The sequence below is a fragment of the Papaver somniferum genome, chromosome 7, assembly GCF_003573695.1.
Source record: "Papaver somniferum cultivar HN1 chromosome 7, ASM357369v1, whole genome shotgun sequence".
NCBI lineage: Eukaryota > Viridiplantae > Streptophyta > Magnoliopsida > Ranunculales > Papaveraceae > Papaver > Papaver somniferum.
The window spans coordinates 15,331,454-15,394,242 of record NC_039364.1 but is presented as its reverse complement, the minus strand read 5'-3'; the positions used below and the strand labels follow the sequence as shown (position 1 = coordinate 15,394,242).

Here is a 62,789-nt window from a genome sequence, read left to right as displayed (position 1 = left end):
TATCATCTGAGAAACAGAGAAAGTGAAGAAGAAGACTAAAAGAGAGAGAGAATGTTAGATAGAATAAGTAAAAAGATGTTCAAGTTTAAGTTTCTGTAAATTTTTCTCTCAGATCACTGACGTGTAATGTCAGAATCCACGTCTTCTTGCCACGTTTCTGTGCCAGGTCGGAACGCGTGAAAGTCGCGTGGAAAGAGCGCGTTTTCTAGCATTTCCCTTGTTCCCCACTGTGATATCTCTTTCTTGCACTTCATAATGATGTACTATAGGCTAGAGTTATTGCCGTTGAAAATTATGTCACAACAATCCATCCAGATACACGAAGCCACAATCGCTACCTTGCATAACACCTCCTCTTGCATGTGATGAGCTATCAGCTTGTCAAACCATTCGCAAAATGGAGCTATCATCTTGTCAAACCATTCGTAAAACGAAGTCACTAGATCAGTAATACCTTGGACAACAAACCAAATCATTTTAGACTTAGAGCAATCCGGAATGCAGTACGTTGAAGTTTTTGTAACTTAGAGCAATCCAGAATGCAGTTTGTCCCTTTGTTGGAAAAATATCCTTGATACACTTCCAAAGAAATTGATTAATTCTTGGTAGAGTAGGCACTTTCTAAAGATTTTTGAATATGGTTTGCATTCTCAGTCCACCTGTAGAATTCAAATTCTTCTCTTCAAACAACTTCCTGTATGTCGACTTCACTGTAAAATTTCGGTTTTTTTTCCAAAGTCCAAACTATTTTATCTTTTTTTTGAGGATGTATAGAAAGGTTAAGAATGAGTCTACCAGTAGAAGCTTCAAAAATGGAGTGGACAAGATTATAGTCCCAGCTTGCAGAATTTGGTGAGAAGAGTTGATAACATAAGTGTAGTCAGATAATTAACTCCAGATTTAGGAATATGAGGGATTGGGAGATTAACTAACCACCTGTGTTCCCATATAAAGGTTTTTTTTCCCATTTACCAGAGTCCAACAGTTATACTTTTTGATGGAATTTAGTTCACTCTGAATGTTTCTCCAAGACCAAGTTGCATTAGCATTATCACCTGTATTAAAAACTTGACTATCCTGATAATATTTAGCCTTTAGAGATTTTGCACAGATGGACTTATCATTTGTACAAAGTTTCCATGCAGACTTAGCTAAAAGCGCTCTATTGAACAAGTATAAGTCTCGAAAACCCAAACCACCTTCTCACTTAGGTTTGTCCACTTTCGAAAAAGAGATGAGATGCTTTCCTTCATTCGTCTTTTTGTTTCTCCAGAATTTTCGCTGAACTGAATTCAATTGATTAATTGTTGCATTGGATAATTTAAAACTTATCATAGGGTGTACTGGTAAGGCGTTTGTAACATTCTAACCATAACAGAACAAGCAGCTTTAGACATGTTGATGCAACTTCACCTTGAAAGCCATTTTGGTAATGACAGTAGAAAAAGATATTATCTTATTTCTTCCAACAAAAAAATAAAGGAAAACCTAAGTATTTTTCTTCTTTAATATTCAACTGTCTCACATGAAGTATTTCACTAATAATTTGACATCGAGAAGGCTCAACAATTTTTCCATGCAGACGGGAGGAACTCAAGTTTTTTTTTTTTTTTTGAGTAGATGGAGGAACTCAAGTTGCAGTCGCAAAATATTGGTTTCCATAAATTTTCTTTTAACAGATGGTGAACTTTTTTTACACCAAACAATGAGTTCTTTACAATCCAATACTTTAGAGATACTAAAGCATAACTCCTGTGTTGATTAATTAAGCATCACATTGGAAATTTTTAGGAGATTGTTTATAGTCCATGAATTGCACGTAATGGCTACTGTTTTTCAACTCATTAACAAGTGTGTGTACCCAATCCCGAACACTTGAATCTTTTAGTTTATCACGAACACATCCAATCCCAAAAGTAGTTTGATGTAACAGAACCTTATATTTTTTAGTTTAGTTCAAAAGAGGATAATAATAGACAGTAGTGATTGAAGAATTTAAACGACAACAGCGGAGAAGATGATATTGGAAGTTATACTCAAAAGAGAAATAAAACCGAGCCGATATTGTTAGGGGAAAGCTTATTAAGACATCCACCCAATAGACCGAAAGTCAAATATCACAGATGCAGTAAGCTTTCACTTTAGTAAAACTGGCTTTCCCCTTATTAATTATGTTGACAATTTTATAGACAATTATAATTCAATGTGATGATTTCATCCAAATATTTCATCACATCTAAAACAACCCCAAAATTATAACACTTTGAATTTTACTTGTCACTAATTTTCGCACGTTTGTACAAACTAGCAATTATATTTCATCTCTATAAATCAAATTACATTTTTCTTTTTTTTTTTAATTTTCTTAATATTAGAAAACAGAATCAAGACCAGGTCAACAAGTCATGACTTTATAAAAATTTGACTTTGACATATCTGTTTCTTCCGAAAACGGTGAAAATTACCAGACTACCCTTATAGGAATAAGTGCAATAAAAATTCCGAAGATTGTGAATATGACCAAACTACTCTTATCGGAAATAAGTAAAGTAAATATTACATATTGTTAAAATGACCGTATTACCCTTACTGGAAAAAAGTGCAAAAAAATATTATGCAGACTGTGAAAATGACCAGACTACCCTTATCAGAAATAAGTGAAGTAAATATTACAGACTATGAAAATGACCATATTATCTTTAATGGAAATTAGTGCAATAAATATTATGGAAACTGGGAAAATAACCAGATTACCCTTATCGGAAATAAGTAAAGTAAATATTACAGACTGTGAAAATAACCATACAACCCTTATAAGAAATAAGTAAAGAAAATACTACAAATTGTGAAAATGACCATTTTACCCTTACTAGAAATAAGTGCAATAAATATTAGGGAGACTGAAAATGACCAAACTAGCCTTATCGGAAATAAGTAAAGAAAATATTACACATTTTGAAAACAACCATATTACCTTTACTGTGAAAATAATCAAACTACCCTTACTAGAAATAAGTGCAATAAATATCATGGAGACTATGAAAATGACTATATTACTCTTACTAGAAATAAGTGCAATAAATATCATGGAGACTATGAAAATGACCAAAATATCCTTATCAGAAATAAGTTAAGTAAATATTACATACTGAAAATGACCATATTAGCCTTACTGGAAATAATTGCAATAAATAGCATGGAGACTACGAAAATGACCAAACTACCCTTATCAAAAAAAAGTAAAGTAAATATTACAGACTATGAAAATGACCACTTTACCCTTATTGGAAACATATGCATTAAATATTATGGAGACTGTGAAAATGACTAGACTACCCTTATTGGAAATAAGTAAAGTAAATAAATAAAGTAAAATGACCATATTAGCCTAACTGGAAATCAGTGCAATACTGTGAAAATGCCCAGACTACCCTTATTAAAAATAAGTAAAGTTAATATTACCCTTACTGGAAATTAGTGCAATACTGTGAAAATGGCCATATTACCCTTACTGGAAATTAGTGCAATACTGTGAAAATGCCCAGACTATCCTTATTAAAAATAAATAAAGTTAATATTTCAGACTGTGAAAATGACCATATTAGCCTTACTAGAAATTATTGCAACAAATATCATGGAAACTATAAAAATGATTGAACTTCCCTTATAAAATAAAAGTAAAGTAAATATTATAGTCTATGAAAATGACCATTTTACGTTAGTGGAAATAAGTGAAATAAATGTTATCGAGACTGTGAAAATGACCAGACTAGCCTTATCGGAAATAAGTAAAGTAAATATTACAAACTGTGAAAATGATCATATTACCTTTATGGAAATTAGTGCAATAAATATTATGGACACTGTGAAAATGACTAGACTATTCTTATCGTAAATAAGTAAAGTAAATATTACAGATTGTGAAAATGATCATATTACCCTTATTGAAAATAAATGCAGTAAATATTATAGAGACTGTGAAAATGACAATTTTACCCTTACGGCTGTAAGGGTAAAATTGTCATTTTCCGGTAAGGATAAAATGGTCATTTTCACAATCTATAATATTTACTTAACTTATTTTCGATAAGCACTACACCAAAACTGTCGATTTGGGACGGATATAGGCGTTGCTAATGAATTTAACCAACGCCTATATCCGTTGGTAATATGGCGTAGCAAATTTGTGTGCAACGTTAGAATCTGTTGCACAAATTAATTTGTGAAACGTATATCAACGTTGCTAAACCAGTTTACCAACATTTGTTTTTCAATTTGAGCAACGGATTCTAAAATTTGTGCTACATTAATTTACGCAACGTATTATACTTATTTTAGCAACTTTTATGTACGTTGCAAAACTATTTACAGGCACCAAAAAGAAATCCGACGATAATTTCGGCAGATTTCTGCACCTGAATATTCACCATCAAGAACATTTGATTTATCATTTTTACATCACCATCAAGAACATTAATTTCTTATCAGTTAGGTTTTCAAACTCTAGAAGTGTAGACACAAAACCCATAGAATTAATTGGGGTGATTCAAAAAAGAAACAAAAATCAACAGAATACCACTAAATTACAGATTACCTAACTTAGCTCAAGAACCCTAGTTTCTGAATTTGAAAGATCGAACATCAGTTAATAGCAGTCAGCTTCAGTTGTTAATGAGCTCTATACTGAACAATATTTTTGACACCGGCGCTACCAATGCCCTCATAATTCAACCCCTGGCAGTTGAGAGTTTGACATTATAATGACATTAAAATCTCACTTCGCTCGGCTTTCTCCACAATCACCTGAAATAAAAAAATGTGAATTTTTATATGCAAGCCAAATTGATATTCCATGGTTAACAAATGATAGTTTTTTAGGGGCATTAAATGAACCATGAACCAGAGATTTGAAAGCCCAAAAATTCACAGACAGCCAAAGACATTGGTCATGGAAATCAGACTACTTAGAAGCTAAAGCACTGTAATTTTTTTAAAGCAAGAGATGAGGCACACATTGAGTTCCAGTTCATATATCATATACGATCAGTCAACCAACAGAAATGCAAGCATTTAAGAGCAAGCTATCTTTTTTATGGAAACGAAAACTAAGATATCCTAACATGATAAATTATTTCCTATAAAAATGTTCAATACAAACTCGCACAGAATCATGGTACAAGCGCATGCTGATTATCGGCATCATAGCCAACTTCCATAAACAGGACTCACCAAATCCTTGTCTAATTTTACTCGCATTTATTACTTTCAATTCTAGTTAACAACGTAAGACCAAAAACTGGAAACTCAAGAAGCAGTAAAGAAAGTGTAATTAACTCATCAAAACTTACTAGGTTCACTAATAATTAAGACTCACACTGATAATTCATGAAAAAAGTTTAGGCTAGGAAGCACACCAAATAAAGAAACAACTAATTTAAGACTTCAATACTCAATAATGTCTACATAGGCCTCACAGAATATAAGATTTTAATATTACACGTCCAGGGGGGATTACATATGGCTCATTATATGGCAAGAAATTCCCCCACAATCCCGACAAATTATTAAGCAAGTGAAAAGTGCAAGTAACAGGTGCAAGCAAAGAACGCATAAAAGTTGTTGACTGTTGCATTCAACCAATCGAATAAAAAAATGGTGATGGCAAAGCAAAAACCAAATATCATATAAACGAGTCCTAACAGACGTTCTAGAGTCCACTGCTTCCATGAAACCCACCACTTAAAGAAAACTCCATGAAGCAAAGTTGTAATGAGCTTACACGTTTTCATTTCTAATCATGTAGTCATGAAACCAGCCACTCAAAGAAAAACACCATGAAATAAGACTTTAATGAGCTTAAACGGTTTCATTTCTAAACATGTATTTGCGAATCTCAAGTGTTGCTCACTTGGCCTAAACTTCTCTAATCATTCTGAATTACTACTTCGTCCATCCCTGCAGAGGACTCTACGGATGCAAGCAAATCATATATCATGTCTGCGTCCAGTAAACCCAATCTCAATGAAATCAGAGACCAGTAATATACAAGAAAAGAAAAATACAAAGACAATTAAGGATAAATTAGCAGTATGTCTTCAGTGTAGGAATAAACCTGGGTGATTTTTTCGGGATCAGCTTCATTATACTGGTCATGTTTGCCGCAGATTGAACCCGTCCATTGTATCACAGTTGAGAGCATAAGAGCTATACAAGTGAAAATAACTCAAGCGCCTTGTCCCCAGATGATATCCAAATATTCAACAATACTCTCCTTCAAAAACGGCCAGATCAGTTAAGTTAAGTTACTATAAAAAGAAATTTGTGAATCATCTACACATAAGAAGTCAGACACCATTATCTTTAATTCGAAAAGAGCTCTGAACAAAGATTTTACCTTCCATGTAGTTTTGTCCTTGTTTATTCCGTGAAAGAGTCTCACCGCAAGGTAAATTATTCGCATCACTTCTCTAACCTAAGAAAACATCAGGACAACATATCCAAATCAACGCCAGCAGCAACAATGATGCTAAAAAAATCTACAACAAGCAAGCAAAAATCACCAACCACAAATTTCAGTCAAATTCTCCACCAATTTCTACCTGCATCACCACCACCAGCATCCATTCTCGTAACAGATCCAATTATTTCTCATCACAAACACCTTAACAAATGATGCACCACCACCAACTAAACACAAAAATCTGTTTCACTAATCACACCACCAACACCAACAGCCCACACTATCAAATCTAACCAACAACACCATACACAATCAGTTAAAACACCATAAAGATGAAACCAAATAAAACCCATGCTTTAAGGCACCATAAAATACATCAAACAAAAACAAATAATGCAAAATCGAGCAAATAAGAGCAAATAAGAGCAAAAACAAAATCAAGCATGATAACAAAAAGCAAAAAAAAAGTAAAAAGATTACATGGTGAAGTCTTCTTCTTCTACTCTCATCTCTGTCAAATATGAGATGAGGGTTTGCTTTGATTTCAGGAGATAAATTAACGCGATATAGGGTAAAAAATTAGGGGATACCAAAGGATTACAGTTCTGATTCTGAGATAGGTGTTGATTCAAAGATGCGGTTGGATTAGTTTTTGAAATCATACTTGATTCGATGATGAGAGTTGCTTCCATATGAAGGATTCTTCATCTCCCTCTCATATTGAAAACGAGCGAGTTAAAATCAGACGAGAGTTTGCTCTAAATCTAAGGTTAGAAAAGAGGGGTTTTCTTTTAGATATACTAAATGGGTTTTGATTTTGAGATGAGGTTGGGATTAGTGTTTGATTGTGAGAGTTCAGGTTGGATCTGTGAGATTTTCAGAGTTGGGTGGGGAAGATAAGAGAAAACAAAAAAGAAAACGAGTTTGTGGTGATATTTATTTCCCAAATGATAAATAATAAAAATAAAAATGTTAATTCTAAAACCCTTGAAAATAATAAAATTTAGATCACCCGCAGGACTGTAACTTATATCAACGGCGCACAAATTATACACAATTCCTTAAAGTTAATTTATAAATGAAGCAACAGATATCTTACTCTGCAACGTATATTTCCGTTGCTCGCTATGCAACGATTATTTCCGTTGCACATCAAAATATTCTAGCGTTGCAAAAACCAGGATATGGTGTAGTGAAGGGTAGTTTGGTCATTTTCTTTGTCACCATGATATTTATTGCACTAATTTCTAGTAAGGGTAATTTGGTCATTTTCACTGTCAGTGATATTTACTTTACTTATTTCGGATAAGTATAATCTGGTCATTTTCACAGTCTCCATAACATTTATTGCACTTGTTTCCCCTAAGGGTAAAATGGTCATTTTCACAGACTGTAATATTTACTTTATTCATTTCCGAAAAGGGTGGTCTGGTCATTTTCACAGTCTCCATGATATTTGTTGCACTTATTTCTAGTAAGGGTAGTATGGTCATTTTCACTGTCTATAATATTTACTTTACTTGTTTCCGATAAGGATAGTCTGGTCATTTTGACAGTCTCCATAATATTTATTGCACTTATTTCCAGTAAGGGTAAAATAGTCATTTTCACAGTCTGTAATATTTACTTTACTTATTTTTGATAAGGGTAGTCTGGTCATTTTAACAGTCTCCATAATATTTACTCCCTCCGTTCCACTTTACTTGATATTTTAAGGTTTATTTTCTATTCCAAAATAGATGAGAGTTTTAGTATTTTCCCCAAATTCTGTCTGATTTACCCTTGCTTTAGAATCACACCCGAACATAAATTCTCATTGTAATCAACACATAAACAATTACTCCAATCTTTAAATATTACCCATGGAGGATATATACTCTAATATATAAGGATTTGGTACATCCCAAGTAAATTACAATGGGATTGGTGACTTTCCCTAGAATCTAGAAACTAAAAAGTAGGTCATTTTTTTAAAGGTATTAATATGGGTATAATTGGAAAAATTTAACTCTCTCTGATGTTCCTTAATCTGCGTGAAAAACTCTACAACATCAAGTAAAATGGAACGGAGGGAGTATTTCACTAATTTCCAGTAAGGGTAGTTTGGTCATTTTCACTGTCTCTGTGATATTTATTGACTTATTTCTAGTAAGGGTAATATGGTCATTTTTACAATCTGTAATATTTACTTTACTTATTTCCGATAAGGGTAGTATGGTCATTTTAACCATCTCCATGATATTTATTGCACTAATTCCTAGTAAGGGTAATATGGTCATTTTCATTATCTGTGTGATATTTGTTGCACTTATTTCTAATAAGGCTAATATGGTCATTTTCATAATCTGTAATATTTATTTCACTTATTTTCGATAAGGGTAGTATGGTCATTTACACTACCTCCATGAGATTTATTGCACTAATTTCTAGTAAGGGTAATATGGTCATTTCACTGTTTGTACTATTTACTTTACTTATTTCTGATAAGGGTAATATGGTCATTTTCTTAATCTGTAATATTTATATTACTTATTTCTGATAAGGGTAGTCTGGTCATGTTCACCCTAGTAATCTTTGAACCTGTGATGTTCAATTCTGATGTTACAGGTTACTAGAATTAGAAACTCAGGTCTAACTCTAGTAACTGATGTTAATCCGAATCAGAAAACTCAGTTCTAACTTTGCCAATCTTTGAACTCGGGATGTTCAAATCTGATAAATTTCATCTTCAGTTCACCCCAATGAGAAACTCATATCCAACTCTAGTAATCTTTGAACCTGTGATGTTCAAATCTGATATATTTCGTCTTCAGTTCATCTGGACGAGAAACTCAGGTATAACTCTAGCAATCTTTGAACCTGTGATGTTCGAATCTGATATATTTCTTCAGTTTATCTGAACGAGAAACTCAGGTCTTACTCCAGAAACTCAGGTCTAACTCTAGTAATTTATGAACTTAAAATGTTCAAATCTAATATATTTCATCTTCAGTTCATCCGAATGAGAGACTCAGGTCTAACTCTAGTCATATTTGAACCCGTGATGTTCAAATCTGATATATTTCGTCTCTAGTTCATCCAAACCATAAACTTAGGTCTAACTCAAGTCATCTTTGAACCTGTGATGCTCAAAACTGATATATTTCGTCTTTAGTTCATCCTAGCGGGAAACTTAGTCATCTTTGAACATGTGATGCTCAAAACTGATATATTTCGTCTCCAGTTAATCCTACCAGGAAACTCGAGTCGAACTCTAGTCATCTTTGAACCTGTGATGTTCAAATCTGATATGTTTCGTCTCCAGTTCATCCTAACAAGAAACTTAAGTCTTACTCTCTAGTCATCCTTGAATACGAAGTATAACGCTTATCTTTTGAATACGAAGTATAACGCTTATCTTTTGAACTTAAATAAGTATAACGCTTATATTTCATCTCTAGTTCATCGTAACCAGACACTTAGGTCTAACTCTAGTAATCTTTGAACCTGTGATGTTCAAATCCGATATATTTCGTCCCCAGTTCATCCAAACCAGAAACTTAGGTCTAACTCTATGCCAAACCTCGCATGCGAGCCGCTCATGCCAAACCGCGCATGCGAGCCGCTCATTCCATCCATGCATGCCCGTCGCACATGCTAGACGCGCACGCCATATATGATAATTAGGGTTTCAACGTTCCAAACCCTAATTTCCACACCAATGTGGCCGTGGCCACGCCAAGCGCCAACAAAAGGTAGCCATGATCGACGACTACCCTTTCTCCTGAGATGCAGATCTCGGCCGTCCAAGTTCACCACCAAACCGAAAGACCTCTTGCAACTTTTTGGCCACAACGCCAAATTCCTTGATTTGTGCCACCAAACTCTAATTTGGCCACGCCACCGTGCTAAAGGCATGCACGATCCATGCCATTCATTCCAGGTGCCAACAGAAGGTAGCCATGATCGACGGCTATCCTTTCTCCTGAGATGCAGATCTCGGACGTCCAAGTTCCCCACCAAACCGAAAGTCCTCTAGCAACTTTTGGCCACAACGCCTAATTTCTTGGTTTGTGCCGCCAAACCCAATTTTTTCCACGCCACTGTGCCAAAGGAATGCACGAGCCGTGCCAGCCACGCCAGGCGCCAACAAAAGGTAGCCAAGATCGACGGTTACCCTTCCTCCTAAGATGCAGATCTCGGCCGTCCAAGTTCGCCACCAAACCGACAGACCTCTGGCAAACTTTTGGCCACAACGCCAAATTCCTTTGTTTGTGCCGCCAAACCCTAACTTGGCTACGATTCCAACTCTTTGTTCACGACGCCCAAACCCTAATTTGGCAGCAACGCCAAATCCTTTGGCCGCGCCACCAAACTCACCAGGCACCAACACAAAGTAGTCACAATCAACGGTTACCCTTGTTTCATAAGATGCGATCTCGGCCATCGAAGTTCGCCACCAAACCGCGCGAGCTTGTGGAAAATTTTAGGCGACCAGCCAAGACAAGCCTAAAAGCATCACGTGCTATTTACGTACGTCAATCCACTCAATTTTAAGTTTCCACACGCTACACGTTTTCCATGAAAACACTCGAGACATCAAAACATGTCACAAACTGGGGGATGCTCATCAGGGTATTGGCATGGCGGTTTACAGCGTGCGGCGTGCAATACGCCCGTTACAAGAAAGTGTCATAAAAGTGAGGCGGTTAGTAATGACAAGAAATAATGGTGAAACGTATCCTTCATTATGAAAACATCAATTCTAGGCGTTACCCGTTACTACTTTCTTCCACCACTCAATCTCTTCCACTTCTTACGAGGACAGGGTACGTTTTGTTACGGCTTGTGTAAATAGATCTCACCTATTTTCCACCAAGAACAAGTTTTGGTCAGGAGAAAACACACAGCATTCAAAAATCACCTAGTAGCTTTCCATTTTTATAGCCATCTTCACCTTCTGATACAAGTCGTAAAACAACCACACCTTCATAATCAACTATTATGTCCTCAACACTCTCTTCGCTTCCTTCCCTAAAACCCTTCTCTTTCACTTTGTGACAGAAGCAAGTTTGGAACGACTATTTCTTGGTTTAGTCCGGATTTGTACAGATTGATCTCTCAAATAAAAGTACTCACGTGCAGTACATTGTTTACGGTTTAGACTCATTTCTCACCCACACACACGAATTTATCGAAATCAGCAGAAACCGTTTTCACCCTATAACAACATGTCACTGACTTGATAACATCCTGGTTTTCCACTCCTAGTACTCATAACTCTCAGACATGATATACTTGGGTCTCAACGATGATTACTTCTTGGTTTTTGTGGGAAAACCGGTGTCTCAAGGAGTTTGAAAATGAAACCAAAACATAAACTCCACAATATATTCTGTTAAAAAAATGGTAAACCAATGTTCATAGGAGCAAAGCAATACATCAGTTCAATGTGTTCATTGGTCCCCTCCAGAAATACAAGAACTAAAAATAAAATAAATGTTTCTTTTGATTATACTACTTCTAATTTTGGTATTAGATTAATAATATGTAATTCAACAGGTAACTGCGAGGGCATTAGAGGAAGATTATTCGTATAGGTTAGCTTGAAAGTATTAGGATTTGAGACTTACAAGTATTACATGAAGACTTATAGATGATGAAGAAGTATGGAGCTACAACGACAACAATCATCCTTCCTCTTGAGGTTATTAATATTTGACTTGAACTGTTTCATTCCCTAACATATCTTTCAAGTTCTACATATTGAAAACGAAACTGTAAAGCTGTGTATGAACTCTAGATGGAAATAGTATTAAGGAATACAATACGAGGTTTATTGCTTAACCATTAAACTTTGTATATAAGACATCGACATAATCGTTTAAATGCTATTGTGATTATGTATGGGTGTGAGTGAAGAATTCATCCTAGGAAATAATGTTTTTACATTAGTTTAAAGGAAGTAAGTTCACAAACTCGTTTGTGGATCGAAAGAGAAATCGCTAGGCTTATTGGTATTGTTATTTATTGGAAATCTATTTTGAACTACCAATATGCGTGATGTGTAGAACCGATCATAAACTTGTTTATATGCTTGGTAAAACTATTCACGGATGCCTGACTTAAGTTATTAGTCTAACTTTTATTAGTAAAAAAAATCTTAAGTAATCACTCAAGATGGTATGATCGATGCCTTGTAAATAACAACTTTTACTAGTGATATGGGGAACCGATCCTAGTGAGAGGTGCAAGTAAATTTACAAGAGGGGAATCGATCCCTGTGAGAGGTGATACAAGTTATTAGTGTGAGGGGAACCGATCCTATGAACATTTGCAACAAGTTCTTAGAAGTGAGGGGAACTGATCCTATGTACATGTGCTCCAAATTATAGGTAGTTACCATAAGCATGTGGGGAACCGATCCTATTACCTAGTCAACCGAGTTTTGGTAACTAGTGTGACTGTGCACAGTACTCACATGGAGGTATAACCGATACTTGTTTGGGTAGAACCGTGATACCCATGATTGGTGATTTGATAGGCTAAGTCGATTGCATTTCGTTTCCAAGATTGTAAGTATGAAAAAGGACTTGCAAAAGAAAGGATTTCGTCATTCTTTGAACACGTGTTGTAACTCTTATCATTAATTGATCAAAGATATTCCTTGATAGCTAAGGAGAATCCCAGGATCGAAATAAATTGAGAATCCTTTTAATTAAGGTTACTTGGGTTTTATATGGTATTTAATTTCCAGCAATTAAATACATATCTTTAGAAAATAATAGTTAGTAATGTGCATACTGATTATAAATTTTTCTATTGAATTTCGGTTAATTTTTGGACAAAGCATTTCCAGGAATTATGAAAACCGGTTTTGTGTTTAATGCATATTTTTGAGAATATTCGGTTTTGGAAATTACTTGGTGTCCAAACATCCTTGTCTATAAATACTAAAGTTTGCATCTCTAGCAAACTAATCCTCAAAGACAGCAAAACTACCTCAGTTGTGTTGTTACTGGTGGAGCCGCCTATCGGAGAGGAGAGTACCCTAATTAGGAGAAATCTCTTACGGTCGCTCGGTTTAAAGACTTCTTTTGGATTGAAAGGCTCTATTAATACCGTTGGTGGGAAACTATATACTTGCGATTTATTATTAGTTTTCGATTGATTTGATTGACTAACGGTGGTTGAACTTTGATTGCACCTACTTTGTTTATGCTTAAGAATCTTCTCTTTTGATATAAGATCCACTCAAACTAAATCGAAGTTTCGACGGGGATCTTTAGACTGATTGTAGAACTAAAGACGTCTTGTGATAATCTGACGTTAATAGACTACGTTCTGTGAGGATTGATCATAAGAGATTCAAGTTTATTGTGTGCAGGTGTTTATTGAAGATCAAAGAAGATTTGAAGACAAGAAGAATTTTTGGGTTCATAATCTTTGGTGTGGACAATAATTTTTTCGGCTGGAAAGGGATCCAAATATAATCAGATTTATCTATGTGATAATCGTGATTGATTAGTTGTGTAGATCTGCATCAATACATTTCTTTGTGATTAATAGTATTGATTTCGTAAGGCTTACTATCACTTTGGTGATTGGTAATAAATAGATCTAAGGACCCGACAAAGATGTTTATTAGTTAAACGAGAGAGCCTTTGTCAAACTCATATCACTTGGTTGAAAAGAGTTGTTACCGAACATATTTGTTGTTCCTTTATGGTTTGGAATACGAACCAAAGGAATTGTTCCAAGGGCGTGACTTATTGCAAGTTGAAGGCGCGGGGATACTGAGTAAACTAGGTTAACTATAGGTTTAGTTACTTTGTCTCAACTATACTAAGTTGGTTTAAATCTTGTATAGCGCATTAATTATGAGAGCATTCAATATGGACTAGGTCCCGGGGTTTTTCTGCGGTTTCCTCGTTATTTTTCTATTTCCGCAATTATAATTGTTTATTATAATTAGAAGTAAAATACACAAACGTTAATTCTCATTTACTGGATAGGTAATCCTATAGTGTTTGGTTAATTCCGCACCTATGTTGTTGTATTGTCTCGATCTCGTATCCATAGACGATCACATGAAGTGTGAAACCGATTTGTTGTATTGTCTCGACTCAGTCCAGAGACAATCACTTTCGGAAGAAGGGACTTATAGGTGGAAAAGTTTTAGATTGAGGTATGTTTGGGTACCTGATGTGTTTTCAAAGTTGTTGTAGTAATAAATAGAGTTCGTTCAAGACTTGTGAAGGTTATGCTTTTAGACAGATATGGGAAACGCCGTTCACTTAGTAAACATCAAAACCATCTATCTTTTTCTATATCCATCTTCTTGATCTATCCATATGATTAGTTTGACTCCGAATATGATGTCCATAGTGCAACTATCTGAGTAGAGCTCCGTCACTTATATATGAATTTTAGTATGCTTGAGTGCAAACTCGTGTACATCAATTGGAATTTCGCATCAGGGTACTTCCTCTTGTAGTCAATAAGTATGCCAACCAAGGAGATTCTTTAGTGCCTTCCAAGGTTCGTTGTAGATAGTTAGGGTCTGGAGTAAAGGTTTTGTGGGTACACCTCTGGTAAACCCTCCGGAGACAACACTCCGCCACTAGGGGCACCTAGGGGTTCAAATGATTTTCCTTTCTAGAATAAATTTGCTCGACGACTAGCAAATAATAAGTTTGGGGGTATTTATAGACGCATTTATGTGTCTATTTTGTTCTCAATGTTCTGTATTGTTAGACTCGATTCAGTACTTATTGTGTTATTTTATGTTTTTGTAGATGTTTTTAGAGAAATAAGCCTTTGCGATGAAATGAGCTCGAAAAGTAGTGTTTTACACCCCAGGATAATGTACCGGAGGCACCTCAGAAATGCACCGGAAGCGTCCCAGAAATGTACCGGAGGAACCCAGAAAAATTACTATTTCCAACCCAAAATTACTATTTCCACCCCAATTGCTAAAGGGACACCCGTACAGGATTAGGGGGAGGACACTTTTCTTCTCATAATTCAAATTTCATTTTTGGCGGGAACATATATTCTCTCCCTGGCAGATTTTCAAATTGATTTTCGATGGATTTGTGGAGAGACTAAATGGCTGGAATTAATTGGGTCATATCTATTGAGTATAACAAGATTATTCTGAGCGTTGGAATGAGTTAAATTTGGCTAGAATCCGCTAACTTTCAATCGAGAGTTAAACAGGAAAGATACGCTCGACGGGTCTGTTGGCTATAAATAGGTTGCTGGGGTTGAGCAGAGGGGGTGTCGAGAGTTTGGGGAAGTTTTGGAGGCTACAGAATGAAGAACTCACGAGTTGCAGAGCTGCCATTTTTCTGCTGCTGCTGCTGATGAAGAACACGAAGAACGGACCTGCACCACCAGTCGTTTATCGTGGGTCGTAGATGTGGGTCTTAGAGCTACAGTAACAATAGCACTTCTTCTGTGTCGTTCATTTTGGACGCTTTCTGTGGGTCGCACATTCACTGTTTTATTATTTCATCTCCATTTTCATCCTTGTAAACACCCTTTGAGCAATAAATAAATATTTTGAGCGTGTTTTTATCATGATGAGCTAAACCCAACACTGGGACGACGGAGGAGGTCGAATTTTATCCATGTGGTAATTTCATTAATTCTTTTATTTACTTTTTGCACAAATTTTAATTGAATTAAGATTTTAAATTAATTACTTGTGATTTCATTTGATGGAGTATGCTTAGTCCTAGGGATTTTTGATATGCCATGCTTAAGAAATACAAGTAATATTTTATAAAATCTATCTTGGCAATAAACTAGAGTTAATATTTGTTTTGTTTTTGAACTATAATTGCTAGAATTAATTTCTGAACCATTTGAAGAAAAACAAACGGCCGAATCTTTAGTCCCAATACTCTTTCCCATATTGTTAATATTTTTTGTATATATTTTTATTTTTAAATCTTTACAAGTCCGAGCAACGAACTTTTACTACCACTTTCAACACTATAACATTAATCGCAAACATGAAGTATCAAAAGCCCTAAACTAAGCATACTTCATCAAGAGAAAACACAACTAATTAATAAAAATCATTACTCAATTTTCATTCGGTGCAAATAATCATAAAAGAATTGCATAAATAAATTCAAATAAATTTTACCACATAACTTTTGGAAGAATGGCTTCCTCCATCGCCCCGGAAGATTGGGTTTAGCTCATCATGATGTTGGAAACACGCTCAAAAATTGATTTCATTGCTCAAAGTAGGTGTACAAATGATGAAATGGAGAAAATGATGAAAATTGGGTGTTTGCAACGTTTATAATTGTTACAAAACACTGTTACAAAGAACGATAGAAAAGAACTATTGTTGTTGTAACTCTGCGACTCTCACGTAGCTGTCGTTGTCACTGTTCATAAACGACTGCCTCTAATGGTATTTTGTTCTTCGTGTTCTTGGTGCAGCAACAGAAACAGTGTTCTGAAAACTCTTGATTCTGGCCTCCTGAGCTCTCCTCCCGACCCCAAACTCTCCGTCCCCCTTCTTTATGATCCCATCAATCTATTTATACTCCTTAGCCTCATTTAATCACGCCATAATTCTCAATATTCTTCATTGAACTCGGGCAGTAAAGAAAATATTCTGGGAATATTTTCTTCCCTGATTTAGCTTCTCACGCGTTTCTACATCTTCAAAATCTCCTTATTTAACTTTGTCAAGGTCCAAAGTGTTGCTCGAGTCATCAAACATGAGCAGAACACGTTTAAATTCTCCAAAACTCATGAAATCCCGTGAACCATGCACGTGCTACCCTGTTTTCTTCTCACGGATTTTTCATCCAAATTTGATCGAAACAAACACCCATACCAGCTCTGTTAGGACATATCACAACTACCCATTTGATTTCAGCCATTGAATCTCCCTAAAACGCCTTCAAATCACAAACCCCAATTTTGGTGGTTTGATAATAGCTTTTCCCGCCAAATTCCAAATTCAAATGGAGAAGATGACCTCCCCCTAATCATGTACGGGTGTCCCTTTAGCACTTGCCTTATGGGGTGTGAATAGTAAGGAAGGTGCCCCTTATTAATTGAGTGCCCCTTATCTAACAGTGCGAGTCCGAATAACATGTGTCCTCCGGGTGCTTTAGACAACTTTTCGAGATGATTTTTCCAATAATGTTTATTTTCCAAAAATGCCCACAAACACATAAAATACCATAATAAGTACAAAAATCGAGTACCAACGATACATGAAATTAAGGACAACGTAGACGCAAAAATGTTTCTATCAAATACCCCCAAACCTATTATTTGCTAGTCCTAGAGCAAATCTAATCTAGAAAAATAAAATGACTACAGTTAGCACGTGCAGCAAGTCGTTAAACCGCTAGGTGTCCCTAGCGGCGGAGTGTTGTCTCCGGAGGGTTTACCAGAAGTGTACCCACAAAACCTTTACTCCAGACCCTAGCTATCTACGCAGAACCTTGGAAGGCACTAAAGAATCTCCTTGGTTGGCATACAATCATTGACTATAGGGGGAAGTACCCTTATGCGAAATTCCAATTGATGTACACGAGTTTGCACTCAGCATACTAAAATTCATATATAAGTGACAGAGCTCTACTCAGATAGTTTTTTTACATCATAACCGGAGTCAACCAATCACATGGAAAGATTAAGAAGATGGATAAAGAGATGGTTAAAAGTGAATGATGTTTCCCATATCTGTCTAAAGGCCTCTGCCAAGGTGAACCTATCCTAATGGACTGAGATACCGGTCTGACTAATATCAACACATCTGGCATATACAAGGGGACCAATGGTCGATAAACCTAACTCTAGGTCAACACAACTGGCATATACAAGGGCACCAGTGGTCGACTTTATTGAATTTATTCCGGTTGGTCTAATGGTCTGGTCTTTTTTTTTTTTTGTTGGTATCTCAATCACTCTATTCCACCCCAGCAAAGGTAACAACTTGAATTATGTGCCCCACCAAATCACTTAAAAAATAAAAACTGAAGGATTAGGATTCAACGAGATATGGCAAAATTACCATGTTTTTTTTTAATTCTAACACCTGAGCTATGTGCTTTTATGAATAGACTCTTTAGATGTTTCCATCTAATCAGATTGGTTCCTCAACTCCTACAACCAAGATGTTCCCATCCACTTAGATTGGTTAGTGCCAACCTTAATAAGCATAAATTTCTAGGCTCTGGAGTTTATTTGTTGCAGCTAAGAGCTAACAAAAAGTTTCTTATCCACCCCCAAACTTAAATCTAACATTGTCCTCAATATTCTAAAGATGAAATTAAAAGCATGAACAATAAAAAACTGTTACCACTTGATGGATGAAAAAAGAAATAAGGAAGGATATTATCGTAAGCATGAGTACCTCCCAGGAAATGCTAAATTTAAAGTCTTTAGCTAGACATCAAATACATCAAAAAGGATTGTCACCTTCCAAAGTCATATATCAATAGTCGAAACAATTTTGGGTCCATAAGACCAAATAGAGCTGACACCAGTATGGGACAACTGCACTGATTCAGAAAAATGAAAAGAAGGAGAACGTCCTCATCTAAGGTTTCTGTCAAGACAACTGGGTTTATCTGCGGCGTGTAATTGAACTTCATATGTGTGTCTCGATAAATAGATTCATCCGAAAAACGGGTCTCTAATACCTGGGTTACCTCCTGGAAAGTATCAGGAGGATCGGGTTGCGGAGTCTGAAAAGATTCAAGTAATATCTCAGATGTACAAGGCTCGAGTCCCAAGTTAGGGACTCTAATTAGGGATACGATACAATCACAAGAACCATCACTACCCCCTAACTTAGGGTTCACAGACAAACCTCTAACTATTTCTTGAATTTCTGGATCTTCAGAGTCCTTAAAATACTCAAGATTTCTGATCTAAGAGAATGGTTTCCTCAAAATCATCTAAAGAATCTACCAGTAAAGTGTCAAGCCAATTATCCTGAACCAAATCCTGAACTAAAGTGCTAATCATATTCACTTATTTTAAATCATCATTCTCAGAAGGTTGTCTAGTAACATTAAAGACATTTAGTTCAATGGTCATATTACCAAAGGATATGTTCATAAGCCCAGTCCTACAGTTGATGACAGCGTTAGCTGTGGCTAAAAATGGGCGACCTAAAATCACAGGGATTTGACGACTTGGGTCCTGAACAGGCTGGGTGTCTAGAACAACGAAATCCACAGGATAAATCAACTTATAAACCTCAATCAGAACATCCTGTATGACACCACGAGGGACTTTGATAGACCTATCAGCTAATTTTAGTGTCATTTTAGTCGGTTTCAATTTACCAAGACCTAGCTGGGTGTATACATGATACGGGAGTAAGTTAACACTAGCTCCTAAGTCAAGTAAAACTTTAACGACCATGTGATTACCAATCGCACAACATATGGTGGGTCATCCAGGATCCTTATACTTAGGGTTTGTTTGGTTCAGAAGAATGGAACTTACCTGACCAGCTAAAAAAGCTTTCTTATGGACATTAAGCTTATGCTTTCGTGTACAAAGATCTTTAAGGAACTTGGCATAAGCAAGCATCTTCCTAATTGCTTCTAATAGCGGAATGTTGATGTTCACCTGCTTAAATGTTTCCATTATCTCGTTGAAAGTCGACTCCTTCTTTGTTGGGGATAACAAATGTGGATATGGGGCTCTAGGCACAAAGGTAGACCTATCAGGAATTTCTTGGGAATCCTTAGAGACTGTTTCAGTTTCCTCGTCTACGGGCTCCTCTTGGGAAGTAGAAGGTGGAACTATAGTATGTCCACTAGGAATGGCTACCTTATTGTCTACCGTTTTACCACTTCTAAGGGTTGTTATCGAGTTCACATGGTTTGATGATTTCTCACCAGCTAAAGATATTTGATGGACTCCCCTAGGGTTGGGTTGTGGTTGAGTAGGAAACTTTCCTTTTTCTCTCAATGTCTCATTTATCTGACTAACCTGGGTTTTCAACTCGGAAATAGCCTGAGAGTTAGCCTGACCTATTCTCTTATTTTCTTCTAAACCTTGAGCAACAGATTGCTGAAACTGCACAGTGTTACGAATTAACAAAGAAAGAGACTCTTCTAAACTCATAATCTTCTTATCCAAAGGGTTCTGAAACTGTGCCGGAGCTGAAGGATTCTTAGTATAGCCAAAACCTGGGGGAACCTGAGCATTACTGGACTGACCTTGATTCTGGCCCTTGGACCAAGAAAGGTTTGGATGGTTTATCCAGCCAGGGTTATAGGTTTCTGAATATGGGTCAAACTTTTGTTGGTTATCAAACCTAGTGTTGTTATAAAGAGCATTGGATTGCTCTTCAACAGCATGGCCTTCCCAAAAAGGTTCATTTCTTCCACTACTACCACTAGAATGACCTAATTCTAAGGCTTCTAACCTTTTGGCTACAGATGCTATTTTGGCATCTGACTCATAAGATCCTTCTACCCTATTAACATTTCCTCTACTTAGAAGAATTGTTTTCTGGGGTTCCCTACTATTTTCCCATTGTTGGGTCTTATCGGCGATTTCATTCAAAAATGTCATCGCTTCATCAACAGTTTTATTCTTAAACCCACCTATGCATAATGAATCAACCATGGTTGTTGTTGAACAATCTAAACCCTCGTAGAGGATCTGAACTAACCTAACCTTCTCCAAACCATGATGAGGACATTGAGATATCAAGTCATTGAACCTTTCTAAGTACCTATATAAAGATTCTCCCTCTTGTTGGGCAAAAGTACATATTTGTGTCCTAATAGACGATGTTTTATGCCTTGGGAAAAACTTATGTATAAAGGAAGAAGTAAATTGGTCATAGGTTCAATTGACTCGGAGTCCAAACTATACAACCAAGATTTGGCTTTATTTTTTAAGGAAAAGGGGAATAACCTAAGTTTCAACGCATCATCACTTAGGTTTTTAATTTTCAGAGTACTACAAATTTCCTCAAATTCCCTAACATGAAAATAGGGGTTCTCATTCTCCTTCCCTAAAAACATTGGGAGCATCTGTAAAGTCCCAGGTTTCAGTTCATAATTTTCCTCAGTTTCAGCTAAGTTGATACAAGACGGACGAGAGGTCCTAGTTGGGTTTAGCAAAGCTTTCAAAGTTGTCATTTATGGCACTACCAAAGGACTAGGAGTACTAGGGGTACTTTCCTCACAAAGAGACAGATTCTTAAAACTGAAGTTCCCAAAAACGGGGCTCTCAAAAGAAGAGTCTTCGAGCTCCCCGTCTTCACAAGAAGAACTACTAGGTTTTTCACTAATCAAACGACCTAGAGTGTTTCTTTTCCAAGCCCGTTTAAAAATTTCGGGCATACACTAGAAAAACAAAATCAAAAAGAAAAGTCCTAAAACGGAAGGGATGTTCTACGCAAACACAAACAAGGCTGACTCCACCACAGCAAACCTACTGATTTCTAGCAAACAAAAAGCATGATGGCTCCACTTAGATTGTTTCTAGACCAGCTTCTAATCCTTCGAATGGGAATTCGTTACAATTTAAGAAAACCCCTCTGGAATCAATCCGAGTTAAAGTAAGTTGAATAGAGGCGAGGGAAGATCGGTGGAGCTTTGATACCCAATGCCTCACCGGTATTACAAGGCGGCGCAGTCACGCATTCAACTTACGGAAACCGTCAAGAACTTCGAAGTATGCTTAAAAGAGTAACCAATATTTTTCGAATGACTTTCCTGTTAAGCTCGTTACCCTATCGGTCTCGTTCTAGTCAAAATTTTAGGCTTAGGTTCGCGTTTGGTGTCGTTTTCCTTAGGCGGGCAAGAAGAGAACGGTGATGAAATCCGAATCCTTATCTTGTGTGGACAGTCCTTGCTTTTTACTAGGAAATTAAAGCAGCCGTTTTCAATTCCTCAACATATATGCATACGAAGGAAGACAGTAACTCGCTGACAGGGGATTCGAGAGTGTTTCGACAAACTTACCTCCCGTACCAGACGGGGGATGAACTTTTGTAGTCTACTCGGGCCACGACTCCTATGCCATGTACGAACCCGAGGGGTCGAGGTGATATCGTAATCACTGTCCTTCTCTGCAAACAGTTTATATTTAAACTACCCTTCCGTGGGGTTTAAACATAATGTCCCAAAATTTAAAGTCCAAAGTCCAAAAATATAAAGTGCAAAAGAAAAAGAAAGTCTAAAAAAAATAAAAATCTACAAAAATAAAAATGTCTCTCTTTTTTTTATAAAAAAAAAAATCTTCTTCTTTCGCTCCTTTCACTTGGCCTTTTACTCCAGTCTTTAAGTATTCACCAAAAGCTTTGGAAAAATTTTCTTTCGCTCCAAATTCCAAAATCTGAAAGAAAAAGACAAAAACCCAAAAACTTAAAGAAGAACAAATAAAAATAAAAACCTTAAAAAAAAAATCTAAAAACTCTAGCCTAAAGACAAGTCCGCGTCGGCGGCGCCAAAAATTGATGTGTTTTCAAAGTTGTTGTAGTAATAAATAGAGTTCGTTCAATACTTGTGAAGGTTGTGCTTTTATATTTAAATATTAAAACTAAAGAAAATTAAGCAAATTAAAACTGATTATATTAGAGAGACCGGGGTTCAGGATTTCACCATTCACCAAAATTCATGTAATTCAATGTTAATTTTTTATCATGCAATTCTAGACAATATAACTCCAATCAAAAGAAATTGTGATTCTAATCATTGCCTAAATTAGATTTTCAAAACATCAATTGTTAATCGCAAGCATGAAGTATCAAAAGCCCTAAACTAAGCATACTTCATCAAGAGAAAACACAACTAATTAATAAAAATCATTACTCAACTTTCATTCGGTGCAAATAATCATAAAAGAATTGCATAAATAAATTCAAATAAATTTTACCACATAACTTTTGGAAGAATGGCTTCCTCCATCGCCCCGGAGGATTGGGTTTAGCTCATTATGATGTTGGAAACACGCTCAAAAATTGATTTCATTGCTCAAAGTAGGTGTACAAATGATGAAATGGAGAAAATGATGAAAATTGGGTGTTTGCAACGTTTATAATTGTTACAAAACACTGTTACAAAGAACGATAGAAAAGAACTGTTGTTGTTGTAACTCTGCGACTCTCACGTAGCTGTCGTTGTCACTGTTCATAAACGACTGCCTCTAATGGTATTTTGTTCTTCGTGTTCTTGGTGCAGCAGCAGAAACAGTGTTCTGAAAACTCTTGATTCTGGCCTCCTGAGCTCTCCTCTCGACCCCAAACTCTCCGTCCCCCTTCTCTATGATCCCAACAATCTATTTATACTCCTCAGCCTCATTTAATCACGCCATAATTCTCAATATTCTTCATTGAACTCGGGCAGTAAAGAAAATATTCTGGGAATATTTTCTTCCCTGATTTAGTTTCTCACGCGTTTCTACATCTGCAAAATCTCTTTATTTAACTTTGTCAAGGTCCAAAGTGTTGCTCGAGTCATCAAACATGAGAAGAACACGTTTAAATTCTCCAAAACTCATGCAATCCCGTGAACCATGCACGTGATGCCATGTTTTCTTCTCATGGATATTTCAGCCAAATTTGATAGAAACAAACACCCATACCAGCTCTGTTAGGACATATTACAACTACCCATTTGATTTCAGCCATTGAATCTTCCTAAAACGCCTTCAAATCACGAACCCTAATTTTGGTTTTGATAATAGCTTTTCCCGCCAAATTCCAAATTCAAATGGAGAAGATGACCTCCCCCTAATAATGTACGGGTGTCCCTTTAGCACTTGCCTTATGGGGTGTGAATAGTAAGGAAGGTGCCCCTTAGTAATTGAGTGCCCTTTATCTAACAGTGCGAGTCCGAATAACATGTGTCCTCCGGGTGCCTTAGACAACTTTTCGAGCCGATTTTTCCAATACTGTTTATTTCCCAAAAATGCCTACAAACACATAAAATACCATAATAAGTACAAAAATCGAGTACCAACAATACATGAAATTAAGGACAACGTAGACGCAAAAATGTGTCTATCAATACCCTCGTCTTTTCACAAAATAGGGTCACCCAAACATAAAATGAAGTCACCCCTTATCTCTCATTTTTATAATATCGATTCTACCCTTAACAGTTGGTGGTTTAATTTACAATCGATAGTTTAGATTATATAAAGGAAAAACTGTTTTAGTTTTGTAGTTTTAAGAGTTTATGGTCCGTTTGGGAACTAGTGATCCTCAAGAAGGATTGAGGATAGAATTGTAATTTAAGGAAGGAATACTGATTTTTAGGCAGTATTCCTAGATAAGGAATACTCCTAGACAAGGTAATATTCCTAGATAAGGAAATATACCTAGAAAGGGAATATTTCCTATACAAGGTTATATTTCTAGATAAGAAAATATATACTTAGAAAAGGAATTATTCCTAGATTAGGAATATTCCTAGACAAGTTAATATTCCTAGATATATAAATATACCTAGAAAAGGTATTAATCTTAGATAAGGAAATAGATTCCTATAAGGTTTGGGAAACCGCTAAATCTATAAATAGAGATGTTTAGCTCATAGCTAAGACAATCTAGAGTGTGTGGTTTTACCCCTAGAAAAGGAGGTTTAACACGCACACCTAAAGATAAGTTTGTGAGGCAATTTATTATTGTAAAAGCAAGCTTAGCAAACAGTTTAGGGTTAACTACTGTTTAGAGAGATTGTGAGCGTAACCAAGAGAGAATTGTAAATCGTTTTTTTGTTCATAATCTAGAGAAGATATTTTTATTCACATTACTTTCTTGTGTCTCTGTTTTCTAAGTCTTTTCGTCTATTATTATTCTGAATTCCGCCTCTATAATAATAGCTTTCCAAGGTAAAGAGATCAAAACGCATCAAGTTGGTATCAGAGCAAGGTTCGTTCTTTTAGAAAAGATTCTTGTGGTTTATGGTTTTTACTAGGTCTCTCTACATAAAACTTGGTGAGGTGCTCGATAAGATAGAAGACGTTAGGAGAACAAGGGAATCAAAGATGGGAAAGTTAGTTTATGATCCTAAGCATAGCGAACCACAAACTATGCAAGAAAAGGTGGATGAGCTACAAATAGACACGCAGTCGATTCAAGTTACCCATAAGGAATCGAATAATGGTATTCATTCTCATACACCTAAGCGGAAGGCGAAGAAAAAGACTATGTCTCCGTCTGGTGTTTTTGAAGAAGGAGAAGAAGAACCTCTCAAAGAAGATTGCATCATGGAACGAAGAGTGACTAAGACAAGACGAAGAGATATGAAAGCTTTTCAAATTAGACGTCAAGGTCCAGTTTCCAGCAAAGAGAGATGGTTCAACAGGTTGAAAGGAACCCTCGAGTTCCTTAACCTCCAATCTAACTTTCACGGGAGTTCAAGTTCTTGAGTGGGGGCGCATGATATATGTGTATCTTCCTCTCTCCGGGAACTAGTGATCCTCAAGAAGGATTGAGGATAGAATTGTAATTTAAGGAAGGAATACTGACTTTTAGGCAGTATTCCTAGATAAGGAATACTCCTAGACAAAGTAATATTCCTAGATAAGTAAATATACCTAGAAAGGGAATATTTCCTAGACAAGGTAATATGTCTAGATAAGGAAATATATACTTAGAAAAGGAATTATTCCTAGATTAGGAATATTCCTAGACAAGGTAATATTCCTAGATATATAAATATACCTAGAAAAGGTATTAATCTTAGATAAGGAAATAGATTCCTATAAGGTTTGGGAAACCGCTAAATCTATAAATAGAGATGTTTAGCTCATAGCTAAGACAATCTAGAGTGTGTGGTTTTACCCTTAGAAAAGGAGGTTTAACACGCACACCTAAAGATAAGTTTGTGAGGCAATTTATTATTGTAAAAGCAAGCTTAGCAAACAGTTTAGGGTTAACTACTGTTTAGAGAGATTGTGAGCGTAACCAAGAGAGAATTGTAAATCGTTTTCTTGTTCATAATCTAGAGAAGATATTTTTATTCACATTACTTTCTTGTGTCTCTGTTTTCTAAGTCTTTTCGTCTATTATTATTCTGAATTCCGCCTCTATAATAATAGCTTTCCAAGGTAAATAGATCAAAACGTATGAAGTTGGTATCAGAGCAAGGTTCGTTCTTTTAGAAAAGATTCTTGTGGTTTATGGTTTTCACTAGGTCTCTCTACGTAAAACTTGGTGAGGTGCTCGAGAAGCTAGAAGACGTTAGAAGAACAAGGGAATCAAAGATGGGAAAGTTAGTTGATGATCCTAAGCAGCGAACCACAAACTATGCAAGAAAAGGTGGATGAGCTACAAACAGACACGCAATCGATTCAAGTTACCCATAAGGAATCGAATAGTGGTATTCATTCTCATACACCTAAGCGGAAGGCGAAGAAAAAGACTATGTCTCCGTCTGGTGTTTTTGAAGAAGGAGAAGAAGAACCTCTCAAAGAAGATTGCATCATGGGACGAAGAGTGACTAAGACAAGACGAAGAGATATGAAAGCTTTTCAAATTAGACGTCAAGGTCCAGTTTCCAGCAAAGAGAGATGGTTCAGCAGGTTGAAAGGAACTCTCGAGTTCCTTAACCTCCAATCTAACTTTCACGGGAGTTCAAGTTCTTGAGTGGGGGCGCATGATATATGTGTATCTTCCTCTCTCCGGGAACTAGTGATCCTCAAGAAGGATTGAGGATAGAATTGTAATTTAAGGAAGGAATACTGACTTTTAGGCAATATTCCTAGATAAGGAATACTCCTAGAAAAAGTAATATTCCTAGATAAGTAAATATACCTAGAAAGGGAATATTTCCTAGACAAGGTAATATGTTTAGATAAGGAAATATATACTTAGAAAAGAAATTATTCCTAGATTAGGAATATTCCTAGACAAGGTAATATTCCTAGACAAGGTAATATTCCTAGATATATAAATATACCTAGAAAAGGTATTAATCTTAGATAAGGAAATAGATTCCTATAAGGTTTGGGAAAACGCTAAATCTATAAATAGAGATGTTTAGCTCATAGCTAAGACAATCTAGAGTGTGTGGTTTTACCCCTAGAAAAGGAGGCTTAACACGCACACCTAAAGATAAGTTTGTGAGGCAATTTATTATTGTAAAAGCAAGCTTAGCAAACAGTTTAGGGTTAACTACTGTTTAGAGAGATTGTGAGCGTAACCAAGAGAGAATTGTAAATCGTTTTCTTGTTCATAATCTAGAGAAGATATTTTTATTCACATTACTTTCTTGTGTCTCTGTTTTCTAAGTCTTTTCGTCTATTATTATTCTGAATTCCGCCTCTATAATAATAGCTTTCCAAGGTAAAGAGATCAAAACGTATCAAGTTTGTATCAGAGCAAGGTTCGTTCTTTTAGAAAAGATTTTTGTGGTTTATGGTTTTCACTAGGTCTCTCTACGTAAAACTTGGTGAGGTGCTCGAGAATCTAGAAGACGTTAGGAGAACAAGGGAATCAAAGATGGGAAAGTTAGTTGATGATCCTAAGCATAGCGAACCACAAACTATGCAAGAAAAGGTGGATGAGCTACAAACAGACACGCGGTCGATTCAAGTTACCCATAAGGAATCGAATAAAGGTATTCATTCTCATACACCTAAGCGGAAGGCGAAGAAAAAGACTATGTCTCCGTCTGGTGTTTTTGAAGAAGGAGAAGAAGAACCTCTCAAAGAAGATTGCATCATGGAACGAAGAGTGACTAAGACAAGACGAAGAGATATGAAAGATTTTCAAATTAGACGTCAAGGTCCAGTTTCCAGCAAAGAGAGATGGTTCAGCAGGTTGAAAGGAACCCTCGAGTTCATTAACCTCCAATCTAACTTTCACGGGAGTTCAAGTTCTTAAGTGGGGGCGCATGATATATGTATATCTTCCTCTCTCCGGGAACTAGTGATCCTCAAGAAGGATTGAGGATAGAATTGTAATTTAAGGAAGGCAGTATTCCTAGATAAGGAATACTCCTAGACAAAGTAATATTCCTAGATAAGGAAATATACCTAGAAAGGGAATATTTCCTAGACAAGGTTATATTTATAGAAAAGAAAATATATACTTAGAAAAGGAATTATTCCTAGATTAGGAATATTTCTAGAAAAGGTAATATTCCTAGATATATAAATATACCTAGAAAAGGTATTAATCTTAGATAAGGAAATAGATTCCTATAAGGTTTGGGAAACCGCTAAATCTATAAATAGAGATGTTTAGCTCATAGCTAAGACAATCTAGAGTGTGTGGTTTTACCCCTAGAAAAGGAGGTTTAACACGCACACCTAAAGATAAGTTTGTGAGGCAATTTATTATTGTAAAAGCAAGCTTAGCAAACAGTTTAGGGTTAACTACTGTTTAGAGAGATTGTGAGCGTAACCAAGAGAGAATTGTAAATCGTTTTCTTGTTCATAATCTAGAGAAGATATTTTTATTCACATTACTTTCTTGTGTCTCTGTTTTCTAAGTCTTTTCGTCTATTATTATTCTGAATTCCGCCTCTATAATAATAGCTTTCCAAGGTAAAGAGATCAAAACGTATCAAGTTTGTATCAGAGCAAGGTTCGTTCTTTTAGAAAAGATTTTTGTGGTTTATGGTTTTCACTAGGTCTCTCTACGTAAAACTTGGTGAGGTGCTCGAGAATCTAGAAGACGTTAGGAGAACAAGGGAATCAAAGATGGGAAAGTTAGTTGATGATCCTAAGCATAGCGAACCACAAACTATGCAAGAAAAGGTGGATGAGCTACAAACAGACACGCGGTCGATTCAAGTTACCCATAAGGAATCGAATAAAGGTATTCATTCTCATACACCTAAGCGGAAGGCGAAGAAAAAGACTATGTCTCCGTCTGGTGTTTTTGAAGAAGGAGAAGAAGAACCTCTCAAAGAAGATTGCATCATGGAACGAAGAGTGACTAAGACAAGACGAAGAGATATGAAAGATTTTCAAATTAGACGTCAAGGTCCAGTTTCCAGCAAAGAGAGATGGTTCAGCAGGTTGAAAGGAACCCTCGAGTTCATTAACCTCCAATCTAACTTTCACGGGAGTTCAAGTTCTTAAGTGGGGGCGCATGATATATGTATATCTTCCTCTCTCCGGGAACTAGTGATCCTCAAGAAGGATTGAGGATAGAATTGTAATTTAAGGAAGGCAGTATTCCTAGATAAGGAATACTCCTAGACAAAGTAATATTCCTAGATAAGGAAATATACCTAGAAAGGGAATATTTCCTAGACAAGGTTATATTTATAGAAAAGAAAATATATACTTAGAAAAGGAATTATTCCTAGATTAGGAATATTTCTAGAAAAGGTAATATTCCTAGATATATAAATATACCTAGAAAAGGTATTAATCTTAGATAAGGAAATAGATTCCTATAAGGTTTGGGAAACCGCTAAATCTATAAATAGAGATGTTTAGCTCATAGCTAAGACAATCTAGAGTGTGTGGTTTTACCCCTAGAAAAGGAGGTTTAACACGCACACCTAAAGATAAGTTTGTGAGGCAATTTATTATTGTAAAAGCAAGCTTAGCAAACAGTTTAGGGTTAACTACTGTTTAGAGAGATTGTGAGCGTAACCAAGAGAGAATTGTAAATCGTTTTCTTGTTCATAATCTAGAGAAGATATTTTTATTCACATTACTTTCTTGTGTCTCTGTTTTCTAAGTCTTTTCGTCTATTATTATTCTGAATTCCGCCTCTATAATAATAGCTTTCCAAGGTAAAGAGATCAAAACGCATCAAGTTGGTATCAGAGCAAGGTTCGTTCTTTTAGAAAAGATTCTTGTGGTTTATGGTTTTCACTAGGTCTCTCTACATAAAACTTGGTGAGGTGCTCGATAAGCTAGAAGACGTTAGGAGAACAAGGGAATCAAAGATGGGAAAGTTAGTTTATGATCCTAAGCATAGCGAACCACAAACTATGCAAGAAAAGGTGGATGAGCTATAAATAGACACGCAGTCGATTCAAGTTACCCATAAGGAATCGAATAATGGTATTCATTCTCATACACCTAAGCGGAAGGCGAAGAAAAAGACTATGTCTCCGTCTGGTGTTTTTGAAGAAGGAGAAGAAGAACCTCTCAAAGAAGATTGCATCATGGAACGAAGAGTGACTAAGACAAGACGAAGAGATATGAAAGCTTTTCAAATTAGACGTCAAGGTCCAGTTTCCAGCAAAGAGAGATGGTTCAACAGGTTGAAAGGAACCCTCGAGTTCCTTAACCTCCAATCTAACTTTCACGGGAGTTCAAGTTCTTGAGTGGGGGCGCATGATATATGTGTATCTTCCTCTCTCCGGGAACTAGTGATCCTCAAGAAGGATTGAGGATAGAATTGTAATTTAAGGAAGGAATACTGACTTTTAGGCAGTATTCCTAGATAAGGAATACTCCTAGACAAAGTAATATTCCTAGATAAGTAAATATACCTAGAAAGGGAATATTTCCTAGACAAGGTAATATGTCTAGATAAGGAAATATATACTTAGAAAAGGAATTATTCCTAGATTAGGAATATTCCTAGACAAGGTAATATTCCTAGATATATAAATATACCTAGAAAAGGTATTAATCTTAGATAAGGAAATAGATTCCTATAAGGTTTGGGAAACCGCTAAATCTATAAATAGAGATGTTTAGCTCATAGCTAAGACAATCTAGAGTGTGTGGTTTTACCCTTAGAAAAGGAGGTTTAACACGCACACCTAAAGATAAGTTTGTGAGGCAATTTATTATTGTAAAAGCAAGCTTAGCAAACAGTTTAGGGTTAACTACTGTTTAGAGAGATTGTGAGCGTAACCAAGAGAGAATTGTAAATCGTTTTCTTGTTCATAATCTAGAGAAGATATTTTTATTCACATTACTTTCTTGTGTCTCTGTTTTCTAAGTCTTTTCGTCTATTATTATTCTGAATTCCGCCTCTATAATAATAGCTTTCCAAGGTAAAGAGATCAAAACGTATCAAGTTTGTATCAGAGCAAGGTTCGTTCTTTTAGAAAAGATTTTTGTGGTTTATGGTTTTCACTAGGTCTCTCTACGTAAAACTTGGTGAGGTGCTCGAGAATCTAGAAGACGTTAGGAGAACAAGGGAATCAAAGATGGGAAAGTTAGTTGATGATCCTAAGCATAGCGAACCACAAACTATGCAAGAAAAGGTGGATGAGCTACAAACAGACACGCGGTCGATTCAAGTTACCCATAAGGAATCGAATAAAGGTATTCATTCTCATACACCTAAGCGGAAGGCGAAGAAAAAGACTATGTCTCCGTCTGGTGTTTTTGAAGAAGGAGAAGAAGAACCTCTCAAAGAAGATTGCATCATGGAACGAAGAGTGACTAAGACAAGACGAAGAGATATGAAAGATTTTCAAATTAGACGTCAAGGTCCAGTTTCCAGCAAAGAGAGATGGTTCAGCAGGTTGAAAGGAACCCTCGAGTTCATTAACCTCCAATCTAACTTTCACGGGAGTTCAAGTTCTTAAGTGGGGGCGCATGATATATGTATATCTTCCTCTCTCCGGGAACTAGTGATCCTCAAGAAGGATTGAGGATAGAATTGTAATTTAAGGAAGGCAGTATTCCTAGATAAGGAATACTCCTAGACAAAGTAATATTCCTAGATAAGGAAATATACCTAGAAAGGGAATATTTCCTAGACAAGGTTATATTTATAGAAAAGAAAATATATACTTAGAAAAGGAATTATTCCTAGATTAGGAATATTTCTAGAAAAGGTAATATTCCTAGATATATAAATATACCTAGAAAAGGTATTAATCTTAGATAAGGAAATAGATTCCTATAAGGTTTGGGAAACCGCTAAATCTATAAATAGAGATGTTTAGCTCATAGCTAAGACAATCTAGAGTGTGTGGTTTTACACCTAGAAAAGGAGGCTTAACACGCACACCTAAAGATAAGTTTGTGAGGCAATTTATTATTGTAAAAGCAAGCTTAGCAAACAGTTTAGGGTTAACTAATGTTTAGAGAGATTGTGAGCGTAACAAAGAGAGAATTGTAAATCGTTTTCTTGTTCATAATATAGAGAAGATAATAGCTTTCCAAGGTAAAGAGATCAAAACGTATCAAGTTTGTATCAGAGAAAGGTTCGTTCTTTTAGAAAAGATTCTTGTGGTTTATGGTTTTCACTAGGTCTCTCTATGTAAAACTGGGTGAGGTGCTCGAGAAGCTAGAAGACATTAGGAGAACAAGGGAATCAAAGATGGGAAAGTTAGTTGATGATCCTAAGCATAGCGAACCACAAACTATGCAAGAAAAGGTGGATGAGCTACAAACAGACACGCAGTCGATTCAAGTTACCCATAAGGAATCGAATAAAGGTATTCATTCTCATACACCTAAGCGGAAGGCGAAGAAAAAGACTATGTCTCCGTCTGGTGTTTTTGAAGAAGGAGAAGAAGAACCTCTCAAAGAAGATTGCATCATGGAACGAAGAGTGACTAAGACAAGACGAAGAGATACGAAAGCTTTTCAAATTAGACGTCAAGGTCCAGTTTCCAGTAAATAGAGATGGTTCAGCAGGTTGAAAGGAACCCTCGAGTTCCTTAACCTCCAATCTAACTTTCACGGGAGTTCAAGTTCTTGAGTGGGGGCGCATGATATATGTGTATCTTCCTCTCTCCGGGAATTAGTGATCCTCAAGAAGGATTGAGGATATAATTGTAATTTAAGGAAGGAATACTGATTTTTAGGCAGTATTCCTAGATAAGGAATACTCCTAGACAAGGTAATATTCCTAGATAAGGAAATATACCTAGAAAGGGAATATTTCCTAGACAAGGTTATATTTATAGATAAGAAAATATATACTTAGAAAAGGAATTATTCCTAGATTAGGAATATTCCTAGACAAGGTAATATTCCTAGATATATAAATATACCTAGAAAAGGTATTAATCTTAGATAAGGAAATAGATTCCTATAAGGTTTGGGAAACCGCTAAATCTATAAATAGAGATGTTTAGCTCATAGCTAAGACAATCTAGAGTGTGTGGTTTTACCCCTAGAAAAGGAGGTTTAACACGCACACCTAAAGATAAGTTTGTGAGGCAATTTATTATTGTAAAAGCAAGCTTAGCAAACAGTTTAGGGTTAACTACTGTTTAGAGAGATTGTGAGCGTAACCAAGAGAGAATTGTAAATCGTTTTCTTGTTCATAATCTTGAGAAGATATTTTTATTCACATTACTTTCTTGTGTCTCTGTTTTCTAAGTCTTTTCGTCTATTATTATTCTGAATTCCGCCTCTATAATAATAGCTTTCCAAGGTAAAAAGATCAAAACGCATCAAGTTGGTATCAGAGCAAGGTTCGTTCTTTTAGAAAAGATTCTTGTGGTTTATGGTTTTCACTAGGTCTCTCTACGTAAAACTTGGTGAGGTGCTCGAGAAGCTAGAAGACGTTAGGAGAACAAGGGAATCAAAGATGGGAAAGTTAGTTGATGATCCTAAGCATAGCGAACCACAAACTATGCAAGAAAAGGTGGATGAGCTACAAACAGACACGCAGTCGATTCAAGTTACCCATAAGGAATCGAATAATGGTATTCATTCTCATACACCTAAGCGGAAGGCAAAGAAAAAGACTATGTCTCCGTCTGGTGTTTTTGAAGAAGGAGAAGAAGATCCTCTCAAAGAAGATTGCATCATGGAACGAAGAGTGACTAAGACAAGACGAAGAGATACGAAAGCTTTTCAAATTAGACGTCAAGGTCCAGTTTCCAGCAAAGAGAGATGGTTCAGCAGGTTGAAAGGAACCCTCGAGTTCCTTAACCTCCAATCTAACTTTCACGGGAGTTCAAGTTCTTGAGTGGGGGCGCATGATATATGTGTATCTTACTTTCTCCGGGAACTAGTGATCCTCAAGAAGGATTGAGGATATAATTGTAATTTAAGGAAGGAATACTGATTTTTAGGCAGTATTCCTAGATAAGGAATACTCCTAGACAAGGTAATATTCCTAGATAAGGAAATATACCTAGAAAGGGAATATTTCCTAGACAAGGTTATATTTCTAGATAAGAAAATATATACTTAGAAAAGGAATTATTCCTAGATTAGGAATATTCCTAGACAAGGTAATATTCCTAGATATATAAATATACCTAGAAAAGGTATTAATCTTAGATAAGGAAATAGATTCCTATAAGGTTTGGGAAACCGCTAAATCTATAAATAGAGATGTTTAGCTCATAGCTAAGACAATCTAGAGTGTGTGGTTTTACCCCTAGAAAAGGAGGTTTAACACGCACACCTAAAGATAAGTTTGTGAGGCAATTTATTATTGTAAAAGCAAGCTTAGCAAACAGTTTAGGGTTAACTACTGTTTAGAGAGATTGTGAGCGTAACCAAGAGAGAATTGTAAATCGTTTTCTTGTTCATAATCTAGAGAAGATATTTTTATTCACATTACTTTCTTGTGTCTCTGTTTTCTAAGTCTTTTCGTCTATTATTATTCTGAATTCCGCCTCTATAATAATAGCTTTCCAAGGTAAAGAGATCAAAACGCATCAAGTTGGTATCAGAGCAAGGTTCGTTCTTTTAGAAAAGATTCTTGTGGTTTATGGTTTTCACTAGGTCTCTCTACATAAAACTTGGTGAGGTGCTCGATAAGCTAGAAGACGTTAGGAGAACAAGGGAATCAAAGATGGGAAAGTTAGTTGATGATCCTAAGCATAGCGAACCACAAACTATGCAAGAAAAGGTGGATGAGCTACAAACAGACACGCGGTCGATTCAAGTTACCCATAAGGAATCGAATAAAGGTATTCATTCTCATACACCTAAGCGGAAGGCGAAGAAAAAGACTATGTCTCCGTCTGGTGTTTTTGAAGAAGGAGAAGAAGAACCTCTCAAAGAAGATTGCATCATGGAACGAAGAGTGACTAAGACAAGACGAAGAGATATGAAAGATTTTCAAATTAGACGTCAAGGTCCAGTTTCCAGCAAAGAGAGATGGTTCAGCAGGTTGAAAGGAACCCTCGAGTTCATTAACCTCCAATCTAACTTTCACGGGAGTTCAAGTTCTTAAGTGGGGGCGCATGATATATGTATATCTTCCTCTCTCCGGGAACTAGTGATCCTCAAGAAGGATTGAGGATAGAATTGTAATTTAAGGAAGGCAGTATTCCTAGATAAGGAATACTCCTAGACAAAGTAATATTCCTAGATAAGGAAATATACCTAGAAAGGGAATATTTCCTAGACAAGGTTATATTTATAGAAAAGAAAATATATACTTAGAAAAGGAATTATTCCTAGATTAGGAATATTTCTAGAAAAGGTAATATTCCTAGATATATAAATATACCTAGAAAAGGTATTAATCTTAGATAAGGAAATAGATTCCTATAAGGTTTGGGAAACCGCTAAATCTATAAATAGAGATGTTTAGCTCATAGCTAAGACAATCTAGAGTGTGTGGTTTTACCCCTAGAAAAGGAGGTTTAACACGCACACCTAAAGATAAGTTTGTGAGGCAATTTATTATTGTAAAAGCAAGCTTAGCAAACAGTTTAGGGTTAACTACTGTTTAGAGAGATTGTGAGCGTAACCAAGAGAGAATTGTAAATCGTTTTCTTGTTCATAATCTAGAGAAGATATTTTTATTCACATTACTTTCTTGTGTCTCTGTTTTCTAAGTCTTTTCGTCTATTATTATTCTGAATTCCGCCTCTATAATAATAGCTTTCCAAGGTAAAGAGATCAAAACGTATCAAGTTTGTATCAGAGCAAGGTTCGTTCTTTTAGAAAAGATTTTTGTGGTTTATGGTTTTCACTAGGTCTCTCTACGTAAAACTTGGTGAGGTGCTCGAGAATCTAGAAGACGTTAGGAGAACAAGGGAATCAAAGATGGGAAAGTTAGTTGATGATCCTAAGCATAGCGAACCACAAACTATGCAAGAAAAGGTGGATGAGCTACAAACAGACACGCGGTCGATTCAAGTTACCCATAAGGAATCGAATAAAGGTATTCATTCTCATACACCTAAGCGGAAGGCGAAGAAAAAGACTATGTCTCCGTCTGGTGTTTTTGAAGAAGGAGAAGAAGAACCTCTCAAAGAAGATTGCATCATGGAACGAAGAGTGACTAAGACAAGACGAAGAGATATGAAAGATTTTCAAATTAGACGTCAAGGTCCAGTTTCCAGCAAAGAGAGATGGTTCAGCAGGTTGAAAGGAACCCTCGAGTTCATTAACCTCCAATCTAACTTTCACGGGAGTTCAAGTTCTTAAGTGGGGGCGCATGATATATGTATATCTTCCTCTCTCCGGGAACTAGTGATCCTCAAGAAGGATTGAGGATAGAATTGTAATTTAAGGAAGGCAGTATTCCTAGATAAGGAATACTCCTAGACAAAGTAATATTCCTAGATAAGGAAATATACCTAGAAAGGGAATATTTCCTAGACAAGGTTATATTTATAGAAAAGAAAATATATACTTAGAAAAGGAATTATTCCTAGATTAGGAATATTTCTAGAAAAGGTAATATTCCTAGATATATAAATATACCTAGAAAAGGTATTAATCTTAGATAAGGAAATAGATTCCTATAAGGTTTGGGAAACCGCTAAATCTATAAATAGAGATGTTTAGCTCATAGCTAAGACAATCTAGAGTGTGTGGTTTTACCCCTAGAAAAGGAGGTTTAACACGCACACCTAAAGATAAGTTTGTGAGGCAATTTATTATTGTAAAAGCAAGCTTAGCAAACAGTTTAGGGTTAACTACTGTTTAGAGAGATTGTGAGCGTAACCAAGAGAGAATTGTAAATCGTTTTCTTGTTCATAATCTAGAGAAGATATTTTTATTCACATTACTTTCTTGTGTCTCTGTTTTCTAAGTCTTTTCGTCTATTATTATTCTGAATTCCGCCTCTATAATAATAGCTTTCCAAGGTAAAGAGATCAAAACGCATCAAGTTGGTATCAGAGCAAGGTTCGTTCTTTTAGAAAAGATTCTTGTGGTTTATGGTTTTCACTAGGTCTCTCTACATAAAACTTGGTGAGGTGCTCGATAAGCTAGAAGACGTTAGGAGAACAAGGGAATCAAAGATGGGAAAGTTAGTTTATGATCCTAAGCATAGCGAACCACAAACTATGCAAGAAAAGGTGGATGAGCTATAAATAGACACGCAGTCGATTCAAGTTACCCATAAGGAATCGAATAATGGTATTCATTCTCATACACCTAAGCGGAAGGCGAAGAAAAAGACTATGTCTCCGTCTGGTGTTTTTGAAGAAGGAGAAGAAGAACCTCTCAAAGAAGATTGCATCATGGAACGAAGAGTGACTAAGACAAGACGAAGAGATATGAAAGCTTTTCAAATTAGACGTCAAGGTCCAGTTTCCAGCAAAGAGAGATGGTTCAACAGGTTGAAAGGAACCCTCGAGTTCCTTAACCTCCAATCTAACTTTCACGGGAGTTCAAGTTCTTGAGTGGGGGCGCATGATATATGTGTATCTTCCTCTCTCCGGGAACTAGTGATCCTCAAGAAGGATTGAGGATAGAATTGTAATTTAAGGAAGGAATACTGACTTTTAGGCAGTATTCCTAGATAAGGAATACTCCTAGACAAAGTAATATTCCTAGATAAGTAAATATACCTAGAAAGGGAATATTTCCTAGACAAGGTAATATGTCTAGATAAGGAAATATATACTTAGAAAAGGAATTATTCCTAGATTAGGAATATTCCTAGACAAGGTAATATTCCTAGATATATAAATATACCTAGAAAATGTATTAATCTTATATAAGGAAATAGATTCCTATAAGGTTTGGGAAACCGCTAAATCTATAAATAGAGATGTTTAGCTCATAGCTAAGAAAATCTAGAGTGTGTGGTTTTACCCCTAGAAAAGGAGGCTTAACACGCACACCTAAAGATAAGTTTTTGAGGCAATTTATTATTGTAAAAGCAAGCTTAGCAAACAGTTTAGGGTTAACTACTATTTAGAGAGATTGTGAGCGTAACAAAGAGAGAATTGTAAATCGTTTTCTTGTTCATAATCTAGAGAAGATATTTTTAATCACATTACTTTCTTGTGTCTCTGTTTTCTAAGTCTTTTCGTCTATTATTATTCTGAATTCTGCCTCTATAATAATAGCTTTCCAAGGTAAAGAGATCAAAACGTATGAAGTTGGTATCAAAGCAAGGTTCGTTCTTTTAGAAAAGATTCTTGTGGTTTATGGTTTTCACTAGGTCTCTCTACGTAAAACTTGGTGAGGTTCTCGAGAAGCTAGAAGATGTTAGGAGAACAAGGGAATCAAAGATGGGAAAGTTAGTTGATGATCCTAAGCATAGCGAACCATAAACAATGAAAGAAAAGGTGGATGATCTACAAACAGACACGTAGTCGATTCAAGTTACCCATAAGGAATCGAATAAAGGTACTCATTCTCATACACCTAAGCGGAAGGAGAAAAAAAAGACTATGTCTCCGTCTGGTGTTTTTGAAGAAGGAGAAGAAGAAGCTCTCAAAGAAGATGGCATCATGGAACGAAGAGTGACTAAGACAAGACGAAGAGATATGGAATCTTTTCAAATTAGACGTCAAGGTCCAGTTTCCAGCAAAGAGAGATGGTTCAGCAGTTTGAAAGGAACCCTCGAGTTCCTTAACCTCCAATCTAACTTTCACGGGAGTTCAAGTTCTTGAGTGGGGGCGCATGATATATGTGTATCTTCCTCTCTCCGGGAACTAGTGATCCTCAAGAAGGATTGAGGATATAATTGTAATTTAAGGAAGGAATACTAATTTTTAGGCAGTATTCCTAGATAATGAATACTCCTAGACAAGGTAATATTCCTAGATAAGGAAATATAATAGAAAGGGAATATTTCCTAGACAAGGTTATATTTATAGATAAGAAAATATATACTTAGAAAAGGAATTATTCCTAGATTAGGAATATTCCTAGACAAGGTAATATTCCTAGATATATAAATATACCTAGAAAAGGTATTAATCTTAGATAAGGAAATAGATTCCTATAAGGTTTGGGAAACCGCTAAATTTATAAATAGAGATGTTTAGCTCATAGCTAAGACAATCTAGAGTGTGTGGTTTTACCCCTAGAAAAGAAGGTTTAACACGCACACCTAAAGATAAGTTTGTGAGGCAATTTATTATTGTAAAAGCAAGCTTAGCAAACAGTTTAGGGTTAACTACTGTTTAGAGAGATTGTGAGCGTAACCAAGAGAGAATTGTAAATCGTTTTCTTGTTCATAATCTAGAGAAGATATTTTTATTCAAGGAAGGATTGAGGATAGAATTGTAATTTAAGGAAGGAATACTGATTTTTAGGCAGTATTCCTAGATAAGGAATACTCCTAGACAAGGTAATATTCCTAGATAAGGAAATATACCTAGAAAGGGAATATTTCCTATACAAGGTTATATTTCTAGATAAGAAAATATATACTTAGAAAAGGAATTATTCCTAGATTAGGAATATTCCTAGACAAGGTAATATTCCTACATATATAAATATACCTAGAAAATGTATTATTCTTAGATAAGGAAATAGATTCCTATAAGATTTGGGAAACCGTTAAATCTATAAATAGAGATGTTTAGCTCATAGCTAAGACATCTAGAGTGTGGTTTTTGATACAAACACACTTATATCAGAGAGGGAGGTTTGTAAGACAAATCACCTTGAGAGAAGTTTGTGAGGAAATTAATTATTATAAAAGCAAACTTAGCAAACAGTTTTAAGGTTATTTACTTTAAAGATATTGTGAGCGTAACAAAGAGATAATTGTAATAGTTTTCTTGTTCATAATCTAGAGAAGATATTTACTTCAAATCTGGTTTCTAGTGTGTTTTGTTTTCTAAGTTTTCGTCTGTTATTATTCTGAATTCCGCCTCTATAATAATAGTCACCAAGGTACATAGATAAATATGTATCACCGTTTCGCACCCAGTGACTTCGAATTCTGGGTAGTTCTAACTACCTAGAAATCCAACTACCTAGAAACCAGACTACCTCCAGTGCAATGCTTGATGTTTGGCATGAAAATTAAATGGGTGGAAAATTTAGTCAAAATTCATCTGCACCTGTACTATATTTCCCCAAAATTTAGTCATATATTATCCAAGTAATGAATCTCCTCAGAACTAGTAGATCATTCATGTTTCTATAGAAAAAAAAGAAAACATCAAACTGATGACGAAAATTAATTTAACTCTAGAAGGTACAAATATTTTTATTAACCCTAACCTTTTGGTCGAGAAAAATCAAATCAAGCATGAGAATTTCTTTACCCATCTATGTAGAAACCTAAACATATATACAATCCTAACTTTTTTTGGTTCAGAAAAAATCTAGGATTTTGGTAAAGCAATCAAAAAGATAATGAAAACAACCACCATAGAGGAAGAACATAGGAATCTTCATGAGAATTAAGGATGCAAACATGGAAAGATTAGTGAGAACTACCCAGATTTATGCTTAGTGATTTTCTGTCAACGGTGGAAATTTGGGGAAGATGAGAAAAAATGGAGAAGAAAGAGAAAGTGACGGAAAATGATATTTATATGGGTGGAAAATAAGGAGGTAGTTCCAACTCTGCCAACTTAATTTCCACTGGATTAGGGAAAGTAAGTTCCCGAGAATACGAACCAAAGGAATTGTTCCAAGTGCGTAACTTATTGCAAGTTGGAGGCGCATGGATAATGAGGAAACTAGGTAAACTATAGGCTTAATTGCTTGGTCTCAACTATACGAAGTTGGTTTAGATTTTGTATAGTGTCTTAATTCTGTGAGTATTTAATCTGGAGTAGGTCCTGGGGTTTTTCTGCATTTGCGGTTTCCTCGTTACTCACTAGTGGAAAATGAATTTATTAAGTCTGCTTAAGATTTATAAAAACGGCCTCCTTAATCATCTAGTCTTTCTAAAGTAGACGTTTTTATGGAAAAAATTACGGAAAACTGAATAGAGTTTCCGTGGAAGTCGTAATATATCAAGGGTAATTTTGTAAATAAGAAAGCTTCTAGAAGGAATACGATTAAAACTGCGTGGGGACCAGTTTTATGGATTTCTCTCTCTTTCTCACGTTTCTATCGACTTATCTCTCTTTCCCTTCGTCTCCCACTTCCTTTCTCTCTTACATAGAAAAACTTTGCAAAAAAAAAAATTGATCCTCCACATCCTCTGCTTTTCACTCTATCCTTCCAATACTAGTTAACAATAATCTCCATGACTCATTCCTATGTTTCCTTCTCTAAATTACTCACCATCATGCTTTCACCTTTAGGGTTTTATGCAATCTCTTATTATCATTTACCAAACCCTAGGTCTATTTTTTAGTTCAATCTTTGATCAAAACCATAACTTGTTCCTATCAGTTTTCGATTTGAACAAATACCATTAAAACCCCTTAACCTAATTGAAGAAACCCCTCACAGAATACTGAGATTTTTTCATCTATAATGAACATTCAACTGATTTTTTTTTCTTTTTGCATTTTTTTGTTAGGGTTTTTGTTGATAGGGGTGCAAATCTAACTGATTTTAGCTCTATGGGTTATTTAGGATTTATAATTTCTTATTGTTGAATGAAATTTTGTTTTTTTTTTTTACTCAGTTGGGGTTTTGTTATATCTCGAACTGTTAACTAAGATCTCTAATGATTACTCTCTGACTGAAATTTCGGTTTGTTTTAAAATCTTATCCATGTTGTTTCAATTTCTCTCAATTTGTCAACATAAATGAAGCCTGTAACGTGTTTTAATTTTTATATTTGTGTGATTTATGTTCATAGAGACTTAATGGGAGATTTTTTTTCTGGATCCCCACTACTTCAGTATATGTTGATGATATTTGACTTTGGACTGATTATGTTCAGCTTCCTTTTGTTATGCTCTTGTTTGTGTATGCTAAATAGTAGTTTTGATTTTCTCATCTCTCTTGAAGTTAGGATTACCTAATACACTAAGCTTGAATCTGAGGAATTTATGATCATATTACCAGTATCATTCATCGGTAGAAGAGGACGGAAGAAGACTGTTGAAATGAAGCTTACCTTATACAGGTAATTGCTATTTGTTATACATTTACACCCTTTTGTACATATAGGTTACTGACTTTTCTTTTTAATCCAGATTGAGATTATGAGCAATTTTACAGATCTCGATTCTTTATGTTACCTACCCTAAAAGCTTGGTAATTATTTCTCTAGTTTATTGTTAAAATGTTGTCTTAGTTTTTCTACTGTAGATGAAGTCATAAGGAAGGTACCTGCGAAAAGTCTCCTTTAGCTTGTTCTGTTTTTCTGTTATGAATAGGTACTTATCTGTACATATATAGGTGATGCTGAATTTGGATATGTCGATGAAATTGATGAACAATAAGAGGATGGTAAGTGAGGTCAACTGCTTATTTTGGTATATTGTCTGTTGTATGATTCTAGTTTTGGAATTTGGGAGCCATAAAACATCCAAATTATTGTTGGCTTTACCATATTCTCTTAAGATTCTGATTTCATTATGTCGCGAGATGCTTCTGTTAGCTAGCCTAGATTGACCTAAGATTTATACCCTACGAAGGTTGTCTATTGAGAATATTTTCATGTGTTTAGATTTTAATAGATTGCTTGATTGATTACTTTATAGTTGACAAGATATTTTTTCAGTGGTTTCTCTTAAGATTGCTACTTTGTCTCTCTGTTTACAAAGTATATGTACTGTCTATGTATTGCATATGTATTTTGAGAAGTTGAAACGATGCTAGTACGCATCCCTTTTATCATCAACTGAAGGTTTTATCTGTTTTATTTGCAGATATATGGAGAAGAGTCTTACGGGAGAGAACAAAGAATGAACTATGCCTAAAGGAAGTCCCATGTTGAGGCACTAAACTGATTTCTCAATTTTTTTGTTTTGTTGTTTATATTCATCAACATTACAGTGCTTAATTGTCAAAATTGCAGGTGGTTGATAGAAGTTTGTTGAGTCATGAGGTAAAGGGACATTCGAGTTACAGTGGGAGGAGGAAATCATAATTACACATTGAAGTAAACTTGCCATTACAATTATCCATCTCATTTATTACAGTTAATTTAGTCATTTATCTACTGTATTTTATAGGCTGAAATGCAGTGTGAGAGGTACATTATTGCTCTAGTGTGCTAGTCTTGAAAATGGGCATGCTTGTGACGATAGAATCATTTAAAGTCAGGTAACTAATATTGTTTTCGGGTTATAAAATGCTTCTGACTTTCTCAGCTTGAGCATGTTAATTTTCAAAATCTGAATGCTAAGTGTAGATTATTGGTAAGGTTTGCAATCCTGTCTGTTTAATTTCTAACTGGAAACTTGGTTCTCTCTACTACATACGCCATGTCTCTGGATTGTAGGTTAGGGACAATGTTAGTGAGTCCAATTTGGAATAACTCTCGTATGCATTGTTGTTTTAGGTACACACCCTCCTAGTTCATATTGAAAAACGTGTTTTAGAATCTCCCAAAAGATCATGCCTAAATGTAAATGCTTATGAAGATCTATATGTGTTATTGCATCCGCAACTTCATCTCCGGTAATTTCAACATTTGTTTCTGACAACGAGTATTAAGATGGAGATCATGTAATAATTATTGAATGAATACTTGAATTTTGCTTCTTTGTATTTTCTCTATGTACATGGAGATATCAACACATGGTCATCTCTTCATGTTATCAGGAAACAAGCTAAATCTAAAGATTGAAGAATGTTGTCAGGTATAAATCTTCTTTACATTTACAAGTTAATGAACACCAACATTAAAACTCCGTTCTTCTCTGACTGTTTCTTGCAATAGCTACTTGGATTTTTTATTACACTACCATTGTTGTACTATCATCACTGGCTTCTCCTTCATCAAAATTTTTTGTTCAGTTTCCAAGGCTTGTAATTAGGATTTATGATGTCCTTTCATCGCTTACCCTGATATTTATTTTTTTATTTGGGGTTGTTGCAGATCAGTTTGGAAGATTATTAACCTTGATAAGGAAGATGACGTGTTTTGGTAAATAATGCAAGGAGAGTCAAAGCCGTAGACTCACAATTGTTGATCCAGTAACTATTTGTACATTTCTCGAGGTCTGTAATCCTCTCTGTTGTAGGTATACTATTCTGGTCAGTTGGGCAGCCCAGTTCATCGTTTTGATGGTTTTTTATTTCATCGTCTGTAGGTTGGTTTCCACCAAAAGTAAGAAAATACATCTTTAAGAAACTAAGAAACTAAAATGATGTGAATTCAGTAGTTGTGTAGAGTTTTATGTGGTTTTGAACTAAGTGTCAGTTCAATTCACATGTGAATTCACTTTATATTGTACAATAAATTTCAAATTTTGAATGAAATGGTGAATGTTATGATATGTTTATGTAATGAACTTCTAGTTTCAGTTGAAGGAATTCGTAATCTTAGGTTGTAGTCAGATTGGGGTTCAGATTAATCAGCTTTTCTGAAATTATTCAGCCCATATTAAACACTATCCAAATCTGTAAATCGGCTTTCACAGGTTTTTGTATAAAATTAAAGAAACAACTGTGTCGGCCAACATTTATAATAATACTGGTTAAGGGAGTCTTAATTAAAAAAATTAAAAGAATCTCAAAAGAAGTCCTTTCGAAAAATAAAACTACAGGATTGGGGCTCCCAGAAACAGTCCTATTTGGAGGTTTTAATCCTTTTTCTGGAAGACTTTTTTTTTGCATTTTCCACTAGTGACTTTTCTATTTCCACAATTATAATTGTTTATTATAATTAGAAGTAAAATACACAAATATTAATTCTCATTTACTTGATAGATAATCTAAAGTTTTTGGTTAATTCCGAACCTATGTTGTTGAATTGTCTCAATCTAGTATCCATAGACGATCACATGAAGTGTGAAACCGATTTGTTGTATTGTCTCGACTTAGTCAAGAGACAATCACTTTCGGAAGAAGGGACTTATAGGTGGAAAAGTATTAGATTGAGATATATTTGGGTACTCTCGTCTTTTCACAAAATAGGGTCACCCAAACCTAAAATGAAGTCACCCCTTATCTCTCATTTTTATAATGTTGATTCTACCCTTAACAATCGGTGGTTTAGTTTACAATCGATAGTTTAGATTATATAAAGGAAAAACTGTTTTAGTTTTGTAGTTTTAAGAGTTTAGGGTCCGTTTGGCACCAAGGGAATTCAAATTCTGGGTAGTTCTAACTACCTAGAAATCCAACTACCTAGAAACCATACTACCTCCAGTGCAATACTTGATGTTTGGCATGAAAATTAAATGGGTGGAAAATTTAGTCAAAATTCATCTGCACCTATACTATATTTCCTCAAAATTTAGTCATACAGTATCCAAGTAATCAATCTCCTCAGAACTAATAGATCATTCTTGTTTCTATAGAAGAAAAAAAACATCAAACTGATGATGAAAACTAATTTAACCCTAGAAGGTACAAATATTTCTATTAACCCTAACCTTTTGGTCGAGAAACATCAAATCAAGCATGAGGATTTCTTTACCCATCTATGTAGAAACCTAAAAATACATACAAGCCTAACTTTTTTTGGTTCAGAAAAAATCTAGGGTTTGGTAAAGCAATCAAAAAGATAATGAAAACAACCACCATGGAGGAAGAACAGAGGAATCTTCACAAGAATTAAGGATACAACATAGAGAGATTAGTGAGAACTACCCAGATTTATGCTTAGTGATTTTCTATCAATGGCGGAATTTTGGGGAAGATGAGAAGAAATGGAGAAGAAAGAGAAAGTGACGGAAAATGCTATTTATATGGGTGGAAAATAAGGAGGTAGTTCCAACTCTGCCAACTTAATTTCCACTGGACTAGGGAAAATAAGTTCCCGGGAATACGAACCAAAGGAATTGTTCCCAAGTGGGTGACTTAATACAAGTTGGAGGTGCATGGATACTGAGGAAACTAGGTGAACTATAAGCTTAGTTGCTTGGTCTCAACTATACGAAGTTGGTTTAGATTTTGTATAACGGCTTAATTCTGAGAGTATTTAATCTGAACTAGGTCCCAAGGTTTTTCTGCATTTGCGGTTTCCTCGTTATTTTTCTATTTTCGCAATTATAATTGTTACTTTATTATTAAAATTATTTTATTTGGTAATACAATTTGGTTTACTTTTACAAGAGTAAAGCGTCGTTACACAGCGGTAGTAGGAAGCCGGGCTACAAGCTGGACGCCAACAACTTTTTGAATAACGATCCGTCTATGAAAAAGAGAACCACCTATTTTCTGATTGACATATTGACTGGTCAGACTGTTTCTTAATCTCTTCAGAATGTAATTGTATCCTCGCCTAGTTCCCCTAAAGAAGTGAAAGCTAGAACCCAAAACTCATAACCATATGTGGTACAAATGTCAAGATATTTTTGACATTTTCGCTTGATTTCCATAGTGATGGCGTGACCCGGCGTAAAGTTGCGTGTGCATGCACTTGTGAAGGGAGAAACCCCAGTGACGTCCAAACATATATCTCTCCCATTGATCCAATTGAGGACAAGGATATCCACTGGCTTTAGTTCTTTGACAGTGGTTGAAAGTCCAAGAGACGCTTCTTTCCTGGCGGACACTCCCGCTTTGTAACACATATCGAACAAGATATCCCGAACAAGATCGTGTCGGAATTTAAGACCGATACCCTTAGCACAATGCAAAGTGTGGTCGCCAAAGATGTCCACAGGGTGGCCGCAACTAGAGCATACACTGTCACTATCGAAGAGTGGTATACCAAAACGGTACATGAGAACAACACAAAATTGTCTTGGCCTTATGGACTGATTAAGCCCATTGATAGGGATTTCCTTGAGAAAGTCCATAGAGTGTGGAATTCTGTTACAGTGCCATAAGAACAATTCACGTTCTGATAATGAGAAGCAGGTAGGGAGAGTGGATTTAATAACATCAAATTATTTTACCGCCAATGACTTCATGTATTGAGGGGCGGCTTCGTTGATGATGAAATTAGCCAACGGGATCCCACATGCTTCCGTATAAATCTGCACTGCCTGTTGATAGGTTGGGCAAGATTGCAACGTTACAGGGTGTGATAGAATGGAACTTTGTAGCTCCTGGGTCTGTGCATAAGAAGCGATCTAGCAGTATTTTCCTGTTTCCTGCAACAAGAACACAGGAAAATCTCTCTTTTCCTTGCTTCTTAGCATGTGTATTAATAATTATTATAAATTGATGAAATGCAACAAATGCATTTCAATGGTCGATTCCTGGTTTTTGTAGGAAGAGCATGAAGCAATTTTTAGAAGAAAGGAAAATGTGGATGCTTCACTTACATGGAAAGATTTTAAATCGATGGCTTTTACATCTCAGGTACACAATCTAAGTGCAAGAGTGCCGCATATTAAAAATGAGCACCCACAGAATTAAAACCAGTCCGGTTAAGAAAAGTTACATAAATCCATTGAGTTTATTTTTTGCAGGTACTCAATGAAACATTTAGGATGGCCAACATTGCCCCAGGGATTCCTAGGAGGGTGATCAAAGATATCCATATAAACGGTACTTGAGTAGTATTTTATTAAGAAAGAAAATGTGTTTTTAAGAAAGAAAATGTGAATTTAGCTCTAAAACTGTATTGCATATTAACCTTTGCAGGATATGTAATCCCAAAAGGATGGACACTTATGGTTGTTGCTACGGCTATTCACATGAACCCTAAAAAGTTTGATGATCCTCATATCTTTAATCCATGGAGATGGAATGTAAGTTGCATTTTTAAAGTTTGTTTAAGTTCTTTTGTTGGTTGATACTGAATGTAGAAAATCTGATATCAAATACTTAATGAACACAATTCGTAACTCAAACAAATCTCTTTGTATTGATGTAAATAAACTCATGGATTAACAACCTATTTATAGTTTAACAAACTTGACTCTCAAGCAAAGACTCTTTCCTAATAAATCAAATTCTAAAACAAGACTCTTCTAGAATATTCTAAAATCTATACGTAAAATACTATACGTAACCAAACTTTAAAACCGGCAAACTTGTTTCTCAAGTTTACTACACATTCACAATAACGCGTAATATCTCCTACTGATTGTTTCCATACACCAACTTCCACTGGTTGCTTTCACTCAGACAGTAGAAACTCCACCTAGTTACTTCCACAGTATCATGTCAACTTCTCTAAGTTGCTTCCTCTTAACAACATCAACTTCTACTTGTTGCTTTCACAAACTATATCTTGGTTTAATCTTCAACATCCTCCCTTAAACCAAGATATTCCTTACTAATCATTCCAAGTTTTCCACGCAAATAGATGAAGGTATTAGACTTCAAATACTTGGTAAATATATCAGCCACTTGATCTTTACTTTCACAAAATTCAACAACAATCTCCTTATTTCTGACAAGCTCTCTAATGTAATGATATTTGATATCAATGTGTTTACTCCTTCCATGAAAAACCAGATTCTTTGTTAATGAAATTGAGGACTTGTTATCACATATTATTGTTGTAGGTGTAATCTCCTCACTGAAAAGAGACTTCAACATCATCCTTAGCCATACAACTTGTGTAGCACAATTTCCAGCAGCTATGTATTCAGCTTCTATTGTAGACAAGGAAACAACTTGTTGTTTCTTTGATGACCAGGAAAAGAATCATGTTCCTAAATGAAATGCATAACCAGATGTACTCTTACTTCCTTCTGTGTCTCCAGCCTAATCACTATCTATATAACCAACCAATTTTGGATCTTCAGAAATTGTAAAAAGCATTCCCAAACTAATTGTTCCTTTGACATACTTCAAAATCCTCTTTGCATCTTGTAGATGTGACTGTCTTGGTAACTCCATAAACCTACTAACTAATCCGACTGCATACATAATGTCCGGTCTTGTAGCAGTTAAATATCTCAGACATGCAACAAGACTCTTAAAATCTGTTGAGTTCACAAGTTCTCCTGATTCATCTAACAATTTGTTAGCTTCAACCTTTCTTTAGTTGGTGTTAAAATTGGATTACAATTATCCATATTGAAACGCTTAAGTATTCCTTCTGCATATCTTTATTGATTAATAAAGATACCTCTTTCTATTTGTTGTATTTCAATGCCAAGAAAGTATGACATTAATCCAAGATCTGTCATCTCAAATTCTTTCACCATATCCTCCCTGAATTCCTTGATCATCTTTGAGTTATTGCCATTAAAAATAAGATCATCCACGTACAAACAAACTATAATATGATTGCCGAATTAGCTTTCAAATACAGTGTATGCTCATGTGGACATCTTGTAAAACATTTCTCAATGAAGTATGAATATATTCTTGTATACCAAACACGTGGTGCTTGTTTTAAACCGTACAAAGCCTTTTTTAGCTTGTACACTTGATTATCCTTCCCCTCCATAACATAACCTGCTGGTTGCTCAACATATACTTCTTCTTCTAGTACACCATTCAAGAATGCACTCTTTACATCCATCTGAAATATCTTCCATTGCTTCTGAGAAGCTAGAGCAATGATCATTCGAACTGTATCAAGTCTTGAAACTGGTGCAAAGACTTCAGAATAGTCTATTCCTTGTTTTTGTCTATATCCCTTAGCAACTAACCTTGCTTTCAATTTATCAACTTCACCATATGATTTGTACTTTGTATTGTAAACCCATTTGACTCTTATTGAGTTATTTCCTTCTGGAAGTTCTGTAAGTTCCCATGTGTTGTGTTCTTTATTGAGTTTATCTCAGCTTCCATTGCTTGTACCCATCCATTATCTTTAGAGGCTTCTTTATAAACAACAGGATCACAATCTCCATATAAAGAAAAATTAATCTCCTCTTCATCAGTATCATCATCTCTTGTTATCACATAATCTTTCATTCTTGCTGGTATAACATATTTTCTTCTTGGTCTTGCAGTCTCTTGTTGTGGTATCACATCAGTTCTTACCACTTCAGTTGTTGCTTCTTCAGTTCTTCTTTCTTCTTGTTGTTTAATAACTTCATCTTGAGTATTTATTTGTTCTTCAACTGCTATTGGAACTGTTCTGACATTTTCTCTTGTTGAGCTGGTTGCATTCCAATTCCACTGAGAGTCTTCATCAAAGATTACATCTATACTAATAATTATTTTCCCCGTTACAGGATTGAAAAGTTTATATCCTTTGGTTACTGAACTATAACCAACAAGAATACACTTTTCACTCTTGTCATCTAGCTTCTTTCTAAGTTCTTTAGGTACATGTGCATAAGCGATGCACCCAAAAACTCTCAGATGTCTTACACTTGGTCTTGCACCTCTCCAAGCTTCTTCTGGTGTTTTATTATTCAAACTATTTGTTGGACATCTATTAAGTAAATACACTGTTGTATCAACTGCATAACTCCAAAAGTTCTTTGGTAAATCTTTTGTTCTTCTTATAGTTCTTGCCATCTCCATTATTGTTCTATTCTTTCTTTTTTCAACACCATTTTGTTGAGGTGTATATTTAGCTGTTAATTTATGTAGAATGCCATGTTCTTCCATAAAACTATCAACAACGGTATATTCTGTTCCTCTATCAGTTCTTAGTATCTTGATATTCTTTCCAATCTGCTTCTCAGCATATGCTTTAAAGCTTCTAAAAGCATGAAAAGCATCACTTTTCTGTCTAAGTTGATACACCCAAGCTTTTATACTAAAATCATCAATTAAAGTTATGAAATAATTATTACCTCCATGTGATGTTACTTCAATAGAACCACACAGATCACTGTGTACAATCTCCAACTGTTGTTCTGCTCTTCTAGCTTTGTTCATTGGGAATGGATCTCTGTGTTGTTTGCCAAAGATACAATTTTCACACCTTGACTCTGGAAGTATTGTGGACTATTTGGCAAGGTGTTCCACAATACTTTCTTCAGATAACACTGCACCTTTCATAAATTGTATCTTTGTACATGAAGTTGTTAAACCAAGATATAGTTTGTGAAAGGAACTAGTAGAAGTTGATGCTGTTAAGAGGAAGCAACTTAGAGAAGTTGACATTATATTGTGGAAGCAACTAGGTGGAGTTGCTACTGTCTGAGTGAAAGCAACCAGTGGAAGTTGGTGTCATCTATGGAAACAATCAGTAGGAGATATTACGCGTTATTGTGAACGTGTAGTAAACTTGAGAAACAAGTTTGCCAGTTTTAAAGTTTGGTTACGTATAGATTTCAGAATATTCTAGAAGAGTCTTGTTTTAGAATTTGTTTTGTTAGGAAAGAGTCTTTGCTTGAGAGTCAAGTTTGTTAAACTATAAATAGGTTGTTAAGCCATGAGTTTATTTACATCAATACAAGAGATTTGTTTGAGTTACGAATTGTGTTCATTAAGTCTTTGATATCATATTTTCTACATTCAGTATCAACCAACAAAAGAACTTAAACAAACTTTAAAAATCCAACTTACATTCCATCTCCATGGATTAAAGATATGAGGATCATCAAACTTTTTAGGGTTCATGTGAATAGCCGTAGCAACAACCATAAGTGTCCATCCTTTTGGGATTACATATCCTGCAAAGGTTAATATGCAATACAGTTTTAGAGCTAAATTCACATTTTCTTTCTTAAAGACACATTTTCTTTCTTAATAAAATACTACTCAAGTACCGTTTATATGGATATCTTTGATCACCCTCCTAGGAATCCCTGGGGCAATGTTGGCCATCCTAAATGTTTCATTGAGTACCTGCAAAAAATAAACTCAATGGATTTATGTAACTTTTCTTAACCGGACTGGTTTTAATTCTGTGGGTGCTCATTTCTAATATGCGGCACTCTTGCACTTAGATTGTGTACCTGAGATGTAAAAGCCATCGATTTAAAATCTTTCCATGTAAGTGAAGCATCCACATTTTCCTTTCTTCTAAAACTTGCTTCATGCTCTTCCTACAAAAACCAGGAATCGACCATTGAATATTTTCAAGCTTATGTTTGTGAATTGTTGTAATCGTAATTTTGCTTATCAAATAAATGGTTATAAAGAATGTATAGCACGGACCTTTACTTCCTTGTTCACTAAAGGATTCTCTGTCATTAACCTTACAGCTGTTGTCAGGTTCGCAGAAATAGACATAAAACTGGCAAGTTGAAGCCCAAACATCATATAAACCACAAAATCTTCCGTCAAGAAATCCTCCTTTTTCATGTCCTCTATGAGTTGATCAATAAAATCACACCGGCGCTTCCCTTGTGAATTGATTCTCTCATGCAGAATATCCTTCATAAGCTCTAAAGCCTTTTTTCGGTTCTATATTTAAACCACGCAGAGTTACAATTAGAAATCAGTTTAAGCTAGTGTAAACTTGTTGATGAATTACATAAATAAAATAGAAGAGAGTATTACCTTCATACATCGGTGGAAAGCAGTGCCAGGAATGTTTACGGGAAAGGTCATAAGACCTGAAAAGAAGTCGGTGAACATCTTACTAAGGAATTTTGATGATTTCGAAGAATCATAACCAAATAACTCCATCAACGTTAATTCGAATACCATCTGCACCGAAAATTAATCTGTTATCTACAGAAAACCATTTACTAGTGCACACAAAATCAGGCATAGCACCAACGTTCAAGATAAATGTGTTCTTACAGTTGCAATCTATGTTGTGAAAGGCGAGCGCCTTTGGCGCTAAGGCGCTTTAAGCGCTGGACTAGCGCCTAAGCAAAAAAGGCGTCTAGGCGCCAAATTATGCATGTTGGTGTTTCTTTTATTTTTCGGGCGCTCGCCTAGGACGCCTTAGGCGCTGGGCTTGGCGCCTCGCCTTGCCCAGCGCCTTTTACAACATAGGTTGGAATAGAAGTTTTTAGCTCAACTGAGGATTGAGTGGACCAAGACTGTAGACCTTGGTTTGCAATGACCTCAATTTTTTCGAGAAGCTGATTTTTCAAAGCTTCTGTTCCGAGGTAATCTAGAATTATGTTTCTGATGTACCTCTGAATGTAACTACTCGTTGTCACTGCATTCATCGTTTTCCTAAAATGGTAGTGAACGAATCCATGTACCACAACTCTACTAACTTCCTCTCTTGTTGCAAGTAGTTGAATTCTGGGTCATTTGAAATTACCACTGGCTGACCGGCCAAGCTGGTCCGAAACAACGTTTCTGGTGAAAAATGACCATATATTAGTTTGTAAATGATGTTATAAAAGATAAAATTTTCCTAAAGAATCCAAATCCTAAACTACTACAAAGAATGTACTCCATCCGTTACTTTTTAACAGGCTGGTTTGGTTTTTAGAGAAAATTAAGGAAATTAAGAAAACCAATCATTGAAAGTGGTCCTCATGACACTTGTCAATAAAAGAAATGAAGTGAAATGGTCCCCATGACACTTGTCAGCAAAAGAAGTAAAGTGAAATGGTCACATGACACTTGTCGTCAAAAGAAGTTAAAAGAATAGTGGTCCCACAAAACCAAAGTAGCATTTGACTTTCCCAATTAGGAAACCAGCCTATATTTTTGAAACATTTATTTATGAAAACCAGCCTATTAAAAAGTAACAGAGGGAGTAATTACCTAACTGTTCTCTTGTTGACGAAGCGTTGCATATTTAACGAGTTGCCCGGGATGAACAGCTGAATGGTCTCTCCGATGAGAGGGAAACCTGGTGGTGATATTCCATTACATTTTGGGTTACTCCATCTATACACATAATGTGTTAATCTAACTACGCACATACTTATAAAACATACACCAAAATAGTAGATATCCATGATTTCCTGACCTAGAAATCTCTCAAGCTATATCTGGATCTATGAAGTTCACCTCTATTAATTCAACTAAATTATAAAAGAACTTGTCTTTCCTCCTGCCTTTATCGGCTATATGTTTGGCTTTTCTTAAATTTAGCCTACACATTTATTAACCATAGCCCGTTTGAGTAATTGCTTAAAGTAATCAAACAAACCTTTATAATCATTTCATATAGCCCATAAAATTATATATAATTATTAAATATAGCTCAAATAATTTCATATTAAATCCCTAAATCAACATCAACAACAAAAAAAAAAGAAGAATCTGGTGTACTGAAACTGTCTCCATTAATTTTCATAATCGAGAGTATAGGGAACAATTGATTGTGTTGTTTCATAGCCAAGTTGAATTCACTACTTTAGTATTTTTTTTATTCAGGACGAGTATATGATGCTCTTAGAAATGGTACGAAAAGAAATTGAATTGGGGTTTCTCTGTGTTTGGATTTGGTTATTGTGGGAGATGATTTACATGTTGCACGGCTTATATGCTTTGGTAGGAAACGAAGAACACGTTCATGAGAAACATCAAGTACCTATCCAAGTGTGTCACGCCTTCTTAGAAATATTACTTTTCTTTAATCAAGTAGATGACAAGAACAGAACTTATTCATTGAGACATCTGCCATGATATCAACTTTTTCAGCTGTATATAGTTCTTGCAGATGCTGTAATATGGATTCGATGTATCTCATACTAGTAAGATAAGACTAATTCAAAGTTGGCTCACGGTATTTCTCCCTTTCCATCTCTCTATTATTTCCGTGCGATGATCCTAAAAGACTATCAAGAGAACAGTCAATGATTGGGTTTACTGAACTTGCTTTAAGTATATTAAGAAACAAAATTAGGGTTTATTTTGATTTTGAGTAAGAGGGATATTTAATTATTAGCAAAAAGTTAAAACTTGTTTGATTTTTCATATTAGTTTTTGACTTTTCATTTTAGCTTATATTTTTTGGAGTATGGTTAATAAGTATGTGGGTTATATTTAAAAGAAGCCCATATGTTTTATGCACATCATCATTTCTTTAAAAAATTAGACATTGATTATTGGTTCTGTTAATGTGATTAATTTAAGTGCATCTCTCTTTGGCTACCATATATATTATAAATAAATCCACTGTACTCGTGCAAATCAAGATGCAAGGTGTGATTGATTTTATACTGTATTTGTCGTTAGAGCATCTCCAATATAGCTTGCACTAAAAGTCTTAGATCTTTGCTTACTAAGGTTCGAACTCTTTACAGATATATTACTTCTTGGCTTACGGACCATCTCCAATAGTACGAGGTTTTAACTTTGTAGGCGGTTACAACTAATTTTCTTTTTTTCTTGTAAATACTCGGAAATATGAAGGAGAAAAGATAGACAAAGAGTCGGGGCTTCGGCTCGTCCATAGCTGGAGCCATTAGCAATGATGGTGTCGCCGATAACGAATGGCTGTCATAGCAAAATGTTGTTGTAAGGTACACGTGTATGGTTAACATTGGTAATCATATAAAAGTGGGCTCTAAGTGCACGTGTAAGTCATCCCGATGCCAGACTTTTTCGTATAAAGGAAGCTGAGAATTCGGAGATAAACATAGCATATTTCAGATAATTAAACCATGTACAGTGTACGTGTATTGAGATTAGTCCTTGTGACCTTTACGCAAATGCATTAGAAAGAAAATACATAACACGCAAATGCATGTTAATAACCAGACTTGTCCACAGAATTGCAGCATTTAATTTTCATTGCAAATAATTGTTTTGAGTCTTTCCAGTTGTTCAAGGCACTAAAAACTGTGAAAGCATGGTTAAGAGGGAAAGGAGCATTTGGTTGCTCAGGTGCCATAAGTAAAGTTCTCAGAATTGGATATGGTGATTGGTTAAGAGGGAATTGATGGGTGTAGGTCATGGTTGACAGCTTTCCACATGGAAAAGAGTTTCTACTGCTTCATCACAGAAATGATCCAAACAATACGAAAATTGGTACAGCTGAACTTTGGATGCAGGCATGAAACGTATGGCTAACTACAAGTCTAAGAAAACCCATCCATGGTAAGAAGATGCCCAAATTCTCGCCAAAGCAAGAATCCATAGACTAGACATATTAACACTCCTGGCAATGCAATGAGCAGTTTGACTTGCTTGCCTTTAGACATACTAGCTACCACTGAAAACCATAGAAATAGATGAATTTCAGTTTCCCTCTTCTTGGGAAATATGACTACTACTACTATGCTTGAGAAACTAAAGCTTTGTATAGAGAACAACAAAAGACACTATCGAGTAAAAAAAAAATAGAAATGAAACAAATGAGTACAACATATCTTAAAGATTTTTGGAGGAACAAGTCAAATCATATAATCTGGTAATTTTGGAAGTAACAAATGCAACAAACCTAGTACTGAGTATTACAGGTTAGACATTGTTTGCAGATCACATCAATGTCCAAGTTACCAATCTTCAAGTCCGAGTGACAAAATCCTCTAGCTTAAGATGGAAACATAGAAATAATATATATCGACGCCTTCATTATCACTGTCAAACTGGGTGATATTTGTGTTAAAAGACGATGCAGCATTGAATTGCGGAAAGTGTCACGTCTGTGGTAGGCATGAAATGTTGGGTACAGCATGAATTATTAGAAAATCCATCCATTGGTAAGAAGATGGGAATTTCCTTCAATGCCAGCAGAATATTTGCCATGTAAGTCTTGGTACTAGTGTGTAAAGTACCCAGCCAGAATTGAGCTTTATAATGGAGATGGAAAGTAGAATTATTTGAAGACAGAATTCTGAATAATTGACAACATCCTATCAATTAGCTTGGTTGTAGTTAACGATACAATTTATAAATGTTGATAGCTATAGCATAGAACATTGAACAATTGAGTAATTGACTTATCTGCTTGACTCTATGTTCTTACGAATTTTATAGATGAATAATAACAGACTTTAGTGTTGTTCCCTATTCAGACTTCCAATTCACCTTAACAGGCCTCGTGAAGGTTGTTAGAAGTGCGTGGGCTTCCAACTCAAAACCAATTGGTTATGAGTGGAGTGGCTCCACACCTTATATATAAGATCCAGGTTAAGGAGTTAGTTATGTGGGACTATCTTATAGTTTCTCCAACATGCTCCCCCTCCACGTATAGGACGGAGATTAAACTACTACAACGTGGACCTCTGTACGGGTGGACGGGCAGCCCTTTCGGTCTACTTCTTATTCCACTCTCATACGGGCCTAGCTCTGATACCATGTTTGAAATGTGTGGGCTTCCAATTCAAAACCAATTGGCAAAGAGTGGAGTGGCTCCACACCTTATATATTAAGATATAGGCTAAGGAGTTAGCTATTGGGACTATCTATAGTTTCTCCAACATGCTGCCCCTCCACGTGTAGGGCGGAGAAGATTAAGCCACTACAACGTGGACTTCTGTACGGGTGGACAGGCAGCCCTTTGGATCTACTTCTCATTTCACTCTCATACGGGCCTATCTCTGATACCATGTTAGAAGTGTGTGGGCTTCCAACTCAAAGCCAACTAGTTTTGAGTTGGAAGCCCACACACTTCGAACAAAAGTTCATACTTTGGACCCCAAATTATCAATACACATGCTAAGAAGCAAGGAAAAGAGAGATTTCGCGTTAAAAAGAAAAAGAAACACTTCCTTGTATTTCTGATAAAGCTTTCACTTTCCACTCTTTTGCTTCTATTAGGAAAAGTCATGTATAAGTCAAGTCTCATTGACTTGATTCTAGTCTATTGGTCTGTATTAATACCTCTCCTCCCTATCTATGTAAGACACCTGATCATTACTGTGTAATATATTGCATCCACACATTCATTACAGCTTTTTCATGGTATCCGAGAGGGACGATCTAGGTCAAATTCTGTAACAATTTTCTACACATACTAGTGATTCTTCACTTCTTATTGATCAAATATATTTTTCGACAAATTTCTGATCATTAATCAACTTGTTTGATTTCATAAGTTCTTCAAAATCATTCTGGATCTTGATTTCTTCAAAATCTTGATTTGTTGTCTTCATCATACTTCAAATGTCGAATACCAGAGGATCAATGAATAATCAAACTCAACATAACTCAACAATTCCTCCGCAATCTTCAATTCAAGATCCACAAATCGAACAACCGATTTCCGCTGCTTCTGTATCTGGTAATTCAAGCTATTTTCCTCTACCTTTTAATAATATTGGTAACTTTGTATCTCTGAAATTAGATCATACGAACTTCCTTCTATGGCCTGACCAATTTGAATCTGTGTTGATTTCTACTGATCTTGATGGTCATGTTACTGGTGAAATTGTTGAACCTTCTCAAATTATTGTTAATGGTGTATCTACTGTTAATTCAAGATGGGTTTATTGGAGAAATACAGATATGTTTGTTATGATCATATGCTTGTTCGACTTTGTTTGATTGTTTAGTCAATTCAGTTAGCAATATAACCACCAATTAAGCGTCTGGTTGATTTCTCCTCAGGGACCTTCCAACCGATATAAGGTTGCTCTTGAAATCAACACCAACCCATCTCAGGAGGGTTCCCATCTTTGAAAATACAGCAAAAACTAGTAGAAATTACGGCTTGCAAGGCCAGTTTTTGCTAAATGGCATTTTTTTAGTAAAAAATATAGCAAAAACTAGCAGGAGCCTCATACACTAGGCATAACTAAACCACTTCTTAGCAATGCCATAAGCAGCTTGAAATGCTTGCCTTCTGACATATGACCATTGAGGATCCAAAATAGAGCCAATTTAAGTTTTACATTCCGATAAAAGTATTTTTAAATCCTATATATACCAATAGTAGAAGTCAGAACCTCCTTTCCTCCCTTGTTATCCGTACTTCTATGCTGCAGAATAAAAATCCACTACACCGATATAAGCAACACTAGAGCTTCTGCATGCTGTAGGTCCCTGGTCCTTGTTTGATATTTCCAGATCTGCTAAGCATTCTCCTGCACGATTTTGTTAAAAAATTAGACCCAAACCGGCAAAACTAGCATCTTGGAAATGTTTTGCATTACGTTTGAGGCAGTTATGTGGAGTCGAACTTGCTGAGACTATGAGTGTTATTTCTATCATACATAAATGGTTGCTGCTAAGAATTCATAAAAAATGGGACAGTTGGGAGCTAGAGTTGTGTTAAATGTATCTCTTGTTTTTATACTGAATAGCTATGTTGTAAGAGAATGACAGTATTACTCAGATTACTAAAGAGTAAATATATTTGGCACCAAACTTTACACAGACATTGCATATTAACAGTGAATACATACATGAATAAGAGTACCTGCTGCCTCATCACAAAAAGGACATTATGGGTTTTCAATACATGAATATTGATGCTGTTGTTGTTGTCAGGCTCGGTGCCATCCCTAACAACTGACTCATTGTTAAACAATACAAAAAGTGATCTACAGCTGAGGATGCAGGAATGAAATTTGTGGATTTCAACTCTGCCTATTTGACTTTTGTTCCTACAAAATTTATTGATGAATGATGACATGCTTCAGTGTTGTTTCCTATTCAAGTGATTGTATCTTAACATAACATGGGGAGAGTCAAATTTGGATCCCCAGATTATCTACCAACTATGCTAATTAGTACGAACAAACTAGACTCCCTTATACTTCTGAGAAAGCTCTCACTTTCCAAGACTTTGCTTTCATATACTTGTTCAACCCCCAATGCATGTAAACAAAAATAGTTACTAAAAGTATGCATCACGTTCTTCTCTTGAAATTAGTTCAAGTGGGCAAATTTCATATTAACAAAGCAATATAGCCTGACTAAAAAAAAGCAATAAACTCCCATAAAGTCAAAGATAATGTGAAAAGGTTTGCGCAATCTCAAGTTGAAACACACATAAACATATATATAGAATGACATGAATATCAGTTTCATGTTTTATCTATTTTCATTTTTGTTCATAAGTTTCATCTGTTGAATTCAGACCAAGGGCATGTTATTGAGGCTTGTAAAAGCAGCTTGTAGAAATTTAAGCTGGAACCAACCTAAGAACATGCTGCATATGGAGGATCCACTCTACAACTTATGCAAAATTAGAGCTTGGAGAAACCTAAGCTCGATTATCTATTCTTGTTGAAATATCTGTACTTTTTGTATCAAAAGATTTAGATCAAATTGATAAAGTAACAGAGAAAACTACCAGTGGAGACGTTCCCGTAAGTATGGATCATCTATGTCAGTCATGACCTGCACTAACATAGAAATTAATTAACTAGCCAAAATGTTATTTTATATGTATATATATTTTTTATCAGGAAAAACCAAAATGCTAATTAACAGCATTTTGTTGCGCATTGCGTTTGGGCATTGCTATTTTTTTTTAGTAAATGAATCTTTATGTGTCTTGTTAGAATGTATTTGATGTGCTTTGCAGTTAATGGTTTTGTTTGAAAAAAATCTACACCTTCTCAATCGATAATAATTCCTGCAAATAATCTAATCATCCAGGATTTATCTAAGGACCCAACAGTAAAACTTTCCCCTGACCATCTCCACATAGACTCAACCAAGGATTGTAACATCTCAGGGAGAATAATGCATCCTATCTATACGGCCAAAACTTGGAAGAGCCGGGTCACCTGTGCTTGCAAGTCTGGAAAAGTATTAAGTGTTGTAATTTGGGGAAAAACTAGATGCAGACAAATAAGTCACAGATTAACATAAATTGAGCTGGATACCAAACAAAATCTCTGAAGATGAATAAAAGGCGAACAAGCAATTCTGCATCCTTCACAACTGAGGGATGGAGAAACCCTAATCTCTACATTGTGAAGAGATGATAAAAGGGTCTATTTTATTGATTGGAAGATTACATGTTACAGACACAGGACGAGTTTATATACCCAGTTATTCCTCTCTCGATACAATTCACTCATAAGCACCGACACTCTCACGTGGATACGACCTCACACTATTATCCCCTCTCAAGGTTAAAGTGACTGGCAAAGACACATTGAGATTGTACACAAGCATACCACATCACACACAAATGAAATAAAGGACTGACATACAATGAAATACAGAAAGATGGTTGCAGCCGGCACAAAAGTGTAGAGGACTGAAACTGTAAGTGATGCAGAAAAATAACCTGCTGACTCGATAGATTTCCACCCACTGTTGAAGTAGCAGAAATAATGAAGCATAGCGAGCAAACAGGAGAGCGGTGGTCATCATACATATGCACGGCGAGAGTAATAGTTTGCAGCAGCACATGACTCAGTAAGCAAGAGACTGAACAAACCAGGACCTAAACCCCTCCGAGTAAAATCAGAAATAAACATAACATGACTAGCCAAAATCGTATAAGCTAAACCCTGTTCTCTGTTGGAAGTGTGAGTTTTCATCATTTTTGAGTTTGTTCTTTGATTGAACTTGTACTGTTACGATGGTTGGAAAAAAAAGGCGAAGCAGCAGTAGGAATAGATTTAGGGACAACATATTCATGTGTAGCAGTTTGGGAACATGGTCGTGTTGAGATTATTGCCAATGATCAAGGAAATTGCACTACTCCTTCGTATGTTGCTTTTACTGATTCTGAATGTTTTATTGCTGATGCTGCTAAAAATCAAGTTGGCACAAATCCTACTAACTCCATTTTTGATAAGCTTTCTACATAGCTAATTTCCTTGACTATGTGTCTTATATTATGGAGTATTTAATGTAGCTAGTAAGTTCGTTGATTTTGACAAACCCATGATTCGAGTGATATGGAGCTATGGCCCTTCAATGTCATTCCTGTCCTGGATGACAATCCCATGATTCGTGTCAAATACAAGGGAATGGATAAAGAGTTTTCAGCGCAGAAAATTTCTGCCATGGTTCTCAGTAAGATGGTAAAAACTGCTGAAGCATATCTTGGTTCAAGTGTTAAGAAAGCTGTTGTTACAGTCCCGTCTTGCTTTAATAATTATTAACGTCAAGCTACTATGGATGCTGATAAAATTGCTGGCCTTGATGAAATGCGTATCATCAATGAACCAACCTCGGCTGGACTTGCTTATGGTCTTCATAACTAGGGTGGATGGTGCCCGCGCTGGACTCTAAATCCAAGGAGTATGGATTGGTTTATTACTTTTCTTGTGAGTCCTACTTCCATCTTAAGGTCATTATTTTCTTGAGAAACGGTTAGAAATGAAGCATATTATTCTATTCTGTTTTCTAGGTCAATATCCATAAAAAAAATTTAATAAAAGATATCGATAAAAAAAACATCAAAAACCCTTTGGCTGTAGTGGAGTACGTCGATGAATTACACAACAACTACAAACTCCTAGAAGATCAAAATTGTGATTACAACATGGAGATGCAAACGGAGATCGATGAGACTATGCGGATGAGTAAGTGTCGATGTCAAAGCGTCTTTTCTTGCATGGAGTTTAGCCTTCAAAAGAAACTTTAACTTCAGGTTAGACCACTGCATCTTTTCTTGGTATAGCATTTTCGTTAACACATAGTTGTAATACTATTGTTCCTCTCACTTACATCCCATTCTGATTGGAATGTATCCCAT

At 35.7% G+C, this 62,789-nt stretch overlaps 3 protein-coding genes and 2 long non-coding RNA genes across 14 annotated transcripts; all 5 read left to right on the top strand.

The window, feature by feature from the left end:
• Positions 1-26,717: 26,717 nt before the first annotated feature.
• Positions 26,718-29,500, top strand: LOC113294193. The gene is made up of 3 exons (XM_026542604.1): positions 26,718-26,992; positions 27,842-28,231; positions 29,047-29,500. Exons 1-3 carry the CDS (start codon positions 26,718-26,720, stop codon positions 29,498-29,500), a joined length of 1,119 nt encoding a protein of 372 aa, XP_026398389.1.
• Positions 29,501-33,887: 4,387 nt separating this feature from the next.
• Positions 33,888-36,697, top strand: LOC113294192. Its single transcript, XM_026542603.1, has 3 exons — positions 33,888-34,207; positions 35,039-35,428; positions 36,244-36,697. Exons 1-3 carry the CDS (start codon positions 33,888-33,890, stop codon positions 36,695-36,697), a joined length of 1,164 nt encoding a protein of 387 aa, XP_026398388.1.
• Positions 36,698-41,548: 4,851 nt separating this feature from the next.
• On the top strand, positions 41,549-44,837 carry LOC113296092. Of its 10 annotated transcripts, none has more exons than XR_003332972.1 (6): positions 41,549-42,503; positions 42,574-42,634; positions 42,757-42,829; positions 43,252-43,648; positions 44,150-44,187; positions 44,427-44,837. It is a non-coding gene; the product is annotated as an uncharacterized LOC113296092 (long non-coding RNA). The 10 variants fall into 10 exon arrangements; XR_003332967.1 differs by having other exon boundaries at positions 43,887-44,187; XR_003332971.1 differs by having other exon boundaries at positions 43,252-44,005.
• Positions 44,838-47,130: 2,293 nt separating this feature from the next.
• Positions 47,131-48,264, top strand: LOC113294191 (cytochrome P450 87A3-like). The gene is made up of 6 exons (XM_026542602.1): positions 47,131-47,217; positions 47,321-47,359; positions 47,717-47,806; positions 47,917-47,995; positions 48,092-48,198; positions 48,256-48,264. Exons 1-6 carry the CDS (start codon positions 47,131-47,133, stop codon positions 48,262-48,264), a joined length of 411 nt encoding a protein of 136 aa, XP_026398387.1.
• A 9,810-nt stretch (positions 48,265-58,074) lies between these two features.
• On the top strand, positions 58,075-59,882 carry LOC113293090. The gene is made up of 2 exons (XR_003332040.1): positions 58,075-58,403; positions 59,612-59,882. It is a non-coding gene; the product is annotated as an uncharacterized LOC113293090 (long non-coding RNA).
• The last annotated feature ends 2,907 nt before the right edge of the window (positions 59,883-62,789 follow it).

What these genes read in the sequence shown, in the direction of transcription:
- LOC113294191 (XM_026542602.1), top strand. Translation starts at nt 47,131, where the DNA reads ATGCAAAGTGTGGTCGCCAAAGATGTCCACAGGGTGGCCGCAACTAGA. An exon ending in AAGAGTGGTATACCAAAACG is followed by an intron (nt 47,218 to 47,320) that starts GTACATGAGAAC and finishes ATTCTGTTACAG; the next exon opens with TGCCATAAGAACAATTCACG. An exon ending in CAAAGATATCCATATAAACG is followed by an intron (nt 47,996 to 48,091) that starts GTACTTGAGTAG and finishes TAACCTTTGCAG; the next exon opens with GATATGTAATCCCAAAAGGA.
- LOC113294193 (XM_026542604.1), top strand. Translation starts at nt 26,718, where the DNA reads ATGCAAGAAAAGGTGGATGAGCTACAAACAGACACGCAATCGATTCAA. An exon ending in AAAGAGAGATGGTTCAGCAG is followed by an intron (nt 26,993 to 27,841) that starts GTTGAAAGGAAC and finishes GGTTTTCACTAG; the next exon opens with GTCTCTCTACGTAAAACTTG. An exon ending in AAAGAGAGATGGTTCAGCAG is followed by an intron (nt 28,232 to 29,046) that starts GTTGAAAGGAAC and finishes GGTTTTCACTAG; the next exon opens with GTCTCTCTACGTAAAACTTG.
- LOC113294192 (XM_026542603.1), top strand. Translation starts at nt 33,888, where the DNA reads ATGGGAAAGTTAGTTGATGATCCTAAGCATAGCGAACCACAAACTATG. An exon ending in AAAGAGAGATGGTTCAGCAG is followed by an intron (nt 34,208 to 35,038) that starts GTTGAAAGGAAC and finishes GGTTTTCACTAG; the next exon opens with GTCTCTCTACATAAAACTTG. An exon ending in AAAGAGAGATGGTTCAGCAG is followed by an intron (nt 35,429 to 36,243) that starts GTTGAAAGGAAC and finishes GGTTTTCACTAG; the next exon opens with GTCTCTCTACGTAAAACTTG.